Here is a 72089-nt window from a genome sequence, read left to right on the forward strand (position 1 = left end):
GGATTGGGGATATTAGAGCAGTACAGATATACTTTTTTATATGACACTGCTGAATGAGCACAACAGAGATGTATGATCAAATGTATTCGTACGTGTAAAGGGAAAAGTGGAGAATCTTCACGCGGCCTATGGCAATCTAACCACATTTTTAACCACTTTACTACCTACTGTTTCACAGGTTTTTTAACCTCTCGCGGCTGGCAGGGTAGATTTTTAATATTAGTGGACTGTATATGTGTTTATAATAAGTATTAAATGGTACCCCTTGGCACCAACGCTCATGTGCATTTTTGAGCAACTTTGGTATTTGACTAATGTTGATTTCACAGGCCTCAGCATCAGAAACTCAATTTCCAGATATAATAATACTTCATTAAAATTCATGAACCAGACATAGACAGTTATCTCATCATCCATGACTGCTTTCAGCAACATTATGATTATATACTTATGTATGTGGTACATTTCTTAGTCTGCTTTTAGTATGTTTTATTATTTCACTTGATTCTTCTGGTATACTGTATTTTGGCTTCATCAAACATATAAAATATACATTTTTATGTAAGCATTTGGAATTCTAAACATTAGTAAATGTTATGAATAATTTCCCAGCCTTTCCGTTCACACTTGAATATTTTGCACTCGTCCTTGCTACTATTCGTAAATTATTCATTCCAAACTTGGTTAAATGGCAACAATTTGCATGTGTGTAGAAAGGCGTTAATATATACTTCTATACATTTACACATTCACCATTTAATAACGATTTGTTCAATAAAATAACATTTGAATTAATATAGTAAATGACAAATAACTAAAATGATGACTTTTAAAAAAACATTTTTTACTAAGCGTTTAAACAACGCTTGTTTGAGATCAGTTATTATGAATTCTTCAATTGGAAATATTCGCAAGAACACGAAAATAATAATGAGTATAAGGATTTCCTTAAAAATATTCAGCGTATTCATATTTATTTATTTATTTTAATATGACTTGTAAATAAATTTACAGACATACTAGAAAAAAACGAAACTGGCCTTCGTCCCAGTATTCATATATCAAAAATCACTAACTACTAAAGAAAACTTAAGTTCCTTGCTAATCTCAATTACACCATCCTAAATGGTAATGGTGGATAATATTCGAAACGAATTAAGTTTCATCTCTATTAATTTGCAAATTTTTTAGTATGTGGTATTTGAACAGTATTGTGACCTATGACCAAGTCTTCTATCACCTTCCTTTTACAATATAACCAACTTTTTTTTTTTAACATGCCTCACACTAAATTATTGTTCCCTAACAATCATTTAGGTATTGACCTTATTCAATCCATTTTTGACACACAGACATGCTATTTTTCGGAAAAGATTATTTAAGCATTTTAACTATATATATCTCACACATTGTACTGTGGTCAACATATTCGGTACCAAGAGTATTCAACACGTGGGTGCAATTCGATTTCGCATTTTCGCGCCATTACATAGGAATATGAAAAGAATGTCTTTAACCAAAAAGTGAGCGGTACCACTCCCATCTTCTAATATTTACACCGGTTCTTTAAAACCTTCTCATATCATACCGGGAGTAAATTTAATGTGTTTGGCGTCTTCGGTTATTGATTTATCGCTTTAAAAGATTTCCGATTACGCCCATCTATGAAGTCGTAGTTTTTTTTGGACCAAGGAACCCGCATACCAAGTTTCATCAATACACGACGTCATTACATTGAATAATACAAGTATGTATTTGTATATGTTACCATTGTACTCACTCTTAATGATAATGCGATGACTATTTGTTCGCACATCCATTACAGAACTTGTTACTTTCAGACCAGTTAACTTAAAAGGGATATCTCGTACAATAACTGAAACTACATTACATGTGCGCCCTTTAGCAAATACTGCGACTTACTTATACCATATCTGGTAATCCAGTAAATGACAAAGAAAATAACGTCATAACTCACATAAGGCTCATATTTTAAGTTACCACCATTATAGATCACTAACCTCGGCAACAAACATTAAATCATATACAGTACAACGAAATTGAGCTTACAAATAAACAGTAAGCAATGTTAAAAGAAAGCAATATGTAGTGTGAAAGTAATTGAAAGAGCTTGCATTACGCTCACCTGCTGAAATTGTAGTCAAAATAATAGTCATAATAGCACAGTTTATGAATCGTTAAAAAGTTCACACCCACTTGAGTGGAGCTTGTTAAATTTCCAACTTTTCAGCATTCGTTTTCAAACATGCTTCATACTGTTTCAGTACCGGAGTTTTGAAACATATTTAATTTTAGAATTACATATACGGAAATACTCTTAGAAGTTAGAAGAACTAGTTGCGTATCTTTTTCCGTTCTTACATTTTTTTTTCGATTTACGGAAACCAATTATTTATAAATTTAGTGAGTATTTAGAAAATTACAAAAAATTGTATTATGTTAACTAAGTATCCAGCTGCAGATATTTAGGCTTCTCATAGAATTAGAGTTTCTGCTAATGGTCGACGGAAAAAAAATAATCTATAAATCGGCACACTATAATGAAAAATTTGGTTTGCACTTACTACTTTTTGACATGCCCATATGTACAAATCAAATTATGTAAATGAATCTTTAATTTAGCACTATCCATTCGGTTTCATATAACACCACTGTCGGCCACTTGGCTTTATGCTGCATTATTATAGCATCTACCACGTGAATACATAAATAGTATCCATCCAAACAAAGCAGTGCTCAGCTTACTTATACACCCTCCCTTCCTCCTCGTAAAGGAGTTGCCAATTTGTACATTATTCTGTTTTCCTTTCTGTCGCCAATTGGCAACAGTTAAAAGTTGTACTAAATTATTTATTTGCTTCTGTAGCATCGTAAATCTCGGGGTGTTTCATGTATTATACACAACCTATGACCTCGAAATATTCATTGGGTTGTCAAGAAGTGGTAATTTTAAGCCATATTATTCACTTTTTCACTATTTCCTATACATATATACTATTTCCCGTCAATAGCACCTGTTGCAGTATTCTTCCGAAATTTCTTAGCATTTTTATTTGATATACGATTAATTAAAAATATTTTTGTGCTTCACTAACTTGCTTTATACAGAAATTCTAAGAAATACAATAAATAGATAGATGAATAGAGGTAGATATCGAAGAAACATTTGACAACACCTTTGATGCGACCTCTCAAATGATATTGTAATAATAGCAGTAGGAAGGTTTGAAAATGTACTCCGTCGTGTTATAGAGAGCGCTCACACTAACGAATGAATTGAGCTCTAAGGAAGAACTTAGTATTATTAATTAATAGCACCAATTAATATATGTGACCTGGTCTACGAAAAGGGGGCTTAGGTGTCAAAAAAAAGGAGAACAATTAATGAGATAACGAGAAACTGACGATTATTTTTAACAGCTTTTCCCAGAAAACTAGTTTTCGCACGTTTGCCCCCTTTTCGTAGACCAGGTCACATATATGGAGTAATTGCTTAGACGAAAAGAGTTAACCGTACCCACGACAGTCAGGTGTACATAACCGGAATGGACCCTTGGCCCTATACCTTTTCACGAATTTATAGAGTTTTCACAGAAAACAATGATAAAAGATGGGTCAGGGAAGTGAAGATCCAGTCACGAAAACACGCAAGCAACAGAAGTAAACTTTGCAATTTCTTTATCCAATTGTAATAGAAGTGAAACACTGAACATAATAAATTTTTGATTTCAAATTCAACATAATGATAGGAGAAACAAAAAAGAAAGGCTAAGTTCGGGTTCAACTACTATTGAAATGATCTGATTATATAACTACAGGCATGTTGAAATAAATTAATAAGAATTTTTCAATGAATTGTGATTGTTTTTAAGTTCGGATATTCTCCCGAGATTTTCGCAAAAATTATTACACTAAACTATCATTCCCAGATGGGAATACAGCAGCAATCTCACGGGCCGATTAGCACAAACGTTTCTGTTCTAACTTCTCCTTGTTGTACAAGGTGCGTTCCAAAGTAAACAGGACTTACAAAAAACACAGAACAAATGATTTTTTCGGCAAAATCAATTTATTTTATTCAAACTAGTCTCCTTCTGCTTCAATACAGCTTTTTGCAAGGTCCAAAAGCATGTCAAACAAGTGTTTTTGCTCGTTGGCCGGTATAGCCGCCAGTATGCCGGTGCAAGCCTTTTGAATGGCCTCTACATCTGCATAACGCTTTCTTTGCATAGGCAAATGCATTTTTTCGAAAAGAAAGAAGTCGTACGGTGCATTTCGGGTAAATAGGCGTGGTTAATGGTTAAAATGTGATTTTTGGACAATGAGACGGCGCATTTTCTTGCAACAAACGTCAACTTTCATCTTCGCGATATTCGGCGCACCAACCGCTTCAAAAATCCAACGTAGAATACCGCATTAACGTTTTGGCCCGGTGGAACAAACTCTTTGTAGATAATACTCTTGGAACTATAAAAACAAATGAGTATTGTCTTCACTTTTGACTTCTCCATGCTCGATTTTTCGGGTTTCGGCTCGTCCGGTGCTTTCCATTCAGCACTCTGGCATTTCGTTTCGGGATCATATTGGAAACGCCATCGATCGTCATTTATGTCATCACGACTACTTTGAAAACATTGAAACCACTCGTGAACTCTGCTATGGGATAGGCACTCATCGCCAGGAACTTGCTTCATCAATTGAAACGTTTCAGTAAAAGTTTTACCAATTTTATAACAAAATTTAAAGATTTAATTTGTTCGAAGCTCATATTCACACCGATAGCACAAACATACTGACACTTAAAACGCAATAACTTCACTTCCAATCAATAAAATGTTATGAAATTCTCACTGGACAATCGATAGAAATAGCAGATTCTAACGTACCAGTCAACATATAGATAGCGCCACCAGGGGACGCTAGATTCAAAAAGTCCTGTTTACTTTGGAAAGCATCTGTTAATTGAAGTTCCCTGATGATAGTATGAATAAGATATAAAGCTTGTCAAACTACTTCCACTGCTGAATTGTTTTTGATGAAGCTGTATACTTGTCTGCTGTTATAAGCACCATCATCTTGGTGATTTTCACAACGTTTAATCTTCTGTATTATTTTACTTCTATCTTAGAAATTTGCACATATTTTCTATTTCTTTCAGACGATTATACATAATATCAAAGTATTTCTTAGCAATCACTCCATATTCTACCCATATATTTTCGTGAACAACATTACATAGCTCTCTTTTTCTTGGTGAAGAAATAATTTTTTCCCCTAAGTTATTAACTATTATAATTGATTTTAAGTCTTAAGCTTTTTAACATGGTAATGGTAAAACCATCAACAAAATTTGTAAGGAAACGGCGAATCGAAGATTGCTATTAATTCTCGATTACGAGAATTGTTTTCCTCACTGCTGCGATAAATTTCAACGAGTTACGCAAGACCATTTGCACCACATTCTTAATTGCCCTAATATGTTTGCCATAGAAATGACAGTGATTGCATGCTTGCGTTGTATGGTATAGTAATGTATAGTTATTGCCCACGAAGAAATCGAGGAGGCTCTAAGGGTATATTGGAGTGTTTTACTGACATATAAATTGTTAGATATTTTAGCGAAAACTTAATATTTGACCACGGTACTCTAATCCAGTGTAGATTGATCATAATTTCATGTCTTAATATTAATAAAACTTTTAAAGAAGTTAAAGTTCGCCTGATTTATCTTCGTGTAACTTCTGGCTATTCAGCAAATTCACATGACCATTCCGAGGACACCCTTTTGATTCAATTGAGGATATAAAAGCTGAATCGAAGAAGGATTTGATGGCCGTCACGACTAAGCGCAATGATGACTGGAAAATTCGTTGGCATTAGTGTATTGCAGCATAAGGGAATTGCTTTGCAGGAAATGAAGTGGACAAAATTCACCTTTCAATTTGATCACAGCCGATAGTGAAAGCAGAAGGGCGTAAACATATTAGGAGTATGAATTTTAAACCAAAGTTTAGTCTGACTTCATTCATACTCAGCATACATTATGTTTATGAAACTTAATTCCATTAAAATAGACCAATATGTATGGCCTACATTAACGATTGAAACTAGGCTGGAAAATTGCAAACCTCTATGTCGGGGATTTTAAAGTGGCGTTAGATTAGAGCATTACTTTTGGTATTAAACTAAGGTTTCCAATAAAACTCCATATGTATTTGCAAGCAATTGGTAATTGTATTTAGTATAGGGAAACCGCAATGGTCCGTTTCCGCCCATCTGCTATAACAACCTGCTCAGAGTAGCTTTATCTATCTTTATTAGTTTGACAAGTTATAAACAACCGTAAGGTGAAACTATTTTATTCTGTAATGAATTAATAAACCATATCTAATGGTAAATTCATACATAAATTTGTACTTGACACTATTGAACACTGCTGAGTTTAAGGCTACTAACATAAGATATACATACGTAGCTACATAGAATCACCCTCAAAGGGACGAAAGTTCTCATTTGTGTTGCAGACAACGTACTATATTTACGAATGGAATTCCTGTATAAATAAAATATTCAACAGATATTCGATAAATGAATGCACATACAAGTATGAATGCATTTTTATTTTCGGTACAGCATTCTTTACAAATATTCTTGCTGGCAAAGTTTTGGCAATTTTATTGTTTGAAAGTTCGTGAAATCTATGTTGACTAAATAATTTAAAAATTTTACGTGAAAATGGATTTTAAATATTTTATTTAACAACACTTTATTTTTTCATTCATTCACCGAAGCCACTTATGGTGTTCATATAGTTTGGAATAAAAAAACTCACAGAAAGGATAAGAAATTCCAATAAGATTAGTTTTAGCCCAGACTTTGGGTAGTATTCCGCTTATAGGACGACTTTATCGTTAATCTTAAGGAAATTAAGGATATATATATAGTTATATATAATAGTAATGGGTTTAAAGTGTAATATTTTACTTTTTAATTAACCAGTAATTATTTAAAAGTAGTTGCGCATTTGAATTGTCACGCAGAAACAGTCTCACGCTCATGCGACCCTTGAATTGAAGAAGTCACGACAAATATACATATATGCTCAATGTGAGACACAGATAAAGTCTGTTTGTATTTATTTGCTAATTAAAGAAAATCTTTATGTAGAAAAATTATGTCGTAGCACTTAAACTAATTAGTTAAATTCTGTTTTACAAACTTTATTTGTGCGTTAAGATAGTAGTCTGGTAACTTATGCCTATTTCCATGACTTCTTTATAGGAAAATAAAAATTAATTATCTTGAATATTTAGAGTGTTTTTATTTACATATTGAAATATAAAAAAAAAATTCATTTGAAAAAGTTTTACACTTTATATTATTATTGTCACTCGAAGTTGGAACCTCAAAAAAAAGCACATGGGTAGCCCGAGTGATTTTGGCTCTTGAAGTTATCTGAAATCCAATATTCTTGATTATTCTTCATCTATAGACATGTAATTCTGGTCAGAACTACTGAAGTTAAATTTCAAGGGTAAATAACAAAATGGCCGACTTTGAAAAAAAGTCCTTTTATTTTAGCAAAGAAAGGGTTGTAAAATAAAAAGATATGATTGAAAAAAATTCTCGTTAGTACCGACGAGAACTATAAATGTGTCGAACAGCGTTTTAAAATTTTAAAGCAATCACTTTAGTAGAAAAAAAGTTAGGACCTGGGCCGACCAGAAAAACAATGTTTTGAGAAAAACGCGTTTAACCCTGGTCGAGACCAACGGTCTGATACACTTAGTCGAGACCAATCGTGCTTGGCTAGGCCAAGTGGTGTTTACATACATTTGTATGGAAATACGTGTTGTATTTACGTTCATATATTTCGATTTTATGAACTCAAGTTACCAGACTACCACCTTAATACATTTGTCCGTAAGTTTAGGTTTGTTGAAAAATGTGTGCTCCCCTCTGGAAATTTACACAACAAAAGGAACATACAAGTAGTTATGGAATACGCTGACAATTTCCATTACAACAAGTGGTATTTCGTATAATTTCACTAATTTAGTTATATTTGCATGATCAATAAGCTTTAATTGCTTAAATGTTATTATTATTCATTTTTACTCTAAACGTGCAACTGAAAGACGTTGTACTATTTAGATGTATGTATTTACTCATTTTGTTTAAAATTCGCCAATGATCAGATCGAATTATTGTTTATTTTCCTCATATTTTTTGATTTGCGATATACAAGTACTAGCATGTGTGTGTACGAGCTGTGTTCAAAAAGTATCGCGAATTTTGTGTTTTTTCAAAAATTATTTATTTATTCATGAATATCTATTTTGTCCCCTTCAAAGTAATCCCCATGAGATATTATACACTTGTGCCAACGGTTTTTCCAATCTTCGAAGCACTTCAAAAAATCATTTTTTTTTTTATCTTCTTCAGCTCCTCCTTAGATGCTGTCTTTATCTCGTCAAGAGAAGCGTAACGTCGTCCTTTCATGGGCCTCTTCAGTTTAGGGAACAAGAAAAAGTCACAAGGGGCCAGATCTGGGGAATACGGTGGCTGCGGCATCATTAGTGTGTTGTTTTTGGCCAAAAAGTCGCGCACAAGCAACGATGTGTGAGCAGGGTCGTTGTCGTGGTGCAAAAGCCAATTTTTGTTCTTCCACAAATCCAGGCGTTTCTGGCGGATTGCTTCGCGCAAATTGCTCATAACTTGCAGGTAATATTCCTTATTTACCGTTCTTCCCTGTGGCAAGAACTCATGATGCACCACGCCCCTGCAATCGAAGAAAACTGTCAGCAAACTGTGGCGATACTTATTGAACACACCTCGTACTTGTCTACATCGAAATGACTAATCTGGTAGACTAGTCCAGACTAGTGCTGGAACCTTTGAAAATGATAAAAAAAGAAAGAAATTCATAATAAATTCATAAGTCCATCGAAAACGAGAGCCAAAATGACAAACAATATTAAAATAATTTATGGGCGATCTGTGGTCTGGAAAAGGGTGTGGTTGAAGGGCTTAACCGTCCGGTCAATGACCAAACTTTCACCTTTCGTTCAATGACCGGGTACCCGGGTACCCAGGTGGAGCAGATGTAGAAATCGTTAGTATACTAAATAAAATTTTTTTTCTGTGTAAGTTGGCTACATGGCATAGGAAATAACTATAAATGGGGACATATTCTATAGTTCTCGTTGAAATAACGAAAGCGGAGTGCCAAGGTCTATGGATATTTAGGTACCTATCCCCTTTTCATTTCAGACGGAAAGAAATAACGAAAGCTGAGTGCCAAGCACAATGGATATTTGGGTACCTAAGCCGCCCCCTTTATATTTCGCACGAAAAGAAAGAAACGTATTCAGTTGGAATTCTACAAGCCTAGTGAACAGAGTTACAGATAAAGATACAGAGATAAGTGAAAAAACATACAAAATAAATATTATCAACAAACAAATTGTATTTAATCTAAATACAATGGCTGATTCAACGAGTTCTCCACGGTAAGGCGAGCTTTATATATTTTATTTTCAAGTAAATTATTTATTTTATGTTTTCATGTTAAAAAATAGTAATTAGTATAATAATATACTATATAATAGTATAATAATTAGTTATTTTTGACCATAGAGCCACCCGTTCTCAAGAAAATAAAAATTTTGAGAAAACGTTCGAAGCAGAAGAATCTGATGATGACCACGTGTTGGATAGTAGTGATGATGAATTTTTTCCACCAAACGAGGCGGTAGCTTCGGATTGTGATGATGCAGGTAATTAACACTTCTATTTTCTCTTGAGTATATTGATAATTATAACGTATTTTATGTAATATAAATTGTGTATTTTTTTATAATAGATGATGAAATTGCACCCAATAATGAAGATAATGAAGAAGAAGGAGAAGATAAAGACGAAGAAGATGAAGAAGGTGAAGATGGAGAGGATAAAGATGAAGATGAACAATGTGAAATAGAAGCAACGTTGTCTGGACTAAAAGCAAAAGATGGCACTCAGGGGCTGCGACACCACCAAGTGAACATCAAGCTGAGAGAGGTAATATTGTGCGAGAAAGATGTGGACCTAATAGAAACACCAATTTGTTGTCTAATCTAACCACATTTAAATTATTTTTCACACCGGAAATGGCTAATATCATTATACGCCATACTAATAAAAAGGCAATTTTAACGTATACAGCATATAATGAAAAAAATCCAGAAAAAAAACAATTAGAGTGGAAAAATCTCGAGCGGCAGGAATTTTATGCATTTTTGGCTATTTTGATAACTTCTGGCGCAAATAATTCAAATACTGATAATGCAAGGGAAATGTGGCAGCCGTATTCATATCCATTATATCGCGCAGCAATGAGTATCAATCGCTTCTGGAATATTATTCGTTTTATTCAATTTGACGATGCCAATACTAGAGCTCAGCGCTTAGAAAGTGATAAAGCTGCTCCAATACGAGACATTTGGACAATGTTAAATAGTAATTTAGCAACACATTATAAACCAACAGAATACCTAATAATCGACGAGCAACTTTATCCATACCGAGGTCGAACTAGATTCACTCAATATATTCCATCAAAGCCAGCTAAATATGGAATGGTAAAGTATGGTGGATATGTGATGCGGAAAATTCGTATCCACTTACTGGACAGCTTTACACAGGGAAATCGAAAGATGGGCGTGAGAAAATGTTGGTGAAAGAGTTGTTAAAGACTTGGTGGCACCATATAAAGGATCCGGTAGAAACATTACAATGGATAATTTCTTCACAACTCTGCCACCAGCAAAATTTTTATTATCTTGGAACTTTACGATTGTTGGTACTCTGAAGAAAAATAAAGCATACATTCCACCAGCAATGGCTGTTTCAAAAACTCGAGAAGAATTATCCACTGTGTTTGGCTTTCATGAAAAAGTAACTCTATGTAGTTATGTGCCAAAACAAAAACAAGGTAGTAATTATGCTACCATCAATGCATCACGAAGCAAAAATTAGTGATAGTGCACAGAAAAAACCCGAAATCATCGAGTTTTATAACTGGTCCAAAGCTGGAGTAGACACGATGGATAAAATGCTTGGTAGATATACTACAAAAAGGTCAATTCAACGATTTTTTTACAATATTCTCGATATCGCCTGCCTTGCAGCATATATTCTGTATTATGAGAATAATAAAATGCTTGTTAAAAAATCGTATGAACGACGCTTAATTTATCGGCAATTGGGCAGAGAGCTTTGTACTCCATTCGTTGAAAATCGTGCGAATAATGCACAAATTATGAGGCATTTCTCAACGAAAGTGGCGATTGAATCTCTTCTTGGTCGAGCTGTCAATCCAATTGCGCAGCCAACATCATCTGTATCATTGAGACATCAGAAGCAGTGCGATTCAACTGGAAGGAAAAAGATTACTGGTGTATGCTATGAATGTCTTCAAAGTGAAATCAAAAAACGTCGCAAAACTAGAAAAATATGTTCAGTATGTGAGAAACCTATTTGTGATGAACACTGTATTACAACCACGACATGTGAAGGATGTACAGAATAATTTAATATACTTTAATTCTTATATAGCACTGTATCATAATAAATAAAACAATATAAATAAATAAATAGTAAAAAAATACAAAATAATATTACCAAAATAAATAAAAACGGAGTTAGTTTGTTCTTACTAACTATTTTTTTCTCAGCGGGTACCCTGGTACCTGGTTATTGAACGGAAGGGGTATCAAGTTTGATAGTTAATAACTTTTATTAAATAATTGATTCTAAAAAATTTTGACGAAAACTGGGTGTCAAATAACTTTAATTTTGGGGATCCAGGCGGCCGTAAAATTTTTTTGAGGAGGAGTTAAGAAAAATTGACATGTAAAGTGAAATGGATACCCGGATACCCGATCATTGACCGGACGGTTAAATCGGTTTTTATCGATTTCGGATATGAAAAGATTGCAGTATTTTTTATTGATTTTTTTTTTTGTGTTATTGAAATTGAAATGAATTTTTGATGACTCATGCTCAGTTCTTGACCGATGCTACGGCTGCTACTATGCCGGTCTCTTTCGACCAATTCAGCGATTTTCTCGCAATTTTCGACGACAGGCCTTCCGGAGCGTGGCGCATCTTCGACCACCTCTACACCAGAACGAAAACGTTGAAACCATCGTTGTGCGCTGGAAATGGAAACTGTATCGGGTCCATAAACTGCACAAATTTTATTGGCGGCTTGAGATGCATTTTTGCTTTTAACGTAGTAGTACTGTAAAATATGCAGTATTTTCTCTTTATTTTGCACCACGCTATAACTCACGAACGACTTAAAAGAAGCGACAATCAATCACGTGTTAGCGCGTGAAATGAGCTTCCCAAAAAGGTATAGCATGACCCGTTGCGACGAATAAAACTAGAACTACGCGCTTTCAGCGCCAACTAGCGAAAATACCGCAAGACTTTTTTGACAACCTATTATAACTTATGTGACTTATTTCAAATAAGAATCAAATTTTGAACGTTCTTATTTATATATATATACATACATATATTTTTTTTTTTTGTTCACAGATATGTTACCGCATTTATTGTCCTAAGAACTCATTTTATCAATAATATTACTTTTCTGTAACTGTTTGCCTCCACCGCCAAAAGTTTTTCGGAAACATCATTTTTCACATGCCACACTGAAGGACCCGCAAAAAATATCTTCTTCTTCTTAATTGGCGTAGAAACCGCTTAAGCGATTATAGCCGAGTTAACAACAGCGCGCCAGTCGTTTCGCAAAAAATATACTAGTTATAAAAATATTGGATACCTGTGTTCCATATTTTTGAATTCCCCAAAAACTTAAATTTTGCCTCCTCCTTTTCTTCAATTTCATTCCTTAAAACTGAAATCGCTGTGTCGCAGAAAGGATCGAATTAGAAAGAAAGGTTAAAGGAGAAGTTTTCTGTTAAGAGTTCTCCGTCTTAGCTTTAGGTTACCGGACCATTGTAATGTTTTTGAAGCAGAATTCATTGCTATTAAGGTAGCGGGGGACGTTCTGGTACGAAGTTCAACCTCTTTCATAGTGAAGGACTTACAGACAAAGCGACAATAGTAGTGCTGAGCTCGAACGAAAGTCAAGAAGTGTTTGTCTTCACTGGAAACAGCTTGAAGCTACTTCATATTGACATTTGGACATAGGAGAAACGCTAGTAACTGCTCCTTGTGGCACCCTTGTCTCCTTCACATCAGAGTGGGCCCGAGTTAAATCTCCATTGGCATTTTGCGTTCTGACACTAAGTCAATGGACCTCACATGCGCTTAGCAGGTGCTGGTCGACAACCGGGATATATAAGCTCAAATCACTTCGACGAATTGTGAGGATCTTATGATCTATAATATAACAGTGTTAGGCATCATTCCATGATAACGATGTAAGGATCGACCTCTTAAACTAACCAAAGCAATATTATACAAATATGTAACAATAGTCTTTTAGCAAAGACTTTTGGAGACTGTTAAGATTTTAACTCAAATCCTAAATGGTATAGTACAGTCAGTTTCTATGAGTAGTTTCAATGGTCATAAAAAATCATCAGAACATAGTATGTAATATAAACTCGAATCTGCTGAACAATAAAATTGGATACACAATTTAAGTTGTTTCCTTAATGTTATTTGTATATCCATTTAACTATGTGCGGCGAATTTGTTGTCATCAGTATATTTTAATTTCTTCTTTAATGTTATTTGTATATCCATTAACAATGAAACTCTGAATGTCAGCAAATTAATTGAATACATGCATAAACGTAAATATGTACATATTTTTTGACACTTTCAACGCCTACTAATAAGTATCTCTGCGATCCGCGTACTTTTATTAAATCCATTATTATCTTTCGCTCGCGTTATTATCCAATAGTTGGTTGCCATTATTATTATGGAAATTTATAGTATACACATTTCAACCAATTTTTATTCATTCCCGTTGAATGAAAAAGTTAGATATGCACAAGAGTAATAATTATCAAATGTATTCACATCTTGCATTAAAATTGATTTACTTATCTGGAACTTTATGCTTCAGCTTTTACAAAGGTATGATTTATGCTTTATTATAAATTGAGTTGGTTTAGGTATTTTTTTATATCTTTCTTGACATTTTATGTGAATATTCTTTAAATATCTCTCTATCGCATAAACCAACAGAATATGTAAACTTGAAATTTTGGAAAAATAAAAATCGACAGGAATCAAAGGAAAAATTCGAACATTATTTTGGAGTGGCAGCCAGTTTTTGAAAAATATTTTTTTTTGTTTTGCAGCTTCTTTAAATAGCGACAGTTACTAATCAATAGTCTATCATTGTTTTATTCTTCAAATGACCACAAGGGTTGAAATCATCGCTAAGAGGACACGTCCTTGTTTCAGAACATCCCCTTAAATGATGATTTAAATAATGGTTTCATTGTAGTAATTACCCAGCTAACATATCCAAAAGGTAACGCTGCTTGGGGCTTTGAGATGAATTCAGGTCCTAGCCTCGGACTCATTACCGAGCTGCACTGCATATTCCTTGCTTTTACACTGCCGGTGAAAAATATTACCCATTGTAAGTCTTTAGTCCTCCAGTTAACATCAAAAACCACAAATGTTTGGAGGAACTCGACTCCTTGAAAGTGTGAACTTAGAAAAAATCGACTTTTTCCAAATTTTGATAGCTTTTAGTTTTTAAAATAAATCACTAAATTTTGAAATCGATATCTCAAATGATTTTGAATTCTAAAATGTAAGCGTTCTGGTCAATCAACTTAATCGGTTAATCTTTAAACGCACTTTGCTCTTTATAATGCATTTTTTGAACTTATAAATTCTTAATAAGATAAATAATTTGAAATAATTGAAATATTTATACACATTGCTTTACTGGAATTTGGTATGGCCAGAACCCCGGTAAAACATGTTTTGAAAAGAATTGTTGATCACTTTTTTAAAAGTATTATTTCTTTGGTTAAAAAATTGTTGCCTCTTTGGTCACAAACACAGGTGATATGGATATTTAAAATATCAAATATTTTTTAAATTGTTTTAAAAAGATTTAAAACCACGGTTATTCTCGTATCGAATGTTTTCTTATGGTGACCTTGAACGGACACCTGTTGCTATCAGTGTGCGATAATGCGCAACCGTCAACATTTATATACATACATACGTATGTACTATGTATATATAATACCAAATTAATTAAACCGTTTGGAGAGGAAATGTAAATAAAACTGTTTACTATATGAAAGTAAAATCAAAAAAATAATTGAATATCATAAAATAAAAACGGTATGAAACGAAAAAATCATAATTTCCTAAATACCACAACCATTCATACAATATGGTGGAAATCTTCAGGATTCTACTCAATGTTGATGCAACTTCCACCACCCTTAAAAGTATAAAACTCAAAATAAAATTTATCTTGACTAAACTTTGAGCAGCAACCATTATCTCGCTCCCAAACAATGAGTATATTTCGTTTTCCACTCAATATACAGTGGTGAGTTGCTTAATTGAGTTACTGGGCAGTAAATGTAGCGTTCGCTGGAGTTCTTGTCTTCTTCGTTGCGTTGGTGGTGAATAGAATTCGTTGTGCTGTGCTGTATGGAATATATATGCTGTCGAAGGTCACGCTCGCCGACGGTTTAATTCTGGACTTTTTTAAATTTTTTGTACGGTGTGTTGTGAAAATACAAGATGTTAAGAGTGCACAAATGGAATTATAAATATTAAGTAAGTGAAAGGTATTTTAACTCAAAAAATATCAACGAAGACCGAAAAATTTAAACCTCTCGACAATTAGTATCTATTAAAAGTGCTTTGATGATTGTTACCAAATGCTTGGATTACAGGCAACAACAATTAGATTGTAAACGAAATGTGTGTTAAAGTGTGTGTGTATGACTTCTTATAAAGAAGTTTTTATAACAAATGTGAAATGAAAATAAAATATAAAGCTTGTGTATATATGTATGCTTATACATGCATAAATCAAGTTCTGGTGCACACATTTCATAATTAAAAAAGGGCTTGAGAATTCCATATTAAATAAAAAGTGTACAACTGGCCATTCCAGAATTGGTTTGTGTTTGTATCTGTGTGAATACGGTGTAGTTGTGTGATAATTCAATGTTTATTGTTGTTCTTGTTAATTGCAATAGCCCCTTTCCCAAGTTCACTACACCTTCACCTCTGCCATACTGCTAAGTGCAGCAGCAACAACAAAAAAACTAATAGCAGTCGACGTTTGCAGTTCGTTAATAGAGTAATGCGGGCGACGTTTAGAAAAATCCAATCCAGTGCTTTTCCACAACAACAAAAACTACACGACTTATAGTCGCTGTAAAGTGCCAGCAAAATTGAATTTATGTATTATAAGCGGTGTCTGGCTGTTGCTCAGGCCCATTGGCAGCTGCTATTGTTCAGGTATGTGTGTGTGAATTTTTGTTTGTGCAGCCATGAGTGTTTGTTGAAGAAGAAACTGGTATATTTTTGTCAAATGCCGGTCTAACACAATACAACGTATGCTTTTGGTTACGACGGCGGCATTACTCTAATGACAAGCAATTTATAAGGCATTCACTGACCTATGACAAACTATTTTAGTTTTAGGGAGAACCGTGTCCATAAAATAAATCATGTCTTGTTACACTTGTGAAGACGACGGAAATAATATCGCCAAATGCTTAAATCCAATAATTGTGGAAAAATTCACGTTTCGTGTGAAGGTAAAAATGTCTATATTTAGTCATAAGTGCGTGCCTAAAAGCAAATTGAACACTAAAGAATAATTGAACTGTGGGTATGGTTACAAATGAGAATTCTGCATTTTTACCAACAGATATCCATTCCCTTCTTCGTCCAGTAATATTACGATCAAACTCTTCTCTTCATTAAGCTTAATTAGTGTTCGGTCTAAAAAAAGTGATCGTCTGGAATAATTTATCTATGCTGCAGTAGAACATTTCAGAAAAGCGAAAAGTATTGATATTTGATGTCCATATGTAAATGCTTCATATATTAGGGAATGAAAATACCTGTTCAAACCTGGATGTGATTTAATCTATTTCAACGAAGCTGAGTGAAAATTAGTACGAAAAGCCAAGCCATCGCTACAATCTCATTACATATTGCTCAGGTCGAACCACTATAGCCCCTTACACAACAATAATTTAAATGTCATTTTTATTGGACTGGAGTCGACAGGAATCAGACAAAAGTGTTTCCAATCACATTTAATAACGGTTCACATGTACTACATAAATATATACAAATATATATATGTATAATATATAAACAAGTAAGGAAGGGCTAAGTTCGGGTGTCACCGAACATTTTATACTCTCGCATCATAAAGTGATAATCGAGATTTCATTATCCGTCATTTACATATTTTTCAAATACCGTATTTGTGTAAAGTTTTATTCTGCTATCATCATTGGTTCCTAATGTATATAAATTAACGAGACGGAGGTTTATTTATTAATTAATTTTATTAGGTCGGCACTATGTGCCTATTTTACTATCTTAAAATTATTTATGTTTTTTTAGCGGCACTATGTGCCTGTCGAGTCTAGTAACTTAAAAAAACTGACTACACTTAACTTTAAAGTTTATAATGTAACCTATGCTTGAGCCGGCCTACGTGACCAAAGATGCTTGGTCAGCTAAAAGGGTTTGCGCGTTTAGCGCTCACCTGCAGCTATTTGGTTTTGGGGGAGAAGACATGGTTGCGCGTGTTTCGCTAACTTAAGAATTTAGCGGATGCGCGTTTAGCGCAGTTGCACTTTTGGTTGTAATAGGACTCCAAAGTATGCAAACGGTTTGTATGTTTCTAGCATATAATGTGGGAATGGAATTTATGTAGTAGTTCATAAAACATTGTGTTAACTTATATTATACAGAGAAGGCATCAGATGCAATTCAAAATAGCGTTATATTGGAAGAAGGCGTGGTTGTGAACCGATTTCACCCATATTTCGTACATGTCATCAGGGTGTTAAGAAAATATTATATACCGAATTTCATTGAAATCGGTCTAGTATCCGTAGTTCCTGAGATATGGTTTTTGGTCCATAAGTGGGCGACGCCACGCCCATTTTCAATTTTTAAAAAAAGCCTGGGTGCAGCTTCTTTCTGCCATTTCTTCTGTGAAATTTAGTGTTTCTGACGTTTTTTGTTAGTCGGTTAACGCACTTTTAGTGATTTTCAACATAACCTTTGTATGGGAGGTGGGCGTGGTTAGTATCCGATTTCTTTCATTTTTCAACTGTATATGGAAATGGCTGAAGGAAACGACTCTATGGAGTTTGGTTGACATAGCTATAGTAGTTTCCGAGGTATGTACAAAAAACTTAGTAGGGGGCGGGGCCACACCGACTTTTCCAAAAAAAAATTACGTCCAAATATGCCCCTCCCTAATGCGATCCTTTGTGCCAAATTTCACTTTAATATCTTTATTTATGGCTTAGTTATGACACTTTATAGCTTTTCGGTTTTCGCCATTTTGTGGGCGTGGCCAAGAAATACGTGTACCATGTTTCATCATGATATCTCAATTTTTACTCAAGTTACAGCTTGCACGGACGGACGGACGGACGGACAGACGGACTCTACTTGTCACCCTGATCACTTTGGTATATATAACTCTATATCTGACTCTTTTAGTTTTAGGACTTACAAACAACCGTTATGTGAACAAAACTATAATACTCTCCTTAGCAACATTGTTGCGAGAGTATAAAAATAATCGATATTCGCTTCTGTGATATACGTTCATATAAATGTGAAGCACACATAACAACAATAAACAAGTAATAGTAGCTGAAAGTAGCGAATAGTGTATATTGCATAATACGTTAATTGATATCTATAATAATTTCCGCGAGAGCCTAATTAGTATTGAAAGCAAAATCCTTGTCGAAAATTCGTGTGGAATGTTTATTCTTATTAAAGTAGCATTAAATAAACAATCTGTTGAATGTCATCGATTTGTCATTTCTCAGCAAAGAGTGACATAGCCGCTATCTTCAATGCTACCAAATTTTACTTTGCACATGTTACATTAGTTTTATTATAGTGAATGATTCAAATGGCAAATAAGATTTTTTCCTTGTTTTCTTGGATTTTTAAAAAATAACTCTTAAAATCAATTATACTAACTTATAATAAACAAAAATAAAGGGTTACTGCAACGTTTTTGATCGAAGAAAAATAATTTATATATATGAATCTTTAGATTTGTTAGCGCAGGATTGCACGACAAGTGCTGCCCATTTGGGCATCTGACATGGAATGTTCGATAAATTTTGAATTTTTTCATGATACTTTAAATAAAGATAGAAGAAAAGTAACAAATGGTGTCCAAGAATAAAAATTTTGCTTCGCAGTGTAAGTTCGTAGCTCTCGAATAATTGACATATATTAGAAAACAAAATAATATCAAAAATATGTTTTATTGGTTGCGTTTTCCTAAAAAGGCTACCGCTTTAGAGCTAATTTCGTAGTTGACTAATAAGAAATGGAAATAAACAAAACTACTACCACTTCCCACTGCATCCCATCCACAAATTACAATCAGTGAAATTCGTTGTTGTATTCGGTATGAAGGTTATGTGGGTGTTTACCAACGATACGCCTTTGACTCATTTATTCGACCATCTCCGGCATATTAGCCGATTTCCCACCTCAATACACTTAACGCCGCCACTAGCCGCGGTGCTAGTACTACAAGTATACTATATACACACATGTATTAACAAAACTAACATTGTACAGCTCTTTCTTCCCTTCAGCCAAATTAGCAAACACCAAACACGCATACCATTAATCCACATATGAAATGCGTTTTATAGGTGAAAAATATATTTAATAAAACTAGAATTTTCTAAAAGTCAGTGAACATTTACTTGCGGTTCAAACCAAACTCAATGATATTTGTACGAATTTCTGAAAATTTGCTTACATGGCGCTTAAGTGGAAAAATAATATCCATAAATACCAAAATGGCTGAGCTCAGGCCACGAAGGGTCACAGCTTGGCGAACTGTTAACGGCCTAAGTTCTTAGGTTAGCTGCGAATACACAATAAGCAGTCCCTGACCAAGAGCGGCAGGAGAGGAGGTTCGGCTTAAAAGACCTGAAGCATCCTACGAATCTCCGGTGACGAGGTGAATAGATGCCGCCTCAAAATAAGCATCCACAACCCCACAGAGGGTGGCCTCGAGGGATCACCTAACCACGAGAGGGAGGCAACATAGCGACTAGGGACGCTACAACGGAAATCGCAAGGAAAAGAAATCCCCAACTGTAAATGCTCTGCCGGGGAAACAGATGGCAGATAGCAAACCTGAGAAATACAGGTTAGCTGTAAATAACAAATACAGCCCCCGACTAAAGAGCACAGCACAGACGACAACGCAAGAAATCACGCAACGAAGTAGGACCACGATTTTGACACACGATTTGGAAACGTTTGAACTTGGGCTGACGGCTGCGGCATTCTGTTACCTCAGTATGCAAGAGTGACATCTTGCAGAAATGGCTTTCAGGGTAATGTCACAGGCGCCTCCGTCCCGTTAAAACTTTGGCAGGGCTTCAAGTACGTTCGATGCTACGTCGCCATTAGGTTGGCGGTACAGGCTCAGTTGATTTCAATCCTGACTAGTGCTATGGTCCTGGCTCTGAACACGAATTCCCATAAGGTTTCGTGTCAACCCCCGTGTGGCCTCCCTGCAATGCAAAGATAACCACAGGGACCGAAAATGCAACTGTACAACCGAGCAAAGATAGCGGCTTGAAGCGGGGACCCTTACAAACATGAATAAAGAAAACAATGAAAACAACACACCAGAACTAAAACAAAAAGGACGAATGGACGACGGATTAAATGCCTTCAGAAGACAAAGCAAAATTTTGCGTTCGCCGCCACAAATGGGAAATGAGAGGGCAATCCAAACGGTTTGCATAGAGGAAACCGCCTCATCTATGCCTGAATCAGCGGAAGCAAGCACGGAAACAAGTAATAGAACTCCGGCTATCGACCGAGGCCTACGAAATGGATACAACTCTCCAAGGCAAGAATTCATTAAGAAGATGAGAGCAGAAGAGGATGAAGCCCTTTTAAAGTGCCGCGTTACCCTGAAAAAGAAGAAGTTGGCAATGCTGAGACAGAAGAATATAAGTTCCGATGTAAAAAATGGGATATCCGAGCTAGACGAACTCTTCGACATTATCGGTAGCCTGCGCCGAAACTGGATGAAGGCAGAAAAGGATACGAGACGCACGACCACAACTAGGTCTTTAGATGCATGCAACGAACACGACGATGTTTCAACGCCAGTAACAGCTCTTCCTAAACGAACGGCACCAAGTCCAATGGAACAGGAGTCAGAGAAAAGGGGGCGAGGACCCGGAAATACTGTGTGGCACGTAGTAAGAGGAAAAAAGATACAGCAAGCAAAACGACATAAAAACGAAGAGCAAACTCAAGGACAAACAGATGACAAGCTCCAGAAGCAAAAAACGGCACCCAGACCCAGAGTTCGACCAGACACAGTGCTAATCGAACCGGCAGAAGGCCGCAGCTATGCCGAGGTGCTTCAAAACATACGGCAACACGTCATGACAGACCAAGACAATGTGGAAGTCCGGGCAATACGGAAAACAAATTCAGGTGCCCTGCTCCTAGAACTGAAGAAAGGAGAAAAACCGAAACCAGAGCTCCGAAACGCTCTCACAAGCAACCTACGTGGTATAGCTTCTGTAAGCGAACTAAAACAGAAAGCCACAATTGAGATCTTCGACTCCTTATCCACCGCAACAGAAATCATGACCTCCGTAAGACGTTTACTAGAGCAAGCAGATGAAGAAATCACAGTGAGGACCAGCGCTCCAAATACTCGCGAACAAATACGCGCATATGCGACGTTGACAGACAGCCGATAGCGAGGGTACTAAAAGAAGGACACATAAAAATAGGATGGATCAGCTGCAGGATGAAGCTTATGAAGGAAGTTAAAAAATGCTAGACATGCTTCGGCTTCGGCCATCTGCAATGGGAATGCAAAGGCCCCGACAGAAAAGGCCAAGGATTATGTATAAGTTGTGGGAAACCCGGGCACAAGCTGAAAGACTGCAAAAACTTACAGTGCTGTTGCCTCTGCGTAGAACAGAAGTATACCCAAACAGATCACATCGCAGGGTCTCGGTCGTGTGAGTCGTATAGGGAAAAAACAAGAACATGAAGATCTTACAGTGTAACATGCACAGGAGCAAAACAGCTGACCACCTCCTGCCGCAGCTCATGCTGGAACTCGGAACCGAGGTAGCAATCATTAGCGAGCAATACAAAATAGCGCAAGATGGAACATGGCTAGAAGACACCACAGCAACAGTGGCAATATGGCTAACGGAAAGGAGTAGTTTCAAAAAACAAAAAGCGGGAGAGGAAATGGGTTTGTCTGGATAAAAAACGAAAGAATTACGATAATTAGCTGCTACCTGACACCGAGCGACCCTATCACAGAATTCCAAGCAAAGCTCGATGCTATAGAGTATGCTGCACGACAAAGAAACCATCACTTAATCATAGCCGGAGACTTCAACGCCAAGGCCATGGAATGGGGCACACCGACTACAAACTCAAGGGGCCGGAAAATTCTCGACATGGCAGCTAGATTAAGCCTTATCGTCGCCAATAGAGGATCCCAAACCACATTCAGAATACCAGGATGCAACGACACAACCCCTGATATCACGCTGGTGTCCGAAAGATTCGCAAACCAGCTGCGGGAATGGAAAGTCTTGGAAGACTATACTGGTAGCGACCACCAATACATCCAGAAAAAAACCCAGCAACGACGAAAAGAAGAGGAACGCGTAAATGGAACTCTTCCAAGCTAGACTCAGGAAAGCTCCTTGCGTCCATAGATGAAAACCCACCAAAATACCACGCAAGTAGCACAGCCAGGTTGATTGTCCAAGCAACTATGAGCACCATTACTGAGGCATGTAAAGTAGCAATGCCCAAAATAAAAGGCGGACATCCAAAGAAAGCAGTTTACTGGTGGACCGACGAAATCCGAAATCTTAGGCAAACTTGTCTGTGCAAAAGACGACGATACACAAGAGCTAGAAGAAGAGGAAGAAACGGAATATAAGAGCATAGGGAATATAAAGCTGCGAAAACTGAGCTGAAAGACGCAATAACAAAGCCAAAGAAAGATAAATGGGAAGAGCTACCTAACGATATAAACAAAAATCCGTGGGGTCTCGGATACAAGATCGTAATGAAAAAACTCGGAGCAAAACAGTCTTCCACTGAATTAAACGCCGCAGCTATGGAGCACATCGTAAACACTCTGTTTCCAACCCATGACCTGGGAAGAGACCCACCAGAACATACACAAGAGAGCTCATGTCCGCCTTTCACCTTGGAGGAAATGAACACGGCAGCAAACACATTAAAGACCAGAAAAGCCCCTGGGCCTGATGAGATACCAGCGGAAGTGTTAAAGCTAATCGCTATGGAACGACCGCACTTACTGCTATCCATGTATAATGCATGTTTGAACGAGGGTATTTTCCCAGAAATATGGAAGAGGCAGCATCTGACCCTAATAAGCAAAGGCAAAGGAGACCCAGGAACACCATCAGCATACCGACATTTATGCATGCTAGATACAGCAGGAAAGTTATTAGAAAGACTGTTGGAACCCCGCATTATAGCCGCCATAAACGATGCTGGAGGCCTATCAGAGCGACAACATGGCTTCAGACCAGGCAGGTCCACCATCGGAGCTGTGGAAGACGTCGTGCGCAGCGTGGAGGAAGCTCATCGAAAGAACAACTTCTCGAAGCCAATAGTCCTCCTCGCAACAATCGAAGTACGAAATGCTCTCAATAGCGCAAAATGGGAAAATATGATCGACGCACTAGAAAGTCGCTTCAAAACCCCCTCTACTTGATGAAAATGGTACGAAGCTATCTTAAAGACAGGAAACTACTATACGATACGAGTGATGGCCCACAAAGTAAGGAAATAACCTCTGGAGCAGCGCAGGGATCAATACTTGGACCAGATCTATGGAATGCCAGCTACGATGGAATCTTAAACGTTGAAATGCCTGACGATTGCTACCTCGTTGGCTACGCAGACGATATCGCTGCCGTCATAACCGCGCGTAATACCGACACGGCCAGGCGTCGACAAACACAAGTTATGATGCGAACACATACATGGTTGGACTCAAACGGCCTCAGCCTAGCTGCTGAAAAAACAGAACTGATCCTGCTCCGAGGTTAACATGCAAGTTCATTCAGAAACTATTAAAACGACGAAAACCCTAAAATACCTTGGAATAAGAATGGACAACAAATTGACGTACCGGGCTCAAATCCAACATGCTGCAAAAAAGTCAGCAAATATAACCATGGCGCTATCAAGACTCATGGCAAACATCGGAGGCCCACTTGCAAGTAGAAGGAAATTGCTTATGGACACAACACAGTCAGTGCTACTATACGGTAGCGAAATATGGGCCGATACATTAAATGTAGAACATAGACGAAAAGTGCTTGCTAAAGTGCAGAGAACAGCAGCCTTGAGAGTCGCCTCGGCGTACCGCACTGTGTCCGAATCCAAGGAAGCAAAGGAAGATGGACCGCAAAACTGATTAAAAAAATAGAGAAGTGTCACAGTAGAAAACACGGCGAGGTAAATTACTATATAACACAGATGCTGTCCGGTCACGGGAATTTCCGAAAATACCTATACAACGTGGGAAAAGCAGAAAGCCCAGCATGTATTTACGGAGACGAACCACTAGACGATGCAAACCATACCATTTTCAAGTGCCACCGGTGGAAAGAAGCACGGAGGACTGTACAAAACAAACTTGGAGAACTAAGTGCGGAAAATCTCTTAAAAAAAATGATATCTAGCAGCGAAAACTGGAAAATAATTGCCTCGTACGTGGAACATGTCCTACGCAGTAAGAAAAGAGACATGGACGCAGATTCCCAATAGAAGACGAGCCAAATAGCTTGATGCTGGCTACAAAATCGTAGGCATCCCTGGACGCAGGGAGAGTAGAAATAGACGTGTAATGGGTCCATCTTGGAAACCTTGCCCGCGAAAGCGGTCCCGGGGTAGGGGAAAACATTCCGTGATAGAAGGGGGGAGTGTTTTAGTGGGTACACCACTCACGTAGGATGACGATCCCTATATGGTGCGAAGGCATTTTAAACCCTCCTTACGGCCTACAAACAAAAAAAAAAAAATAATAAATAAATAATTGTGGAAAAATTCACGTTTCATGTGAAGGTAAAAGTGCCTATATTTAGTCATAAGTGCGTGCCTAAAAGCAAATTGGACACTAAAGAATAATTGAACTGTGGGTATGGTTACAAATGAGAATTCTGCATTTTTACCAACAGATATCCATTCCCTTCTTCGTCCAGTAATATTACGATCAAACTCTTCTCTTCATTAAGCTTAATTAGTGTTCGGTCTAAAAAAAGTGATCGTCTGGAATAATTTATCTATGCTGCAGTAGAACATTTCAGAAAAGCGAAAAGTATTGATATTTGATATAGTCCATATGTAAATGCTTCATATATTAGGGAATGAAAATACCTGTTCAAACCTGGATGTGATTTAATCTATTTCAACGAAGCTGAGTGAAAATTAGTACGAAAAGCCAAGCCATTGCTACAATCTCATTACATATTGCTCAGGTCGAACCACTATAGCCCCTTACACAACAATAATTTAAATGTCATTTTTATTGGACTGGAGTCGACAGGAATCAGACAAAAGTGTTTCCAATCACATTTAATAACGGTTCACATGTACTACATAAATATATACAAATATATATATGTATAATATATAAACAAGTAAGGAAGGGCTAAGTTCGGGTGTCACCGAACATTTTATACTCTCGCATCATAAAGTGATAATCGAGATTTCATTATCCGTGATTTACATATTTTTCAAATACCGTATTTGTGTAAAGTTTTATTCTGCTATCATCATTGGTTCCTAATGTATATAAATTAACGAGACGGAGGTTTATTTATTAATTAATTTTATTAGGTCGGCACTATGTGCCTATTTTACTATCTTAAAATTATTTATGTTTTTTTAGCGGCACTATGTGCCTGTCGAGTCTAGTAACTTAAAAAAACTGACTACACTTAACTTTAAAGTTTATAATGTAACCTATGCTTGAGCCGGCCTACGTGACCAAAGATGCTTGGTCAGCTAAAAGGGTTTGCGCGTTTAGCGCTCACCTGCAGCTATTTGGTTTTGGGGGAGAAGACATGGTTGCGCGTGTTTCGCTAACTTAAGAATTTAGCGGATGCGCGTTTAGCGCAGTTACACTTTTGGTTGTAATAGGACTCCAAAGTATGCAAACGGTTTGTATGTTTCTAGCATATAATGTGGGAATGGAATTTATGTAGTAGTTCATAAAACATTGTGTTAACTTATATTATACAGAGAAGGCATCAGATGCAATTCAAAATAGCGTTATATTGGAAGAAGGCGTGGTTGTGAACCGATTTCACCCATATTTCGTACATGTCATCAGGGTGTTAAGAAAATATTATATACCGAATTTCATTGAAATCGGTCTAGTATCCGTAGTTCCCGAGATATGGTTTTTGGTCCATAAGTGGGCGACGCCACGCCCATTTTCAATTTTTAAAAAAAGCCTGGGTGCAGCTTCTTTCTGCCATTTCTTCCGTAAAATTTAGTGTTTCTGACGTTTTTTGTTAGTCGGTTAATGCACTTTTAGTGATTTGCAACATAACCTTTGTATGGGAGGTGGGCGTGGTTATTATCCGATTTCTTCCATTTTTGAACTGTATATGAATATGCCTGAAGAACGACTACGACTCTGTAGAGTTTGGTTGACATAGCTATAGTAGTTTTCGAGATATGTACAAAAAACTTAGTAGGGGCGGGGCCACGCCCACTTTTCCAAAAAAATTGCGACCAAATATGCCCCTCCCTAATGCGATCCTTTGTGCCAAATTTCACTTTAATATCTTTATTTATGGCTTAGTTATGACATTTTATAGGTTTTCGGTTTCCGCCATTTTGTGGGCTTGCCAGTGGGCCGATTTCGCCCATCTTCGAACTTAACCTTCTTATGGAGCCAAGGAATACGTGCACCAAGTTTCATCATGATATCTCAATTTTTACTCAAGTTACAGCTTGCACGGACGGACGGACGGACAGACAGACATCCGGATTTCGACTCTACTCGTCACCCTGATCACTTTGGTATATATAACCCTATATCTGACTCTTTTAGTTTTAGGACTTACAAACAACCGTTATGTGAACAAAACTATAATACTCTCCTTAGCAACATTGTTGCGAGAGTATAAAAAGGAGTAAATCAGGCCTCACCTCTGCTATCTAAAAAAGGAGTAAATGAGGCCTTATTGTTTTAATAAAAATAAGCTGTTTAATAATGACACGAAAGACTTTTAATTCATCAATATATTATTTTGATTTATTATCGTACGTTTTTATACACCCTATTTTTTATTAATTGTATCGATTTTTTAATATTATTTTCGTAATTAGGGAAGCCGTATTCGGGGAACTTCAGAGCGTCTAAAATTAGAAATAGCAATTGTGAGTTGTGAATTTATGTATTTAATTAAAACAAACCTACCAAACACAAATTTTCCAAATAAGTTGGTTTTTTTTAATGATTTTTTCTTCTGCAGCCCATCCCAATTGTACTCTAACAAGCACTCTTCTGTGATGATAAATTGTAGAGATTTTGTAATACATTCTTTAATGCCACAAATCTATTGAAATCAGGAAAGTATTAATTATATAGTTTCGCAGAAAATACTGTTCATTCAGTTAACTTACTACGTCATTTTTTGGAAACATTTCAGCATTTTCCTCAAAATGTTCCATTTCTTCAACGCTTCTTATTGGAAATATGTCCAGGCTTATAGATTTCGGAAATGCTTTCTCTAAAAGTTTATCCATCTTCACATGTAGCTCACAAATTAAGTTTTTCATTTGTTGCACCTCTTCTTCTATAAATAAATTGTTTAATCAATTTAATACACACAATTATGTATAGTAATTACTTATCCAATTTTTTCATTTTATTTCCACACTCGCAAGGTGGAGAATTTTCGTCATTTATCATCATGTAGCTCCGTTTTGACATTTTGGATTATTTAGTCTAAATCGATTATATTTAGATTATATGTTTCAATTTTCATATTCAATTGAAAGGATAATTTAAAGTGTGAAGTGATGAAGAATTGGCAAAAAAACCATTTTATCTTGATATGGCAAGCACATCGCCTTGTACAATAACTCTTTTACATTAAATTTTTCTACATTAGTGGCGACTTCATGCACTAATCCAATTCCCAATTCCAAACTTCTAACTGGTAGTTCAAAAAAATTCTCTATTGCTAAAAAATATTCTTCTTCATTTTCTTTACAAACCCAACAATTCTGATGGGGATAAAAAGTTTAATAAAACAACAGTTTAGTACAACAGGGAGTTAGGCAATGTCATTAATTGTTTTTTTGGTGCAGGTACACGCACGTCAGCACTACGAAATATTTGGAGAATTTCATCGCATGCCCTCTTACGAATTTTTTATTTGACACACCAATTTCTTTATTTTATTTGCATTTATGTCATTATTATTGTTGTTAGAGTTACCAGTAGCCGTATTACGCACATTATGCACATTACATATACATATTTATATATGAGGCATTCATGAGAAAGGGAAGGTATTAAGCAAATAAGGCCTCACATTGCCCTGCTTTTGTGAGGCCTTTATTTTGTTCCCGCTGGGTTCCTTCAGGAAAAAGTTAATAAATTTTACCGCATATTAACAAAGGAACAATTTTGAAATTGTCACGCATACCTGCCTAACACTACTTCACTACAGCGCACTAAAATTAATTGAGAGCTCGAACTACTTAACTGACAACTCTTTCGCGTATCTTCAAATGGTAGTTCCTGGTGTGAATGACGTCTGCGGTTTATACTGCTATGTCACAGTAATGTGAACGGTTTTTTCATCTAAGTAAGCTACATGCCTTCCAAACATTTTGTGTACTTTCGTACAAGCACTATTATTCACAATCGCGTAAAGAAACTATTTTTTTTGCCAATTTTTTACCATTAAGAAATAAAAAAACAGAACTTTGGTATGTTACACAAAGTACATAAAGTAACCAAATTCGTATGCCCCATGTATGTTCAACGTTTTCAAAGTGGTCGTGGGGACATAAATGACGATCAACATGTGGGCCAATCAAAATCCGTGATCACCGGAAATTCCATCGAAACTGTGCGTGAATTCATCAGAAATCAGCCAAAATCATCATTGATGGAAATGGAATTGAACATCGATCTATCGCATTTTGACCGAACATTTGGGTTTACGAAAGGTTTTGTTCCGCACAAATTGACTGACAACTAAAAATAGTTCTCATCGATCGACGCTTGTGACCGATTATTTGACCAAAAATCAGATTTTAACCATTAACCATTCGTATTCACCTGATATGACACCGTGCGACTTCTTCATTTTCGGAAAAATGTATTTGCCCATGAATGGAACGCTTTCCATTCAGGCAGACATAGAGGCCATTCAAAATGCTTGCACCGGCATACTGGCGGCCATATCGGCCAACGAGCTAAAACACTCGTTCGACATGCTTTTGGACCGTGCAAAAATATATATTGAAGCAGAAGGAGACTGTTTTAAAATAAATTGCCGAAAAAACCATTTGTTCTGTTTTTGTTTAAGTCCTGTTTACTTTGGAACGCTAATTGTATGAGCCTAAAACCAAACATAGCACAACTCGAATTGTTGACAGTGCGAAGCAGTAATGAGCACTGACAACCGGCGCCCATTTGCATTTGAATTTCATGCGGTCAGCAATCATTTCTCGCAGCTACCCAACATGGGCAGGTGCACGATTGACACATCTGTTTCTTACTACAAATATTCCACGCTCAAACGTTAAGTAAACGTTATCGTAGGACACAAAGAAACTACAAGCATGCATTGTGAAAGACATTTGCATCTAGGTATATGGATATGTACTAAAGAGTCGTAGAACTGACGAAAGACAGTGCAACTAATTGCGCCTTCAGTTATTTCCGGTTGTTTTTTGTCTGCTGAATAACTTATGTTGAATATGATAGGTGTTTTTTGCACATAAGGGAATAATGACATAAATCCGAAATTCGGAACAAATATTTCAAAAATTTAGCAAGAAATTATACTTTTTCCACTATTTCTGGAGAAATTGTACTCACTCGTTTCTCACAAGTGGTCTTTCATTTCTAACAGTATTATTTGTCATTGTAGTATTCTTATATAAAGTCCTGTTCTTAAAAAATATGAATTTTTTAATAAATTTTATATAAATACATGTATCTATATACCCAGCGATCCGATAAGTACTTAGCTTACAGGAGAAAGCGAAAATTTCGGAAAAATCACTATTTATTTCTCAGCATAGTCTCATCTCATCTTATCTCTACGTTTCCTCCAATTTCTTTAACCAGTCTAAAGGAAATCTCTGGAGGTCTACTATGCAGACTATATGAAGAATACGGTAAATGGGACAGAAGTTCGAGGCTTAATTCAATCAATTCGGGCATAGCAAGGGCGGAGATGTTAGCCGATGCCTTGTTACGTTTTAGTAGAAAAGCACTTCTTTCTTCGTCATATGGAAATTTTCTACAATCAACGGGCACGTCCCCATCCACTTGGAGCAAACTTATTATAATTGATAAAGATATGTTTTTGTGGCTTTGGAGAGAGGAGCTCCTTACATCACCTCGGAAACATCACATCTTACCGACTACCACTTTTATTGTCTGGATATTGCATATGGTTTACATGAACGCATATTTTCTTACTTTTTGAGGTATTTTACTGCACCCGTCATTGCCCACGCTCTGTCATAAACGCGTACTTCAGCTTTATATTTCGTCAAATTTTCCTATGCCCATTTGTAGTCGAAAATACGACTACAACTACTACCACCAGAGAGAAGAAAAGGCAAAAAATTAAATACAACTATCTACGACGTGACCTACCAGTGGGCATATTCGCACTGCTATAATAAGAAGATGCTCGAGTGCAGTCAGAATTTCAGCCATAATACTCTAGCACCTTAATAGGCTTTATGCTGGTCGTCTGACTTTTGTTGCCTAATAAACTAACAACACTACAAGTTGGCAATTTTATGGAACACAGCGCCGGCAATGGTAACAAAAAATATTGTCGTAAAGCGAAATTCACTTTGTTAAACATTTCTCCAGTTCGTGCGCTTGGTTATCCATCTCAACTAAGCTCGTGCAGTGCTTATATCGGGTGATTTTTTAAGAGCTTGATAACTTTTTTTAAAAAAAAAAACGCATAAAATTTGCAAAATCTCATCGGTTCTTTATTTGAAACGTTAGATTGGTTCATGACATTTACTTTTTGAAGATAATTTCATTTAAATGTTGACCGCGGCTGCGTCTTAGGTGGTCCATTCGGAAAGTCCAATTTTGGGCAACTTTTTCGAGCATTTCGGCCGGAATAGCCCGAATTTCTTCGGAAATGTTGTCTTCCAAAGCTGGAATAGTTGCTGGCTTATTTCTGTAGACTTTAGACTTGACGTAGCCCCACAAAAAATAGTCTAAAGGCGTTAAATCACATGATCTTGGTGGCCAACTTACGGGTCCATTTCTTGAAATGAATTGTTCTGGTGTGGTTTTCCGCTGGTGGAATCATTGGACCGTATTTTTTCAAAGATGCTGTTGGACGCCATCTTGTTGAAACCATGGCGATCAACTATCGTTCGATGCTTCAAACTTTTTGTTGCCAAAAATTTGAAGAACTGAACTTGATTGACGATCGCCATTCAACAAATGGCGCCAACACATCTTTGAAAAAATGGCCATTTCCACCAGGGAAAACTTCCAGAACAATTCATTTTCAAGATGCATGGACCCGTAAGTTGGCCACCAAGATCATGCGATTTAACGCCTTTAGACTATTTTTTGTGGGGCTACGTCAAGTCTAAAGTCTACAGAAATAAGCCAGCAACTATTCCAGCTTTGGAAGACAACATTTCCGAAGAAATTCGGGCTATTCCGGCCGAAATGCTCGAAAAAGTTGCCCAAAATTGGACTTTCCGAATGGACCACCTAAGACGCAGCCGCGGTCAACATTTAAATGAAATTATCTTCAAAAAGTAAATGTCATGAACCAATCTAACGTTTCAAATAAAGAACCGATGAGATTTTGCAAATTTTATGCGTTTTTTTTAAAAAAAAAGTTATCAAGCTCTTAAAAAATCACCCGATACATATGGTATTTATGTGTGATTACTTCAGACACAAATAAAACAAATTATTAACCGATGTTGCCAGCAATATATTTGTCAACTTAGTCATATTTGGCGCATTTTTTTGTGATTTAAGTTTAAGATCATAAAAAGTAACAAAGAAAAACAAAATGTATACGAATATATAAAGGGTGATCCATTTCGAGGTTTTTGTTGAAATCAAATGTCGACGAGATCACGAGCTTCAATATCAGGCATCAAATAGCCATTGACGATTTCTTTCTCACCAGCATCATTTTGGAAGAAATATGGAACGCTGATTCCACCGCACACAAACCACACTACAACAGTTTTTTTCTGGCTGAAATTGCAGCTCTTGAATCTCTTCTGTTTGCTCCTCGTCCCAAATGCGGCAATTTTGTTTGTTTACATACATACCCATTGAGCCAGAAATGGGCCTTATCGCTGAACAAAATTTGGTTCGAAAACTTACGATCTTTTTGGAACTTTTCAAGAGTGCATAGAGCTCAGCGATGTCCCTTGGGAATGTCGAGCAGCTTCAGTTCTTGCATAAGCTGTATTTTATACGCTTTCAATTTAAGATCTCGAAGTAAAATGCACCAAGTCGTTCCATACGTCAGTACGAACATCGCCGAATCGACTCTCCACGATGTTCGTGTACACTCTCAGCTACGGCTGGTATATTTTCTTCCCTGCGTGCTGGACGTGGTCTATTCGGTCCAATATTATCCAATAATGAATGCTATTTATCATATGGGTGATGGTGTTGCGAATAGTACACTCAGTAGGCCGATTATTAATACATCCTTTACAGAACGTAAATTTTCGTAATATGTAAAGTTGAGTTTACAAATCGTAAACGTTGTTGAGACGTAAAACTTTCAATGATGTAATGCCAAACAATACTAAACAAAAATAACATGACAGCTTGACACGGCTCACGCGAGATCTGTCAAAAAAAGGCTAATAAAAAAATGCCTCTACGTGGATCACCCGCTATAAATACATATGCATGTCAATTATTCTTTCTGATATGTTGATAACTCTAATTGGTAGTAGCAGCTGTGATATTAACACATAATTTATGAATATCAAATAAGCATTTGGAGCGTTATAATTACTTCAACCGGTTTAATTGGTGCAAAGAGAAAAATATTATTCATACACATTTTTTCCATAGCTATATACACAATTATATCATAATAATTCTCACGCCTGATGCTTCCATAATTGTCAAAAAACTTGATAAACAATAGCGTTGTATATGGGCAGTTCATTAAAACCTTAACTGCGGTTATAATTTACCATATCTAACAGATTTTCTTTCACTTCATTACAAATATACGAGCATATATTTACATTAATAATTTAATTCCACAAATGCAAATAAAATGTTTTATATTTCACACATTATATATTTGTTATTTTGTTTATATTCCCGCATGCACGAGGTGTGTTCAAAAAGTATCGCGAATTTTCGCGGGTTACGTATATTCGAATTTCGAATTTTTCGTGGCGTTATGTTGGTACTCATGTTTCTCACTTATGCCGACAAGCTCGGCTATTTTGAATGTTCATTTAATTGTTGACAGCTGCTTTGCTTGCACGTGTTTTGGATCGTCTTCGATTTTTACCTATTCAAAAAAATGGATCAAAGAAGCTGTATCAAATTTTGTGTGAAAAACGAAATTAAGTGCGCGGTTGCATTCCGAATGTTGACTGTGGCATACGGAGAAGCTACCTTGGACCGAAGCAACGTTTATCGGTGCTACAAAATGTTCTCAGAAGGCCGAGAATATGTGAACGACGAAGAGCGTGCCGGACGCCCGAGCACTTCAACAACAGACGAAAAAATTAATGAAGTGGAGAAAATGGTATTGGCCAATCGTCGAATCACCGTTAGAGAAGTTGCTGAGGACCTAAACATATCGATTGGCAAGTTATGCGCAATTTGCGCGAAGCAATCCGCCAGAAATGCCCGGATTTGTGGAAGAACAAAAATTGGCTTTTGTACCACAATAACGCCCCTGCTCACACATCGTTGCTTGTGCGCGACTTTTTGGCCAAAAACAACACACTAATGATGCCGCAGCCACCGTATTCCAGATCTGCCCTTGTGACTTTTTCTTGTTCCCTAAACTGTAGAGGCCCATGAAAGGACGAAGTTACGCTTCTCTTGACGAGATAAAGACGGCATCGAAGAAGGAGCTGAAGAAGATAAAAAAAATGATTTTTGAAGTGCTTCGAAGATTGGAAAAATCGTTGGCACAAGTGTATAATATCTTATGGGGATTACTTTGAAGGGGACAAAATAGATATTCATGAATAAATAAATAATTTTTGAAAAAACACAAAATTCGCTATACTTTTTGAGCATACCTCGTATAATCGTATATTCTCTATGTTTTCACTACAATTTATTGTTAGGCAATAAAATATTTTGTGGTTTTTATTGTGTGTTCATTTCGTTTGTTATTTAGCTTTTGAATTAATTAGTTCGTATTTTCAGCCATTTTATGCTCTGTGGCACTAATGGTTTTTATTCTCACGAAGATGACGGTATTCTATGCCGCATTGCCCACTAGGAATGGCAGCGAAATTTCACTAATTAGTAGATATTTTGAAATATGATATCACCATTATCGTCGTGTAATCTTCAACTCACATGTTTATGATTCGATTATCAATTAATTTAGCCTATGAGTGATTGCTGATATATTTGAAGAGTACGACATACATATAGTACAAGTACCATTGCTTTTCGATAAAATTTGAAGAGGATTCGACCTTAGAAAAATTGTTGAAAGATTGAACACAACGAACTACCCCCTCTTACAATTATTGGCTCGTTGTAATTGCTAATTTCATATGGGATCCAAAGATATCATTCATAAATCCATAGTATCTCTAGAGAGATCAGAGCTCGGGATAAATTATTTTTTTTTGCGTGAAGGCAAGTCCGAAATATAAAATGTAATCAATGCAGTTTTTTTTGCAATTATAATTTTAGTCTTATACACGCAAGTGAGTTTGCTCCGAACTACGCCACATCGGGTTTAATAATTTGTTCGAATTTTTATGGCTTATATTTTGAATTTAGTTTGGACAACCTACATTATTATAATTGGTATATTTTAGTCAAGACTATCTCCGGTTGTTGAAAAGCATATTACATAATTTGCTCATTGCTTTGTAGTATTTCACATAATTAGTTTGCCCCTAACTTTCACCACCTTTTCACCATTTATTATGTACAAACCACTTGAACGTTGCAATTGAACGTTGCGATTCTTTAATAGATATAATACCCTTCACAAATAAAAAAGCTTCCTTACAAGATTCAGTTTTTTTAGCAGCCGAAAGATATAGCGATCCGATCTGAGTATTTTCTTCGGGGATTGCATTATTGTCTTGGAACGATATCAGAGAGACTCGTTCGTGTGTAAATAGACAGACGGACGGACATGGCTAAACTTAGTATTCTAATTTCAAGGTACAAAAAGGAAAAAATTATAAAAGATACGAATACGCAGGATACAAGAATACAAGATATTTGTATAAGGACTTTTCAAATTTGTAGAAATATCTCAAAATAATATAAATAAAAATTCCAAATAAGTTTAAAACAGCCTTTAATAATGTCCAATTAGTTTTTCATTATACTATATCAACTTTCATTGCTTTAGTTTTCTTATTTATTATATAAAGAATCTATCGTTTCAGTACAATTTTTTCTTTCATATTCTTCTTTTCTGATCAAATTATGGCACATGTCGAGAAATGTCATTGAATTGAAGTATTTTTTTATTTGTCACACTCTTTTTGTTGGATAGTCAAGTCAAATTAAAGATTATACAATACCTCAACAGCGGATTTCATTTCAATTGAAATCAACAATGAACCGCGTTTTTTATTTCACGATGATGTCATAGTTCTATATGATTTTGTTATTTACGATTCTATTTAACTGTCTTTTGAGTAAAGATAGCCTGTCACTACATTCTTTAGTGGATACATTAGAACGAAGTGGATACGTCGTCACTATTACCGTTTGAAGGTTAGGTTAGTTCAGAATATCAATTATCAAAGACAGCTTATACATAGTATCTAGCAGTATATATAAAAAGGACGTTGAATTTCGGGCTTACAAAATCCAAATGTTTGTGGAATGCTATAGAGCCATGATTAATGAATTTTTCGTTCCTGAATTAGAGGATGTTGACTCATGCCTACAGCCAACGAAACAATCAATTTATGAATGGAAACTTCTGCGGAGCGCATTATCCCTCGTCATGAAACTGTGGCCTCCAAGATGATGCGATTTAACAACGCTGAACTATTTTTTGTAGAGTTATGTGAAGTCGCTTAATATAAGCCTGAGGCTACTAGTTTCTTGGAAGATAATACTCGGCTTGTTATTGCTAATTTATGACCCTCACGGCTGGAATTAATTCGAGCTAGCCTCGGCTGTCACTTGCCAGAAATCATTTTTATTAGTTACATAATGGCAAACCCTTAAATTTAAAAATAATTAGAAATTCTTTGTCATAACAGTAAAAGTTATGCGTTTTATGTCTTCTTGAAAATCACACATCTTAACAGGCACACGTTACATATGGCTACGTACAACCTTCTTCTTCTTAATTGGCGTAGACACCGCTTACGCGATTATAGCCGAGTTAACAACAGCGCGCCAGTCGTTTCTTCTTTTCGCTACGTGGCGCCAATTGTATATTCCAAGCGAAGCCAGGTCCTTCTCCACTTGGTCCTTCCAACGGAGTGGAGGTCTTCCTCTTCCTCTGCTTTCCCGGCGGGTAATGCGTCGAATACTTTCAGAGCTGGAGTGTTTTCATCCATCCGGACAACATGACCTAGCCAGCGTAGCCGCTGTCTTTTAATTCACTGAACTATGTCAATGTCGCCGTGGCCAATGCGCAAAGGACCATAAATCTTTCGCAGAATTTTTCTCTCGAAAACTCGTAACGTCGACTCGTCGGTTGCTGTCATTGCCCAAGCCTCTGCACCATATAGCAGGACGGGAATTATGAGCGACTTATAGAGTTTAGCTTTTGTTCGTCGAGAGAGGACTTTACTTTTCAATTGCCTACTCAGTCCGAAGTAACACCTGTTGGCAGAGCAATCCTGCGTTGGATTCCCAGGCTCACATTGTTGGTGGTGTTAATGCTGGTTCCTAAGTAGACGAAATTATCTACAACTTCAAAGTTATGACTGTCAACAGTGACGTGAGGGCCAAGTCGCGAGTGCGACGACTGTTTGTTTGATGACAGGATATATTTCGTTTTGCCCTCGTTCACTGCCAGACCCATTTTCTGTGCTTCCTTGTCCAGCCTGGAGAAAGCAGAACTAATGGCGCGGGTATTGAGGCCGATGATATCAATATAAATATGAGGGGATACCAAATTCAGACATCGCGGCATAAAGGCAGCTCCTTTTCGTGCTGTCGAAAGCAGCTTTGAAGTCGACGAAGAGGTCGTGTGTGTCAATTCTTCTTACACGGATCTTTTCCAAGATTTGGCGCATAGTGAATATCTGGTCTGTTGTTGATTTTCCAGGTCTGAAGCCACACTGATAAGGTCCAATGAGTTTGTTGACGGTGGGCTTTAATCTTTCACACAATACGCTCGATAGAACCTTATATGCGATGTTGAGGAGGCTAATCCCACGGTAGTTGGCGCAGATTGTGAAGTCACCTTTTTTATGGATTGGGCATAACACACTTAAATTCCAATCGTTGGGCATGCATTCGTCCGACCATATTTTACAAAGATCTGATGCATGCTCCTTATCAGTTCTTCGCCGCCGTGTTTGAACAGCTCGGCCTGCAATCCATCGGCCCCCGCCGCTTTGTTGTTCTTCAGGCGGGTAATTGCTATTCGACCTTCCTCATGGTCGGGCAATGGAACGTCTGCTTCATCGTCATCGATTGGAGAATCGGGTTCTCCTTCTCTTGGCGTTGTGCGTTCACTGCCATTCAGCAGGCTGGGGAAGTGTTCCCTCCATAATTTAAGTATGCTCTGGGCATCGGTGACTAGAACACCTTTGGGTGTTCTATAAGAGTATGCTCCGGTTTTGAAACCTTCTGTGAGCCGCCGCATTTTTTCGTAGAATTTTCGAGCATTACCCCTGTCGGCCAGCTTATCAAGCTCTTCGTACTCACGCATTTAAGCCTCTTTGTTTTTCTGTCTGCAAATGTGTCTCGCTTCCCTCTTCAACTCTCGGTATCTATCCCATCTCGTACGTGTTGTGGTCGATCGTAACATTGCGAGGTGGGCAGCCTGTTTTATCTCCTCTGCAACACGGCACTCCTCGCCGTACCAGCTGTTCTTTTGCATTTTCCGAAATCCAATGGTTTCGGTTGTAGCTGTATGTAAGGAGCTTGAAATTCCGTCCACAGTTCCCTTATACCGAGGTGTTGACGAGTGCTCTCAGAGAGCAGGAGTGCAAGCCGAGTAGCAAATCGTTCGACTGTCTGTTGTGATTGCAGCTTCTCGACGTCGAACCTTCCTTGTGTTTGTTGACATGCGTTTTTTGCTGCACAGAGGCGGGTGCGAATCTTGGCTGCAACAAGATAGTGTTCCGAGTCGATGTTAGGACCTCGCAGTGCACGCACATCTAAAACACTGGAGACGTGTATTCAGTCTATCACAACATGATCGATCTGGTCGGTGGTTTTTCGATCCGGTGGATTGATGAATCTTCTTATGCTGGAATTTAGTACTACAGATAACCATATTTCGGGCCCCGGCGAAGTCGAACGACCTCAACCCATTTGGCGATTTTTCCTCGTGGAGGCTGAATTTATCGACCGTCGCGCCAAGGATACTTTCTTTGCCCACCCTGGCGTTAAAGTCGCCAAGCACGATTTTGACATGCTGGTGGTTGCAGCGCTCATAGGTGTTCTCCAAGCGCTCATAGAAGGTATCTTGGGTCGTATCGTCCTTCTCTTCCGTTGGGACGTGGGCGCAAATCAGTGATATATTGAAAAACCTCGCCTTGATGCGGATTATGTCTAGACGTTCATTCATCGGAGTGAATGGTAGTACTCGCCAGCGTAGTCTCTCTCCCACCACGAATCCCATACCAAACTTGCGCTCCTTTATATGGCCGCTGTAGTAAACGCCACAAGGATCTACTCGTCTCAGACCTTGTCCCGTCCATCGCATTTCTTGGACGGCGGCGATGTTAGCCTTCACTCTAACGAGGACATCAACCAGCTAGTCAGCGGCACTTGCCCAATTAAGAGACCGGACAATCCAGGTGCATGCCCTAATTTCGTAATCCTTATTTCGTTTGCCATGGTCGTCATCAAAAGGGAGGCACTCATCCGAGGCTTGTTTTTTCCTTTCATTAGGGGTGGTTCTTACGTGGTGGGTCCCAAACCCAGCGCACAACCCTGTGGAGAAGATGTTTCGCCTTCTCAATTTTGTTCGCGTTCAAACGGATGTTCTTAGGCTACCCAGAGGATACTTGGTCAAAGACCGGAAAACGTGAGCTGCTTGAGCCATATGTAAAAGAATCGTTTCTGGCCACTCCCAAGTGAATGGTGATCAGAGAACTTTCCTCACTTGCGTGAACTTCTACACATGACCTCATCCTCCCTACGTACAATCAACTGAGAGAAAATACAGTTGCAAAGCCCAGACAGAACGCTAAAATTCATTAAAATCGATTTATATTCAAAACTTAATCTATACAATTCCTCAAATCTACAATTCCCTTTGTAAAATATAAAATGTCAACGCAAAAAGTCTAAAGCTATAGAAGATCAATGATCAAAAAAGCCCACATTTTTTCAGTCCCGTCACTAAATTGCCTTGGAAATACCCTAAAAAAATTCCTTGAAAATTTTAGCCCTTAATATTAACATTAAAAACTGGACCAAGGCCTGTAAAAATTTTCCATAGAAAATACACTACAATCGCTAGTTTTTATCTTTAAATTCCTACAGAATGTATAGAATTTTTATAGATGGTATGTATTAAAAAATCTATGAAAATTGCATACAGCATAACTTAAAAAGCTGAATATCTCGAGTAGTATTAATGATAGCGATTTTGATCTCGGATCTTTTTTGTAGCAAATAAAATTTCCTACAAATTTGTCATTTCAATTTTTTCTATAGCTCTTGTCATTTATGAGATAAATGCAAAAAAATGCGAATTTCATGGAAAAATCAGGTTTAGAGCCCCGTATTACCTGGCCGGTGTGAGTTACGACTTTGTTGCACTGAGCACTTTTGTAGAGTGAACAACTCTAAGAAATATGCGTCTAAAGTCATAGCGATGCCATAAAATACCACTGATCCGTACGAATTTAAAGATAAAAACTCACGATTGTAGTTTTTTTTCTATGGAAAAGTTTTACAGGCCTTGATCCAGTCCTTAATGTTAATATTAAGGGCTCACATTTTCAGGAAATTTTTTTAGGGTATTTCCAAGGAAATTTCGTGACGGGACTGAAAAAAATTAATAGTTCAAAGAAAAAAAACCCTAATGTATATATTAAAAGTTTCGTGAATATTAATGTATCTGCATCTGCGTTCAATCAATTATTCAGCACTGCTTCCCGACCGATTAGCAATCACGATAGCTTTGATTTCCTCACAAAAGCTAAAACAATGCAGAAAAGAAAAACAAATCATTGAAGTTAGCTCCCATGTGCAGCTTAGTAACGTCACTAACTATTTGATAACCAGTGACGACATGGCCAATAAATGAGTCCGTATCACATACATACTTGTACATATGTGCATGGCAAAGAAAGAGTTGAAACAAAAATAACAGAAACAGTGCGTTCGTACCTATTTTTGCGAACATGTAGGAAAGATCATGATGACGCTCCCGCCACTCGTTGTTTATACGATTTTAACAAATCAGAAGAAAAAAGCATGGAAAACGAAGAAAATAGTGGAAAAGGACTGGAAAATAAAAAAGAGCTTGAACTGCGTTTAGCAGACATTTTGCGTTGACTGCTACCGCATTGGACAGTGGGCCTTAGTAATCACAAACAGATCAAAAAAAAGAAGTAGTTTTTAGTTTTAGAAAATGTATAATTCAAGTCATTATATTTAAAGGACATTCATGTCAAGTATTCATGGTATTTATAAGTTTTATAGCATTACTAATAAATATATCATTTTATGACTGATGTTTGCCATGCATGTCAGGTTGTCTTAGTATCGCCAGTTCGGAAATTCGTATATGAATCGAGTTGTTTACCGACCAGTGTTGTTTCTTATTCCAGTAATAAAACAGACGCAATACTCAATATACACCATATTGTCATGTCTTGTAATTATAAAATATTTTTTATTTTTATTTGTCTCTACTTTTTCTGCATTGTTTTATATTAACAAATATTTCTTTTTTATTTTACTTCACATCTGTTATTGTTCACCTTTGAAGGGCGCTTCTATTTAGTTTCTTTCTTCGATTACTTTTTGTTTCTCTATTACCATTTAAATTGTCTCCGTACTTGTTTCCACCTAGTTTATGTGTTGTTGTGAGATTTCTTTTTTCAAAAATATACCGTGTATCGTCGTCGACTATGAGAATTCCAGAATTGCTTCAAGACAAGTTGCTTACACAGAGCGTTCGTTGCTATTGTTTAAGCTGTCATCAACATATGAAAACTTCTTTAAGTATACGTATATTTATATATTACATACATATGTATATGTACATTAGGGTGGCCCATATTATATAGGCGGAAAACTAAATCGGGTTTACAGATCGGGGCACCCCCCAAATTTTTTGCTATCGCCAAAACAAATATTCTGGGAAAGTTTCAATTTAATATTCTAACGGGAAGAGGGTGCTCAGTGACATATGACATTAAGGAAAAAATTAAAAAATCCGCAATTTTGGTAATTTTTTTTAATAAGTACAACTACGTAGGAAGTAATAAATTCATTTATTTTATAGAATAATGTTAATAAATAACGCAATCTTATACAATAATAAAGGGGGATAAAAAAACATGGCTTATTTCTTTGAAGTTGCTTTGAAGCTTTTAACAACTGCTCTCTTTGTCGTTTTTTTCGGAACCCACTTTCTATTAGCTTCTACCACTTGTAGGAGCAACTGCTTTTCTTCTTTATCATTTGTTAGAAGTTTATTGAAGTCTTCAAACAGTTTGACTCCACGCTCAGCAATATCATTAACAACTTTCAGGTTTCTTACGATTTGTTTCCCTCCAATGTAATGCTGATTGATGTTCCATTCATTTGGATCTGTGTTTAAAAACGTTGAATTTATCTTTAACTTTTCAAACACCTGCAAGGAACTTTGATTGGTAAAATCGGCCAATTCGGCTTGGTCACTTAAAAGTGACGAATCACCTCTTACTTTTCGGTCAGTAGATTCACACCTTTGCTTTTTGACAATTTCAGCCTTTGCATTATTTGTTACTTTATCTGAGAACAAACTCAACCCAACTAATTCATCCGAGAGGTACCAAAGATGGGATTTTGTAGAATTTTTAACCACTTCACTTATTTGTGGATCAATAGCTTCATAAGTGGTCATGTCTTTCCATAGAGAAAGGTCTGACCAAGGAGCATTTGCAGCCATAGGAGCCTCAAACCAATATTTCACATATACAAGCATTCCAAATTTCACAAAGCGTTCTAGCTGTGATTTTTCCCTTTGTGTTGTTTCAAAAACACCTTCGTCACGAAACAAGAAGATTTTGATGGCGTATAAGAGTTTTGCCATCCAGCGCGCACGGTGTAAGGCACCCGGAGCTCTCCAATGAACGTTATCTAGAGAATGACCCAGGCATAGTAGTGATAGCTCTATTAACTCCATGTAATCGTCTCTAGATTGGGTTTCCGTCATTAAGATATCTAATAAAGAATTTACTGCATTAACATTTAAATTGTCATTGCCAGTAGCTTTATCCAATGGTTTAAAGTTATTTAAGTGAATTGATGGCCATGCTGCCTAAAACCTTTTAAACAAGGGAATGTCAGGAGAGCTGGATTGTCCAAAACAAAGAGTAAATACCTTACTGAGAACAATCTCTAAAATATGATGCCTGCATGCTAGCCATAATAGACCTTTGCCAGTTTTATGTTCCAGCAAAACACAAGCTCCATTTTTCAACCCTGTATTGACGGCTGTAGTGTCAAAACACATGCCGACTATATTTTTCTCCAAATGCCATTCTGTTAGTACGTCAAATACTGCATTAGCCGAGTTATGGCCAGTGCCACTTACAAGTTTTGGTACTCCAAGCAATTTTTCCTTACCGTCTGCAGAAACTAATACTGGCAAACGATTTACTTTTCCATTGCTCAAAATATCGGGAAGAATCTTACCATCCCAATGAACTATAACTGGATCATCAAAAGAAACAGATTGCTTTATTTCCTCAAATATAGATTTTCGCCCTTGTTTTCATTGGCGTTGAATAGTGCTGCGTGATAATGGCAACGAGCTAGGGTCTTGGCCCAGTGCTGCTGCGATTGGGACCATCAACCTCAAGACTTCTCTATCAGACAAGTCATCTTAGAAAACAAGTTTTGCTTAGCAGCCTTCAGAGGTTTGTCACTGCTCGGCTCATTAGCATGATGGTCAGTGATCTGGTACAGGGAGCTCTTCTTTACAAAAGTTGAAACTGGATATTCTTCTGGTCTCGCTGATCTGCTCGAAATTTACGGTCTTCTTCAATCTTTATCAAATTTGAAGCATCTGCATGAGCTATATCAAATAAAGATTTTTTTGATGTTTTGAATTACGAGATTTATTTTTTTTTAGCAACAACCACTTTGAATGGAGTTTCTCAATCTTATCAACACAGTGTTTAATTAATCTTGTTGGTATGAGAGCTCTTTCCCATAACTGAGTTACCTCCTCAACTGTCATATGACTTGCACTACGCACTAAATTAAATTTATGCAAGTGCCAGTGAAAACGCAAAAGCACTTGCCGATTAGTAGGTAGTTGATTTAGTCTTAATAGAGATTCCACATCTGTAATACCCAAAAGGAAAACACGGTCACACTGCCTTGTTGCAGGAGAAATGGACGCCATGGTTTTTCATAAGCTATTGATGAAATGTTTAAAACAGGTATCACTTTGGGTACTATTATGAGAAATTATTTCGTAATAATATTAAGTTTTGTCAATCTAGATCTTATTGATGATATTTTTCAGCATCTGTTTTAGATATTTGAAACACCTGCAACAAAGAAACAAAAATAATTATTAAAATATTGATTTTTTATTATTTCGACTTTTTGTTATCAATCGTGAAACTTTGGGTTCTTTGAGCACCCTTTTCCCATCCATCAAAAAATCTGAAAAAATTACAGAGGTATATTGAACCCCATTCAAAAAAAATGGAGGGGTGCCCAGGGTGAATTTTTGAAGTTAGTTTTTTTGGGCCACCCTAATGTACATGCTTAGATCTAGGTCACGCTGTCTAAATCGGATGTGTAATAAAAAGCTAAAAAGTTCCGGCATTATTTTTGCCAAGTTTATTTGACCCCATTTTTTTCGTGCATTTGCCCTTTTCTGATCTACAACTTGTTTTACGTTTAAAATTACGGTGAACATTTCGTTTCCTCACAGTGGAAGTTATATTACCATAACAGAGAAGAAAATACTAAATAGTAAAATACCTATTTAAATATAATTAAATATATTTGAATTGGGTTGTAATTATATAGCAAGTTATTTCTGCGTTTAAGATTTTTCCAGGGAAAATAAACAAACCTTTTCACATCATACATATTTATAATCCTTAGTTATTCGAATTTGAATTGAATTAAGTTTCTAAGTATTATCCTTAAATATTTCCACTTTTAATTTTCATACTTTCGCAATATGCTGCACAAAGCACAATAGTTTTGTTCACCTACCGATTGTACATATGTATGTATGTGATTGCCGAAACTGATAGGTAAAGAATTATAAATGTATGTATGTAATATAGGTAATCGGAGAAACGTGACAAATTAACTCTGTCGGTAGCACTGAAGCATTAGTATCCAAAGGGTCGGAGTATATAGCGTTGCATTAGACAATAATCTATCCTAGATTTCGAAAAGATTATTTGTACCAAAGGGTCGGAGTATATAGCGTTGCATTAGACAATAATCTATCCTAGATTTTGAAAAGATTATTTGTACCGAAGTGGTTACGGCATCTATCGGCCACAAAACGTTACCCACGCCCGGCATTCACCCTTCAGGTCCTGGATTTCACGCAACAAGAATTATGTAAGCGCACAATGCGAAACTGCAGAGATAAGATAAAATTCCTGGCTGTCGACAACAGTCGACGCTCGTACCGAAGTGGTTAAAAGAATGGATTCCAACCAATGAACAGCTTCTAGACAAGAAAAGGACGTGTGTAAAAGATAGTAAGCATAAATAAAAAGAGACGAACAGCTTGTAGCTCTGATCATTTATACTTTATCGGGTAACCGACTTTTCAGACTGAGTATTACAAATTTAAGGCAAACATAATATACCCTGTTCAGGGCATACAAATTGATGTATCTGTCTGAAACTTAGTACAAATATTTCTTTTTTACCATAAGAAGGTATTACAGAGGAGCGGAATCGGCCCAGTCCCAGTCTCATAAAATGTCATTAAGTGTAAAACTATAAAGTACAATAACTAGGCTCAAAATAATACTACAAATGAGTTTCCTCAGAGAATGTCGAAGTAAAAAGGTTGTGTAAATATTTCAAAACGAGATGGAGTCACGCCTATTAGTTTTGAATATAGACGAAATTGCAATATAACCACGCCTACCTGAAAAAAACGCGGCTTTGTAACGAGCGAACATTGTGAGAGAATGAAGTGCATATACAGTTACACCCAAACTTAACATTTTACACCATGATAGTTTAGATATTGATAAGGTAAAAGGTATTTCATAACTAATTTCCCAATAATTTTTTAATGAAGAAAATTCTTTTTATAAACCGGTAATATTTGTCAGCAATTTGATACTATCTAAAAGGTATATTGGGCTATTTTTGCTGATTCCAGAACCTCTTGTACAATTTTGTTGAAGCATTATTAACATGTGGTTTGATTTACTCTAGAAAACCATCGCCAAACACAAATTTAGCAGAAGAGTTCACATGTGTGTTTTTTCTTTTTCAAAAGTATGTATGTATATATTTGTCGATTGCACCCGACATATTACTTTTTATTTAAATTTAAATACAAACCTATAAATATGTATATATATATTATAAGTATATCTAAGTATTTACTTAGAGAAAACTCACAGTGTCTATTCATATCATTGCGTATCAGATTACACTTTCAAGTGGATTATGCAAACTCTAGAAAAACGGTCTGCAGTCCCGTCCTACCGTTACATGACAATTAAATGATTATATTAGTATCCCAAACATTTGAATTAGGTTAGTGAAGCTGTTACAAGTGTCTTGTATTTTGTTTAAGTCAAAATAAATCAAAATACTTACTTGTATCCACACAAATTTACCAGATAAAATATCAGAATTCATGCAAAGCAATTCCAATTAAATTTATGTCTTGGCAATAGTATTTCATTGTATTCCAAAATTAGTATAATATTTTCGAAAACCCGTACAAATTAAAAATAAAATGTGGCAAAGTGAGTAATGGGATACAAACAACAACAACGACGGAAAGACGACGAAAGGCGGTGAAGGCGCGTCACCTAGATCCAACCCAGGTGGGGCTGCTGCTCCTATGGCGACGAAACCGTCAACTGCAGCAACAGGACGAAGACTCCAGTTGGTGTCTCTTCAGGTAGTAGAATGGGGGAAGCCGGCGCAAACCCGCCGGCAAGAGAAGTAGCGAAGGGTGAATCTTTCATACGCGGCGGAATCGCCAGCACTAGCAGAGGAACCTCTGCTAGAGTTATGAAAGGATGCACGGGGGGTAGAAGCAAAGCAGCTTTAGCGAGAAAGCTAAAGTCAGACCGCCTATTGGCGGTCAAGATCGTGGAACGCTACGGTGACAAGCATGTTGGTCAGGTATCTGAGCAACATGCTAGTACACTCGAGTGGGCCAAAAAGGTGCTGTGCGAGGAAAGGCGCCAACCTTTGGAGAAATCGCTAAAGGCGCTGGTGCTATAGTACTTGGGGTGCTCGATCGCAGTATCTGGTCCGGTCTTCCTGAGGGTGGTCAAGGAAAACCCTGGGCCACCCCCAAAATGTGTGAGTGCCGGTTGGCACCAGGGGCTGCACAAGCTCACAAGTTGTTCTGACGAGACATCGGCCATCTTATATCCAGACTGGAGGCCGTGGTCAAAGCGGATCTTCCTCATCGTCTTAGTGCTCGCGTTTGGCTGCCGGCCGAACCTTCCACTGCGAGTGAGATTGAGGAAATGCTCAGATATTGCAATCCCTCACTTCCAACGCAGGACTGGAGAGTTTTAAGGCAAGAGAGAACCGATGAACCATATCGGCAAGCGCTGATAATGCTAAACGCGGTATCCATCGGTCCTCTCAGCAAAACAAAGGGAGCAATAAGCTATGGTTTTGAAATGGTTGTACTGAAAATGAAAGTTGATGGCACCCAAGCTGCGGCTGCGGTGGATGTGACAGAGGGCGCTGACGGTCAAACCACCGTGGAAATCGACACGAATCTCTCGGACGTGGCGAGTACTGGGGGCGGTTCGTCGATCGGCGACTCCGTCTTCAGCCTCGAACAACTGTTTGAGGAGGTGCGAGTCGATCACGACTTGGGCGCTGAACTAGCGCTCCTGGAGGAAAGTCAGAAGGATGAAATACCTCCAGATTAACCTCCAGCATTCGAAAGCGGCCTCCGCCAACCTATTGCTTCGTCTGGAACAAGACGGTGCTGATGTCGTCCTGATCCAGGAACCGTGGCTGACTGGCAACGAGATATCTGGATTGACGACACATAGCCATAGGCTCCTGACGGGCAAGGATGCAGGTAGGAACAGAGCCTATATGTTGGTAAGGAATGAAATAACGGTATTTCTTTTACCTAATTTCAGCAATGCTGACATAGTGACAGCAAAACTGGAGTGTGACACCGGAGATTTCTGGCTTATTTCCGCGTACATGCCACACGATTACCTTACTGCTGAGGAGGACCTTAGCCGATGCTAAGACTGGTACCAGCGTCATCATCGGTTCCGACGCTAACTCGCGGCACCAAATCTGGGGAAGCTCGGATACCAATAATAGAGGTGAGTCGCTTTTTGATTTTATTATTAGCGAAAATCTTCGCATCTGTAACAGAGGAAACTGTCCTACTTTTGTGACCGTAGGCAGTTGGGAGGTTCTCGACCTCACCCTAACCTCACAAGGGATTGCCCCGCTGATCTCGAACTGGAGGTTCCTCGAGGATCACTCCTTTTCAGATCATGGTTCGCGTAGGAAATCTTTCAGAAACCCTAGGAACACGGATTGGGAAGGGTGGACTCGTTGGCCACTACCGATGCGGTGGAGAAGTGGGTTGAAGTCTTCAGCTCAGCGTGCAATGCTGCGCTGGAGAGGTCCTGTCCACTGAAAGTACCGAAGGGCAAAGGGAAACCTCTATGGTGGACTACGGAGCCCTCAGATATCAGGAAAGAAAGGCTAAGAAGATTTCGTGGAAGAGCTTCTGTGAAAAAGTGGAAGGCTGTCACGAGTCCTTTAGATTCAGGCGTATTCTCGCAAAAAACCCAGTGTCCCTGGGGTAGCTCAAGGACGCAAATGGGAAGTGGGCTCTCAGCAGTGAAGAATGACTTCAGATGCTTTTCGACGCTCACTTCTCGAGCAACACGTCCTCTGTGAGGGGATCTCTCGGGGTGCTGCATGACGAATGTGCGGCCTTTGTCGTCATTCTAGATGAGCGACACTTGCCGTACGCGATTAATTCGTCAAACCATTCAAGTCCCCGGGACCAGACGGCATCATGCCAGCGCAGCTGCAACAGGCTGTAAGGCCTATCTATGGGAACTTCATCAGATTAGGCTACATCCCGGGGGCCAAGAAAGCGTTAAACGGGCTGCGCTAATTAGCATATGTGGTGCATTAAGATCCACCCCAACTATGGCACTTAATGCAATTTTGAACATTACGCCCGTGGACATTGCCGGTAGGTGCATAGCCGCGAAGGTGGCTATCAGACTCAGAGAATCTGGATTCTTAAAGGAACGCGTATCTGGTTATTCGAATATCCTCACAAACTTTGTCTGCACACCGGCTCCTTCCTGCCAATATACCGGCGAGAGAGATATGGGTGGGAAGAAGCCGTTGGAGAAGAGGGGCAGCAAGCTTCTTCACGGAAGGGTCAAAGCTTGGGGGGAAGGTCGGTGGAGGGGTCTACTGTCAGGAGCCCTCCATAGATTTCTGTTTCAGGCTTCCCGACTACTGCAGTGTATTGCAGGCTGAGGTCGCAGCCATCAAGGTAGCAGCAGATTTGCTGCTACGAAGTGCATCCACCTTCAGAGAAGTGGCCATTCACTCAGATAGTAGAGCGGCAATACTAGCCTTGAACTCATTCACAGTGCGTTCAGGGTTGGTCGAATAATGTCTAACGTCGCTATCTCTAGCAGCTAGAGTTTTTGTGATTAGACTGATAATGTGCCGGGCCACAGCGGAATTGCAGGTAAATGCAAAGCTGATAAGTTAGCAAGGAAGGGCAGCCTAGAATCATTATCCTCTTGTGTTCTACTATTAATAGCGTTGGACAAGACTTGTGCGGTTGCAAAAGCCTTTTGGCCCAAGATAGATCGCAGGAGATCTAGTGATCTCTTAGCCCTCAGTGAGGCTAACCTCTCATTAGTAGTGGGACTCTTGACAGGCCACTGTCCTATTGGCATAAATGCGGTAAGAATGGGTATCTTACCGGATACCGACTGTAGAAGCTGTTTGGAAGAAGATGCGGTAGAAACAAGCCAACACTTCCTGCTTGACTGTCCCGCGTTTGGGAGGTCAAGACTCAGACACTTGGGGGTGCATACTTTCGGACATCCCACGAACTGGCCCACATTAATATGTTGAATGTTGTCTTTAGACTGGGTCAACAATCAAGGTGCTCTAACTAACCAAAACTCTAATTAATTTACAGATCGTTGGCTTATTTAAAAACTTACTTTTTTATATAAAAACTTGTAAGTAAATCGGAATATATTTTTGGCAATGATCAAAAGGAAAAGTTTTTGCATCTCAATTTTAACTATTTCAGTATATTTTTTTTTGACTCATTCATAAATTTAAAAAATTATCTTTTTCTCATATATTACACTATATCAATTATGCAAATTACAAAAAACATTGACTAAAATATTATAATTTTTTTTCTTTGCAGGTTTGTTTAACTATATACCTATGTCCTATGTATATACACAAAAGATATTTACTCACATATGGGAATTAAGAGCAATTGTTCCAGCCACTTTATGGTCTTCCGGGATGACTTCCACGCTTTTAATTTTCCATTTATAAACAAAAGAGCAGACTCTTCAAGAGTAAACATACATACATAAAAAATACAAGGGAGTAAAGAAGTATGTTTAAAAAAGTAAGCTCTGCACACTGGGTTCTAGGAAATTGCTTTTGTATAGCAGAGCGATATCTCGACGTTGACAGGTGAATAGAAATAAGCTTCATATGAGAACATCCGATATACGCTGGTTTAGCAATTACTTTTTGTAATTAGTGCATTTTATTCATCCCAAGCTCTGTTATAATCTGTGACAATTTTTTATAAAAAGAAAATCTTGGTGGATTTGTTAGCTAAAAAACAGATGCGAGTTCTGTATGTAATAGTATGTGCTGAGCTTTTTCAAATTCTAAAAAAGGTATGTGAGAGCACTATACTAACTAACTATAATACGTGCTGGTGCGTTTATATAAGTGCTCAAAGGCACACAAAATAACTTTAAGTGCAGGGACATAACATTGCATTTCATTACGTACAGCAGACATAGTGGAAGCATGGAATAGAAGCGACTAAGTCATTGTCATTACCATCGCCTAGGGAACTGAATATGCTATCCAGCAAGAGATTTTGCAGTCGGTTATGCACATATGCCGCAGTAACTGTCTACAATGTTTGATTGCTCTTATCCGCTATGCTTCTGCCATTCAAAGCTGGCGTGTACGATATTCTAACATTTTCGCATCGTAATTCTCTAAATTCGTATGAAAATAATATGGGGATGTTCGAGTCTCAATCACTGCGGCAATATTGCAAAGCATCATATTCGACGGAAAAATGTAGCAACTTTTGCAAATGTCAAACGTTCGAGCAACTCAAATTTTGACATTTCTTGCGCGCAAAAGTGACAAAATCGGCATCAACAAAATTTATGATGGAAAAATGAGGCAAGCGAAATCGCTCTTTATTTTTGTTTGTAACTAATTGTTATCATTAATTGTGTTTCACGAGACATCCGAAAATGTGATAAATATATATCTGGAGGATAAAATCGAATTGTTTTAAAGAAGTTTTGCGATTTTACTATTGCACTCTTCTTTAAAATTTCAGTTATAAGCTACTTTTTTACGCAAAAAACTTTGTTTCCTTGCTTTTTTGTATTTAAGAAGCAAACTACACTAGAAGTTATTCACTATTAAATTGATTAAACATTCATTTTTAAGACTTCTTAAACTTCACTTCTTCGATGTGCCTGCACGCCGCGCAAAATATTTGCAAAATATTTGTTTAAGTATCAGCTGAGTGTCTGCAAAAAAACATCAGGGTTGCAATATTGCCGCAGTTATTTGCTTGCTCGAACATCCCCTATGTTACATTTCATTAAAAACCTAAGGAGGAATTCTAAAGGTTTGACAACGCAGATTTCGTCAAATCTTTTTGGTTTTCAATTTCATTGAGAATACTAACGAGCTTGCAGAGAATTATCTGCAAATCATAAAGCCACTGCGCAAAAATCACCTTCCGATGCTTTTTGGCTGTAATTAAAAAAAAAAATTGGGGTACTCACAACCCGTCGTAAAGCATCGTAAAATCATAAAATTATAAATTTTTACACTTGTTTAAAAAAATTATTGTTGGATTACATACAAAATGAGTTTATATATTTACAATTCTCAATGCTATGTTTTCGAATCGTTATAACTTATAACTTTATGAGACTTGTGAAAACCCTAAATGAAAGACTTTGATTCTGCTTGTGGATTAATTCTATTTGGTCTTTTAATTTTTTTTTACATCAATACAAGAATATGATATCATGTAAATGGCCGCCGCCACAGTTGATTGTTATTTGAGCCTTGTTTATGGCATTTTCAATCACTTTGGCCAGAACTTCCGGCGATAGGTCCTCAGATTCTTGACGGATATTGTCTTTAAGAGCTGCAAGAGTCTGAGGCTTGTTGACATAAACCCTCGACTTCAAAAGCCCCACAAAAAGAATTTCCTGGCCAGTGCAAATCGTCAAAATGGGAGATTATGCGCCCAGGAAATACATCCTTCAGCATATCGGTTGTGGCACATGCAGTGTGTGCCGTTGCACCTCTTGTTGGAACCACATGTTTTCCAATCCCAATTCATTAAGTTGCGGCAAAAAGAACTCGTTGATCATTGCTCTGTTGCGTTCACCACTCACAGTAACCGTTTGGCCCGCGACGTCTTCGAAGAAAAAAGGTCCGATGACTCCTCCAGCGAAAACAGCACACCATACTCGTACAGTGACTTTGAGCGGGAGTAATGGCTCTTCGTGGGTTACACACGGATTTTCAGTGTCCCAGAAGCGTAAATTTTGCTTATTTACGTACCCGCTAAGATAGAAATGGGCCTCATCACTCATGATTATTTTCGATGAAAAATCACCTTCCTCTTGGTGGTGATTAAGAATAGCTTGAGCGTATGTTAGACGCGATTGATGGTTAGCAGCTAACAGCTGATGCACCGTCTGGACTTTGTACGGAAACATCTTCAAATCTTGTACCAAAATTCGCTGTAAACACCGTCGACTGATACTCATTTCACGAGGCACGTCGACTGGTCGATGTCGACGGCGCTTCCATGACATCCTCGGCAAAAGCAGCAAAATTCTCTGCAGAACGGTTACTCCGGGGTCTGCCACGCCTGGCAGTATCTCGTGTTGTGCCAGTCTCTTCGAGGTGCCAAAGTCACCGACCGATTATTGGTCAAATAAATAGTCACCAATAACCCGCGTTCTGGAGCAGTGTAGCGTACCATTGATTATTTACATGTATTTCGCCTGTGTTTACTACACAATTGACAAAACAGAACTGACATTAGAGGTCAATTGCAAAATTTATAGCATCTTCTGAAAGGAGGACTAATTTTGCGCCTCCCTGTATATCTAATAGCAGATATAGTGGAAGCATTGAATAAAAGCGACTAAGTCATTGTCATTACCATCGCTTAGGGCAACTGAATGTGCTATCCAGCAAGAGATTTTGCATTCCGTTATACACATATGTCGCAGTAACTGACTACAATGTGTTGATTACTCTTATCTGCTGTGTTTCTGCCAGTTTTGAATAACGTGTACGATATTCTAACATTTTCGATTCGTAATTTTCCACATTCATATGAAAGTAATAGAATACATTTTATTAATAACCTAAGGAGAAATTCTTAAGGTTTGTCAACGATTATCTCCAATATTGCGAAAATTCAGATTTCGCTAAATCTTTTTGGTTTTTAACTTCATTAACTTGCAAAGTATTATCTAGATTATAAAGGTACTACTATGTATTCAAAACGAGTGAGAGCCGATATCCGTTGATAATTAATCCCCTAAGTTAAAGAGGCCACCTATTGTGAAATTCCGAAAAAATAAAAGCTGAATCGATTTAGCCATATCTGTCTGTATATGAACTAGTCGGTCAAGTCTTGTAGAATCGTTCTGATTTTGCACATTCCTCCTTCCTAAAGAGCTGTCCATTTGTTAGAACCGCCATATAAACTGAACGATCAAACTGAAGTCCTTGGACAAGATATCTTCGTGAATTTTGACATGGATTATTGGCCACGGCAAGGCTATAATCCATGAACCAAATGTTTAGATCAGACCACTATAACATACAGATCGATCAAAATCAAGTTTTTGTATGGAAGGGTATTATAGAGTCGTTGCAAACTAAGCTAATGTTTTTTCTTGTTTTATTTAAACTTCATCTATTGAAGAGAGTTCAACATCAGCATCAGTGGTAGACTATTTTTTTAACGTCGTCGGAGATGCCGAAAATTTTATTGCTTTTAAAACAATTACTGCAGTCTTGGGCTGTCGCACTAGATGTGGCTTCCCCATTTTCACATCCAACTATTATTTGCAAAGAATTTTATTTATTGTCTTACATTATTTACGAATACTACTTTTTGGTATTTTTGCTATTGAAATAAGACCAGGCCATAATGTTACAAATATACCATTTAGTCGTTCTTCATTAAAACTGTCTCATCAACGTCGCTGTCATTTCCGTCTTCATGCTCAATTAAGTGCGCAAACTTCTACGACTCCAAAAGGGACGATCAAACTACTTTTTCTCTCCACGTCACGTCGAAAGTGCATTCCCTATCCGGTTTGCACGTACCTCACAAAATCAAACATTTTCACTAATTGTGAAATTCCCGAAAGTCAAGTGCAAATAGTAATGAAACTTTTGCAGAGTTACAAATTACGAAGACAGTTACTTCTAGGAACGAGTTGAAGTAAACTGTGAATTGGAAGATTAATGAGAGGCGTTACGAGTTGGAAAGTACAGGTACAATGATTAAATGCTTAAAGTTTCCATGTTCCATCATCATTCTTCCGATTTTGAATGCAATGCACTCCAAGCTATAATACCCTTAACAACTGCATTTTTATAGTACAAATGGTTATAAAAGTTATGTTTGTATCTGATTCAAAACTCACACTGACGGGATTACAAAAATTATTTTACTGTTTGAAGTTTTTCACTTGTCTCCCAATTTGTACCATAGAACTTTTAATGAACCAAAGAAGTACTGTCGGGTTGTTGACCGTAAAATCTACAAAATACTTAAAAAGTCATAACCAAAATAATGCGGATATATTTGCTGCGTCAGCAACAAGTTGTGTTGCATCGCCTACGCAGAATGCTAAGCAACGCACCAACCCCAGGAGCAACTGCTGCTGCAGTCAAGAAAATAAAAATTGTTAAACATCGATTAAATCATAGGCACATAGTTGCAACCACAATTGTGTAAATGCAGTGAGCAGCAATCGTTCATTTAATTTCTCGCCACCAGCGCAATTACAATAGCTGCACCCGGAAAGAGTAGAATTTCATTAAACAACGACGGTATTCCTTCTTTCTTTCATTTTCCATTCGCTTTGAGTTGTGCATCGTGCAGACTTGCTAGACAAGTTTCTGCCAACCTCTAATTGCCAACCAGGGGTTGCGTTTCTGGCTATTTCAAGTGCCGCAGAGTGGTTTTATTTATCCGAGTTAACACACGGAAACTTTTGTTGACAGTCTTGGGAAATTCTACTTGGATGTTGTCGGTGACTTCAGTCCGGCAACTTGAGTTGAACATTTTTCTGCATTCCCTTTCATATCACATTCTCATATTATTTTTATTTTTAAATATTTCTATTATATATATTTTAAACATATACAGAAAGTATATGATAAAACTCAAATTTTCTTGTCGCTCCCTTGCCAACGAATTATTAGTTTCAGCAACAACAAAGGTTTTCGCGTGTGAAAGAAGTCTTGATTGCACAATTTTCTTAATCTTTCCTTTTGGTCAAGTTCGTATTCTTACCACATACTCATATCATGCAGATTATGTGTTGTGTCGTGACTGATAATATGTAGTTCAAGAGTTGAAATCGTGGTAGAGTCAATATTTGAAATTTCATGAAATCATGCGTTAGAGATGATTTTTCATTATTCAAGAAATATTATACTAATTAATTCTCACAATGAAATAATATATTGTTGTGTTGCACTTGCTATAACATGTCGCGAGGCCATAAATTGCAGTTCATAAAACTATAAATATTAATGAACAGCCAATAAAGCAAACAAATTACATTCTTGGGAGATTTGAGGAGTGCATCTTTTAAACACAACACATAGAAGCAATTGTTTATCAAACCTCTGGGGCGCGCTGATTGCTTGGAGGCAACAGCAAAACTGCAGAAACAAAAGAAAGAAGGTTGTAATTAAAAACAATAAAATGAGTAAAGCGCTGAACACATAGAGAGCTACAGACTGCAAACTACATCTGTCAAATATTAAAATACACACGTTCTTATGGGCAGTGTTATATTGACAGCTGCACGACTACACGACTGCAGGCCGACAGTTGTCGTTCTCGCTAACTTCAATATCCTCCTATTTTTGCCAACGGCAGTAGGACGACAGTAGAGTTGACAGTAGAATGGAAGATAGAAAGAGGAGGTAGAGTGGTGATGCCACTAATATGTAAAATGTAAAATTATTCACAGCTCTAACAAACTTGACGTTATTTTACAAATGAAAGCATAAAGTAGCTATATTATAGCTCTATTATATCATTTGTAATAACAATTGATAATTTAAAGCAAAAATATTTACCTATTTACTTATTTTTTGCATAAAAAATTTCATTTTGAACAAAATATTAAAATTTCATTGAAGTGAAAGGAATTAGTATGGCCACAACGAAATTGTGTACATACAAAATGGACAACTGCGTTTTGTGTACATGCCAGTCATTGTGTTGTTGTTGCTTCTCAAAATGTACATGTAGTAAGATGAACAACGACGTTTTCAGTTCACTGTCGTGCTGCTGCAGTCTGTCGCAGCCATTGTGTTCACCACTTAAATGTGTAGAGATAACGAAGGCACGTCAGATAATCACCATTGGACACCTAATGTGACCTCAGTTCTTGCTTGCTGCTCAAACAATGGCTAAAAAGTACAGCATGGAACGTGCAACGACGGTCATAAGAAACTAACAAGCCAAGATATCAGTGTGTTTGCCAGATTTTTAAGGAAAAACCAGCTTGAAAGTCCACTTGCGGATGTGTGCTCACATATTTAAAAATATATGTGTGTTCACCTCAAAGGGCAATTCGTCTCTAAACACACTAACTGGCTAACGAGTTAAACCTGTTTTTTAAAAGTATATTCGTAATGTGCAGCAATTTCTGTTTCCATCATTCGCATTTCCTCTGCTCCATATGTTTTCCCCAATTTCATTTTTCATGACATTTGCTACAACTCTCAGTACTTTTAAACTTCTTTAAACATTACATTTGCTACAACTCTCCGTACTTTTAAACTTCTTGGCTTCTTGGGGATTCGTTAAGCTTTTTTTCAGTGGCTCTCAGTGCTGTTGACTCATTGCAATTAGTGGTTTGTCTTTAGTCCCTCCATGGAAGTATCTTGTATGTAGTTTACTGCATTAACATGCAGCAGCATTAAAACGATTATTTTTTACTTTTATACTCTTGCAACGTGTTGCAACAGAGGAGAATAGTTTTGTTCACCTAACGGTAGAACGTATCACCTAAATCTAGTCGAGATAGGTATAGAATGATCTGCATATACAAAGTCTTAAACCAATTAAGCTACAATAACCAAATTCTCTAACGACAAATCCATTGAACGCCCCTATCGGCACTATTGAAAAAGATGAAATCGGCAGATAACCCCGCCCACTCCCTAAATAGCGGCACTATTAAAAATTACTAAAAATTTATAAATCTGTAACTAAATACGACAGAGACATGCAATTTTACCTTCGAGATAGTATAAAAGAGCTTTTAAGAAGACGACTTCAAAATTAGGCGCCGGGGCGTTGCACCTCCCACTTTTAGGGGGAATCACATATTTCAGAACCTGCCCGACAGATTGACAGATCGACTAAACTTGATACATGGCATGCTACATATATTCCTATGTCACAGTGCGAAAATGGGCTAAATCGGACCACAACCACGCCCATAAAACGCAATTTTAAATTCCATTTGATTCTTTTATTTTCCAGTACACAAATCTAGAAGCAATTGATATAACGGGATAAAGCTTTGCACGAATGATGCCATTAAGTTATGCAACCTTATGAGCTAAAATTATCCAAATCCAACTAAAATTGTTAAAGCCCATAGGTACCGAATATGTGGACTCCAGCGCCAGTATTTGATATTGACCAAAAATATTAGTCAATATGTGAGATATACGTATAGTTGAAATTCAGGTTAACCCTTTCCTGATAATAGTAACTCTGTGTATCAAAAATAAGTTGAGTCAGATAAATATTTCCCCATATACCTACTAAAGAACTTTTTCGAACTTCGGGTTGACTTTATACCGCACATATCGGCCAATATGTTTGTATAGCTCAATAAAAATAAGGGAGCGTGTTTTATTCATAACAGTGTAAAAGTTAAAATAGATAAATTTGAGCAAAAACTTGGCCTAGCCCCTATATCTAATATGAGGATTTTCGAACATCGGACTGACTCTACTCTATATGATTCGTTTTACACCTTTCGGAAGTATTCATCAGCAATAGTTTTTTCTAAGTGATGCCTTTATTGTTTTGTTCACATAACGGTTGTTTGTAAGTCCTAAAACTAAAAGAGTCAGATATAGGGTTATATATACCAAAGTGATCAGGGTGACGAGTAGAGTTGAAATCCGGATGTCTGTCTGTCCGTCCGTCCGTCTGTCCGTCCGTCCGTGCAAGCTGTAACTTGAGTAAAAATTGAGATATCATGATGAAACTTGGTACACGTAATTCTTGGCTCCATAAGAAGGTTAAGTTCGAAGGTGGGCAAAATCGGCCCACTGCCACGCCCACAAAATGGCGGAAACCGAAAACCTATAAAGTGTCATAACTAAGCCATAAATAAGGATATTAAAGTGAAATTTGGCACAGAGGATCGCATTAGGGAGGGGCATATTTGTACATATCTCGGAAACTACTATAGCTATGACAACCAAACTGTATAGAGTCGTTTCCTTTAAGCATTTCCATATACAGTTCAAAAATGGAAGAAATCGGATAATAACCACGCCCACCTCCCATACAAAGGTTATGTTGAAAATCACTAAAAGTGCGTTAACCGAATACCAAAAAACGTCAGAAACACTAAATTTTAAGGAAGAAATTGCAGAAGGAAGCTGTACCCAGGCTTTTTTTAAAAATTGAAAATGGGCGTGGCGCCGCCCACTTATGGACCAAGAACCATATCTCAGGAGCTACTAGACCGATTTCAATGAAATTCGGTATATAATATTTTCTTAACACCCTGATGACATGTACGAAATATGGGTGAAATCGGTTCACAACCACGCCTTCTTCCAATATAAGGCTATTTTGAATTCCATCTGATGCCTTCTCTGTATAATATATACATTTGGAACCAATGATGATAGCAGAATAAAACTTTACACAAATACGGTATTTGAAAAATATGTAAATGACTGATAATGAAATCTCGATTATCACTTTATCGTGCGAGAGTATAAAATGTTCGGTGACACCCGAACATAGCCCTTCATTACTTGTTATTCACTGTCACCATGATCTAGAGTATGTTCTCCATAATATTTTACAGAAATTTACTTTGATAGAGATTCTTTTTCTTCCACAAAAATGTCGATAATACTGTTGTTAACAGGGAACATAAATTAATTCTTTCTTAAAAAACTAAAGAACATATCCGGTTATACATCTAATGGCAAAGATGTTATTTGGATTTCCTAACCTAAAAACAATGTCTGGAGTCTTATGTCTACATATATATTTTATTTACTTTTAAACAAATACATTGTAGTTGTTGTTATTCTCACTAACACTTATACAAGAAGATCGAAACAAATCGTTTTTGTTTACCGACCGAACTACCGACAAGATAAAGTGTGCCAAAAGTTATACAGAAAATAATACAAATATTCTCATGGATTCTGACACACACAGTAAAAAAGCTTTGAAAGAATCCTAAGTGTATTCGTATGTTTGCAATCAACCGCATTGGAACTATTGCAGCATCCAGTTGTTGCGCTTTTCACTGCACTCTGGCGTCCATGCTGTGTAACCCGCTTCTCTGCGGCTGGTATTGTTATACCTATGTTCTTTTACAGCTACCTAGGCTGCGGCACAACTGTGCCCGCACATTTGTTTGAGGTCAGTCAAAGTGCTTTGGCATTTTTTAAGCATAACAAGAAAAAATGTTAACTACGGCTGCACCGAAGCTAATATACCCTTCACGGGTGCATTTCTTTTAGTAACTATGTGTTTAAGTAAATCTAAAGACTTAACCGGCCAGTGGTTTTCATCCAAAGGACAACATTTTATTTAGCCAAAGTTGCCCATATATGAACTTTATTTTGATTGGTCAGTTTGTATGGCAGGTTTTGTTACCCCACCTGCAAAATTTCTTCAACTATTGTAGCGTTGCCTTAGAGAATAAACCACGACGAACTTGCAGAATATATCTCGTTAACTGAGAAAGTCTCCAATTCAAGCATTTGACATTCGTTCAGTTTGTTAGCTTCCATACATATTCCATATGCTTTAATGTAATTCGAAGAGAATAACTTCTTCGGAGATTATACATATATTATACCTTAAGCAATAATCCATGTCAAATTTTCGTGGAGATACGATGTCAAATGCGAAAGTTTTCCATACAAGCCCTTGATTCCGATCGTTCAGTTCGTATGGCAGCTATATGCTATAGTAAATTTCTTCCGATATTACATTATTTCTAGGAACAATAATTCATACCAAATTCCGTGAAGATGTATCGTCAAATGAGGAAGTTTTCCATTCAAGCATTTAATCCGATCATTCAGTTTGTATGGCAGTTATATGCTTTAGTAAGCCGATCTGAACAATTTCTTTGGAGATTACATTATTGCCTTAGAAAATGACCTCTGCAATCTGAACAATTTCTCCGGAGATTACATTGTTGGCTTAGAAAATAACCTGTGCCAACTTTTGTGAAGATATATTGTCAAATGTGAAAGTTTTCCATACAAGAACTTGATTTCGCCATTCAGTTTATTAGCAGCTACATGTTATAGCGGTCCGATATCGGCAGTTCCGACAAATGAGCAGCTTCTTGAAGCGAAAATTACGTTTGTCAAATTTCAAAACGCTAAAAACTGAGGGACTAGTTCGTATATATACCTTTATATATAGATCTTAATCAATCTAATAGCAAGTACTCGTTTCTCACTCGAGTAGAACTGTCTACTGTGGCGGAGCTTTCTTCTCCTTTTATGCATTCAAAAAAATAGTGCGACTGTAGCAGTGTCGTTAACAGAAAGTGTTCATCTTAATTGAAAGACTTTCTTCATTTGGGTAATTTTATGTTTGATAATATACATTCGAATATTTATATACTTATATGTATGTATGTACGTACATATTTACACATGCACAATGAATATGCAATTTGCAAGAAGACAAAGCTAGTCTGTGTAATTGTAGTAATTGTTTCTTCCATTTTAATTAACTGAACACATCTTACGCTCGTTTAGTAGCACAATTACACTATATCTGCTTTTAGCTTGGAAAGTGTGTGACAAATGCTATCCACCGTACATGACAGTGAACAGTATTGTGAGAAAGCTGCAGCAAGTGAGATAAGAATTCAGCTATAATAATAATTACAAATACATACATAACTACAAAAAACACGAATACATATAATGTGTGCTAGACTTATGAATAATTATGAATTATGTGAACGAATTTGCAGTAATCCATTCATTAATATTTTAGGTGGAACCCATTAAACAATTTTAAAAAAATCAAAGTAATCAAACAATCCACCAAACTAATTTTTTATTTAAATCAAACGGAATTTAAGAAATTCAAATTTTTACATTAGAAATTCTCATTATACATATATTTAAAAATTGAAAAAAACTGACGTAAACTCCGCTTAGACTGTGAAATGAATCATCAAAACTTGTAATTTTTTATAAATTATCAACAATCATTTGCATAAGTCATGTCGAAAGTCGAAAGGCAAATTTCACAAAATGTGAGTAATCATACATAACTAATCTTACCATTGCGCGTCTATTTTGCATGGACTGAAGACAATCGATATTCAGATTTTTAAATATATAAACCGTTGAAATGACGTCTCACCAAAGAACTGACAACGCGTTCCGTTGGAATATATAAAACAATATCAAATTATGTCACAAGCTCACAAAGACACTGCTACGACGATTAACGAAAGTGTTATAAAGGTGAAGATGGAGGGGATGGGCAAAAATCTAAAGGCCTAACTATAATGTGCATAAGCTAGCTTAAGCCAGCGTAAGCAACTGTCCGAATACACACAAATTGTATGTTGCAACTATAATGTACTTTACATCAAGTTTCGTTAAGTTTTTCCAAATGTCATTTGCTTAAGCAAAGTGCGAAACTGATCGCACTTTCCGTACGGAATCAGCTGTTTTCGCTTTTTGTCAACTGATACATCATTTTGAATTTGAAAACGAAAAGGAAGAAGAGTGTTTTGTCAACAGATAAAATCATTGTATATTTGAATATGGAGGACGACGAGTGTTTTATACAAAATTTAATAGAGAGTGTGGAAAAATATAAATGTTTGTATGAGAAAAAAAAAATGCCTTTTATTTCAATCGCGTAAATAAAGACAAAGCGTGGAAAGAAATCGCAGAACTATGCGGTAAAAGTGGTATGTATTAACACTGTTATAGAAATATATATTTTTGTATTATATATTTTTTATGTTTGTTGCAATTAAAAGATCTAGAATGCAAACATAGATGGAAGCTACTCCGGGAGCGCTTCTGTAAAGAAATAAAAAGGTTAGAAGCTCCATCAGGTAGCGGAATGAGCTACTTAGAGGAATGGCGTTTTTTAAAACCCATGATGTTTCTGAGAGACTCCGTCACACCGCGTCGGTAGGTACTTTGTATAAATTTTAATGTTTTTAAATATAACTTTTTCATTGTACAGCACTCGTGATAATGCAGAAGCAAATGCAGACTCTATCTTGGATTCATCTACGACTGATAGTGTAAATGAAATTTCATCGCCACCTCCGAAGAAACAAAACAGTCTCTCTCTTGAAAGTCTCTACCAAAAACTTGGCGCAACAATGGAGAACATAGAAAAGCAGATAGCGGCGCCGGCTGAAAGAAGTGAAACTGATGAGGCCTTTATGACGACTGTTTTGTGTCTGATGCAAGACCTGCCAGTGTCGGTCAAAGACAGTTTCCAAGAAAAAATGATATCAGAATTATATCGCTTACGTCGCGAAAATAGGCAAAAATGAAATTGAAAAGAATTCAACATGATTTCCTTATTTTTTAAAACGCTTGGAGCACTGATTTTTTTAGTATATTTTATATTTATAATAACAAAAATATTTATTATAAAAAGATGCATAAAATGCATGTACCTGAACTCTTTTGAGTAATTGTTCCTGAAGTATTTTTCTTTTAATTTATAATAAAAACAATTGAATGAATTTAATTAAACTCCATTTAGTTTTATTAAAAAAGAAATAAACAAGTTCGAAATGATGTTAGATATGTGATTTTAGAATATGTTTTAAAAAGTGTTAAAAAACTGCATAAGTTGTTTCTAATTTCCACAGAACTTCTTCCACCGTAATGATGCAAATTGGAAGATTGCATAATCGATGGGATATTACTTTCAACTTCTCTACGCCATAAACCGTCATGAAAATCACCATTAGAGTCCTCCCAATCAGCATAGTTGCTTGCAATATACGAAGATGCATTAACGTTGTTAAACATAATAAAATTATGTAAGGCAACGCACGCTAAAACAATTTTTTCTGCATTTTCAGGAAATAAATGTAATGTTGTTAGTAAAACTCGCCAACGCGCTACTAGTATTCCAAAAGAGTTTTCAATTGTGCGACGAGCTCTTGATAACCTTTTATTAAACACCTCTTTTCATTTGGTAGCATTCCCCCAGGGTATGGGCGCATTAAATTTGTCCCTAAAGGAAAGGCAGCATCACCAACGAAGAAGTGTGGAGTTTTTAGTTGCGTATTTGGTAAGTTTTTCGCTGGAGGGATGGGAAGTTTATGATCTCATAACCTCATTCCCAATCGACTCACTTGAAAAATACCTTTACATGTAAAGAGAAACAATAATATTAATAAAAAAAAACAAATTCACAATTATAAAAGTCCTCACCACCATCACTCTGACTTCCATATGCACCAATATCTATATAGGTAAACCGATATCGGGCATCACACACTGCTAACAATACAATAGAAAAAAATTTTTTGTAGCAGAAAAATTGACTACCGCTTTTAGGTGGGCATCGAATAGCGATATGCTTCGCATCAATAGATCCAACACAGTTGGGCATATTCCACAGTTCCCAGAAGTCTTGAGAAATTTGCTTGAAATCTTCTTCATTAGGCTCAGATACATAAACAGCGCCTAACTTTGTCCAAAGGACTTCAGCTGTCTCCAGAATAATGCGCCTAACCGTTTCCTTCCCAAGTTGAAATGACCATGCCAACGATTGAAACGAAGTTCCTTGTGACAAATATCTTTAAGAAACAGAAAAAAGAATAACACATAATAAAAATATATTAAAATGAACAAACTTACTGTAATGTCAAAGCTAATCGACATTCCGGTTGCGCAGGCTCCCTCAACGAATTCTTTTTTAAAAAGGGCCATATACTTGTGGCGTCATTCGCGTGTATATAAAAAAATCAGCGTGGTCAATCCTCTTCATTTCCAGGAATCGTACAAAGAAACCATCCTTCTTCCTCTTTCTGTTTATTTCCCTCACTGAACACGACCGAACTCTTTTTTTTTGTAATTTCACTAATTTCTGTCAATATGCGTATTCCGTCTAAAACAGACGTAAGGATTTTTATTGTTTTTAAATATTTTAACTTTCTGTTCATTTATGCAAAATTCAAACGAAACAAAACCAAAACACAAATTGCTTATTGACACTTTCTTCTTATGCATGTAAGCACATTATAGTCATTCAAATGTCTACTCTGCGTTCGTTATGCATTTGACAGGCTTTTCGTTCATTTTTTGACAGTAACATACGGCAGCTTATGCACATTATAGTTAGGCCTTAACTCTCAAAAGTCAACAAGAGAAGCAAACCTAAGCAGTGTGCTCCAAACAGTCGGCTAGTGGGCATTTCATTTCGAGGGCAACCTCAGTGACCGCGATTAAAGTTGAAGCTGACTCAACAGCTAGGGGTTTGGTGAAATTTTTCTAATTTTTCAACTTGCAACAACTACAAAGACTATAGAATCATAGTGGCTAACTAATTATTATGCGCACAAGTTGAACGCAGTAATAATTTAATTTTTCAGTACTAGATCCGGATATGTTTGTATGCTGTCCACATACAGCCATATTGTACAAGAATTTTAGATGAACCTTGTTAAACATTAAATGGTCATGTATTACTTGAGCGATTCTTATCGCTTTGCTTGAACGTTCCCTTGAACTAAGCAGACTTGAGTAAAAATGTACAATAAAATAGTTGCAATGGATGTATATATTCGTTAGTATTTTATATTCTTCCATAAAAATTAAAATATAAACATACATACATAGACAGCAAATTGTCGTTAATTGCTGACTCTTTCTATACTGCCTGTATTCTTTCTGTAACTCCACGTTTTTATAGCGATAAATTAGTTGATGCAACAGTTTGCCTTCATCAATTGATCCCAACAAATATATTTTTCTTCCAGTAAAGCACTAAATCATGATGACTGTGGTGGCCAACCAGCATTGCGCGCTGCATTATGATTGGATAGAATTGCAATTTGCCTGCATATTTATTATTATTATACCTTGAACAGTGTGTTTGAAGTTTGCCATGAAGTTTGTAACACCCAGAAGGAAACTTTGGAGGCTCTACAAAATGTATACATATATAAATAATCAGTATGATGAGCTAAGTTTAGACATGCATATCTGTCCGTATGTAATATACGCAAACTAGTCTCTCAGTTCTTGAGATAGCGATCTAAAATGTTGCGTTCTTTTCTCTCCAAGAAGCTGCTGATTTCTTGGAACCGCCATTAAAATAATACACACTACAATATATTAGGAAATTTCTAGATCGAACTACTGAACGACTTCTCAGTTCCTGTACGGAAACTTCTTTATTTGTGAAGGGTATTCTAGCTTAGGTGCAATCGTAGGTAATGTTTTTTCTTATTTTTACCATTTTAACGTAGGAGTTTAAAACTAATTAATATATTATATAACTAAATTCCAAAATAACTACACATTGCTTGAATTTTGGTTATCTTAAAATTTTGGATATTAATGTAATGATGTACTCATTTGTAATCAATGAAAGTCTCAATTTCGCTATTTTACGTATATGTTATCGATATATTTCTTCTGACTTCCTTATAAACTTTCTTTCAAACTTCTTGGCTGCTTCATCACTGTTCAAGCCTTTCTCAACACTTCGGAGTTTAAATAGAGAAAAAATTAAATAGTAATTAATACGGTGTAGGTTTTTAGCGAGACCATAAATTTGGGCAATTACACATTTTTTAATTAATTTGACTCTCTAAACTTAAAGTAAAGGCGACTCAAACAATCACCGACTATTAATCTAAATTTCAACTGAAACATATTCTAAATCAATCAATGTTTTGTTAAAAATAATTTTTGGTATAAACAACCATACCTAAGACGTACTATCCAAAGAGTAAATGTGAATGAACTGGAAGGCAGTGTAATGTAAACAAACAAATATTTCTCGTTTTCATCTTTTTGTTTTCTTGCTAGTTCTGTCTGCTTTATTTATGTTCATGTCTACAACTTTAACTTTGAAGAGAAGCGCTTAAAAGTCCGAAATGTCTGCCACATTTTTTTGTATTTTCCGTGAGCTCGCACGCCAGCGGAGATCGGAGTAAACTTTGCACTGGTTGTATGTACTTAGGTATGGTTGTTTAGAATTGCGTGTGTCGAAAATGTAAACAAACACGTTTTCGTTTTGATTTCTATTTCTCTCCTTTTAATTTTACGGAATCAATGACAAAGTACTTTAGGGATTACATTAGGGATATTTGTTTTCAAAAAAATTGTAACTTCAAAAGTGTTTATAGCTCACTTTTCGCAGATTATTGTTGTAAAACTTGTCCAATTATAAATGTTTTGATGTAAGCTTTTAAATGATACAATGCTTAAGAATTTCATGGTTCACTTCTAAACAATCATGGATTTGAGATGCTTCACTTCAAATTTCAAAAGACTTCAACTTTTGATTTTATTTTCTTCTATACATTACACATAAATTCTTTATGACTTAAATGAACAATTAACAGTAACATCATGGACAATTCACTTTAAACTATTTAAATTTTTTCACGTTATTTATTTTTTTTGCAATTTTTTAGACACTGCAGCTCATTTGCATTTTTTGTTTTAATTTAATGGTTTCAGTAAAACGAACTTTTCATACATAAATAAATGAACCTGTATCAATATACTGCAGATCGCCACAATTTTGTAATACATTAAAATGTCTGATATATCGTAGTATTACCATCCATTAGCAATTAGTGCTACTCAAAAAATATCAACATTACTTGTTGATAGCAAATTGCGGGCATCTATGACAGTAGTAAGGGCCATCATTAGCGTTGTAAATTTAATGACCAAACATCCAGGAATTAGGTTCATCGTTAAATTGAGAATCAATATGGCAGCTTTGAATTTTATTGGAATATTGTAACATATAAATTTTAAATGTTTTTAATGCAGGGATGGATTGTCAGAATACTATGCTTAGAGAATACAGTATAATTTGATTTAATTAATAATATACCTGTGTATGTACATACATTTCGTTTATTTGTATTTATGTTTTTCTACAAAATCTCTACAGCTGACAACAATCAGCACTTTAATTCATTGACTGTGAAAATAGAAAATAAATAGCACATACCCACATTTTTTATTTAATTTCGAAATGTCGAACATCCACATACTATACTACATTATGCTTCAAGTTATAAATATACATATATGTACTTAGTATTATTTAAAGTACACATAGACATGTAACACATGTTGTTCACATAAAGGCAATGAACGCACGCTAATAAGATTGCTATAGTACGAAGCCAAAATCTATTTGGGCATACTAAGTATCTGTAAGAATATGCCTGTGTAATATAAATGCAGCACTTGAACTTTGTGCTTCAGTTTTCCGAATTTAATCTTATTTCAATTTTTTGGTTGTAGAGTCTTAACTGTTATAATCTTATAAGCGGAAATGTTTAATAAAATTTCTTTAAACGAAATAATAAAACCACAAAAATAAAAAAATGTTGAGAAATAACTACGTTCGATTTTGTGAAAGTCTATTTACTTATATGTATATATAACGATTTCTTGATTTGTTTTTTTTTTTTTTAATTTTATAAAAAAAATAGTAAAACGAAAAAATAACTATTCCGTAAAAATTTTTCTCCCACAATATTGTATGTACATATGTATGTATGTATATATTTAACAAAACAGAAATACCAAATACCATAAATCCTCGAAACTTTATAAATGAACGAATTGGGTCTAGAGCACCTTAATGAAACAGTAGCTTTATTTGAAATATCTATTCAAAATATATAACTTTGAGTTCTTCACAGGTGCTGGCAATACAGTTGGGTCTATTCATTTCTAAATTTTTTTCATAACTGGTTGTATATAAGAAATAGAACTTAGAACCCACAAAGGATTAAATGAAGGAACTGTCAAAATCACTATTATATTTTTTTATACCCCCAAAAAGTATTGTGAATTCTTTATTTAAATCTCCCGCTTTTATGGAAGACAGATAAATATTTTTTCCTAGGTTGGTACAACTGCCTTTAATTATGATGCCAAAAATTAGCGCGATCTGCCAACTGGTGTGTGTTTATGTCAGTCGACCTCAGCTCTCGCGTCGACTTTGTTTTGATGTCTTCAATTTACTCAAAACGCTTTCTCCAAAGCGGTTCTTTGAGTTACAAGAATAACCAGATGACATGGAGCAAAATCAGGTGAATACGGTGCTTGCTCAATGACATTTGTTAAGTGTTTGACCAAAATTTAACACAAATACGATAACATTTTTTGTTAAATTCGACAAACACTACATATAATATATATGAATTACAATACTAAAACATTACTCATCTTACATTTTTATACTCTCGAACATGTTGTAGTAGAATATAATAGTTTTGTTTACCTAACGTATATTTGTAACACTTAAAACTAATCGAGTTAGATAAAGGGCCACATATACTACATCAAACGAGACAAGTCAATGTAGTAAAGATGGAAATACATTGATGAAACCAACTTTCACGTCTACTACCATATAACACAATTTTAAATTACCTCTGGTTCTTTCTCTTCACAAAATATATATTATTCAAGCAGCCATGAAGATAAATAAACTTTGCAGAAATATGTCCTTCAAGGCTTTCCGCCTCACATTTCAAAATTGTTGAAATTGAACCGTACCTTTTCAAGTCCCCAAATACCGAATGTGTGCACTTTAATGCCTCTGGCTGACTTTTACTGAAAATATTTAGTAAATAAGTGAGATGGGAATATGTAAGTATATATTGGTATTGAAACATTGAGAAATATTATATATATTGTTTTCATAATAACGTTCTTTTGTGCCAAAACTACGTAACATCGGAACAATACGTTCCATAATTAGACCGTCTCAATAGTATATTTTAATAAAAAGTATGCTTACTGTCACAATTTTTCAGCAAGATTTCACAGCGCGATTATGGAGAAGATATGAACTAGACGGTTTAAGAAAATGATGAAACCATAAATACTTGTACTGTCACTGAACTGCAGTAAATAGTAAAAAATCGTATTCTTGTGAGAAAAAGTAATCAAATTATAGAAGTATTCACACTGAGATAAATTTTAATTTATCTTTAAGCACTAGCGAGTCACATTAGAAACATAGCATAGAAAAAGGTTTTCTGTAATATAAACATTAAGTTCTTGAAACGTTCTGTTGTAGAAAAGGTATGTAAATAATAATGACCCAATTCTCTTAAAACCTTTTGACAAAGGAATACTCCCAAAAATAACAAAAATCATCTAAAACAACCACAACTTTTTCTGAGTTCAGCGAAGAGTAGCTGCAAATATTCCGTAGCTAAAGCACCACCCATCCTTATAAATGCCCTCCGACATACTCATCTTAAGCATTTTTCGCTATATGCTTACAAAGAACAAATGAATGTTCCTTATTCAGAAATCTATCTGCTGTATTGCCATTACAAATACTTTTCTGAACATTGGGTGCATGCCTTTGCTGCACTAATATGGTATATGTAGCCCCGTATAAGTCGTAGCTTGAAACACAGAATTTTATTTATCAACTATGTTTGAAAGACATTAACATCTGGTACTAATGCCCGCTAGTAGTAACAAGAAGGAAGAAAGAATTGCTTTTACAAGACAACTAAACAAACGAAGAAACATAACAAATGCAGATAAAAACACGGGAACATAATTACGTAAATGGAGTTGCACCTATGAACAAATACACAGGTACATATGTAGTAACTATGTGTTTAGTGTAGACACCGCACCGAACACGAAGGAAGCCAAGAATATAAATTTTAGTGTAGCATAACTGGAACCAATGTTTGGGTGAAGTGTCATATCTGCTTTAAAAGGCGACAGAAAGTGAACATGTGAGACAGAAAAGTGCTAATGGCACATTTTTTTAGATTTCATTCACCATTTGTTTATTTATCATATTTTTATGGTTAATGAATTTTTCGTATACTACGTATGTCGGAAAAATAGTCTAAAGGCGTTAAATCGCATGATTTACATAGCAAGATGTTTTTGGTTATGTACCTTTGAAATGTATGTAAAACATTTCTGAAGAAGGTAGGAAATTACAGATGTCATTTTATAAATTCTTATGGGCCAACTGGCACCATAAGTCGTGTATTGTTACATACATATGTATTTTTGTTTAGAGTAATATATTTATATCCATCTTATTGCTGCGGTACCCCAAATGTATGAATATGTTATTAGTATATAAAGGCGGTATCAGAACAAAATTTTAAAACGCATCGACGTATTCATATATGTACATATCGTATAGTGCCCAAGAATTGGTACGACGAAAAAAAAAAAAAAACGTTAACATTTAAATGAAATTGCACCTAAAAAGTAAATGTCATGAAATACCCTTCACAGGTGCATTTCTGTTAGTAACTTATGTTTTTTTTTTTATGGAAGCTATATGCTATAGGCATAATAATCCGTTCTGAACAATTTTCTTGGAGATTATATTGTTATCTTAAGCAGTAATCCATGCCGAATTTCGTGAAGATACCACGTCAAATGCGAAAGTTTTCCATACAAGAACTTGATTCCGATCGTTCAGTTTGTATGGCATCTATATGTTATAGTTGTCCGATATCGGCAGTTCCGACAACTGAGCAGCTTCTTGAAGAGAAAATGACGTTTGCAAAATTTCAAAACGATATCGTAAAAACTTAAGGACTGATTCGTATATATACAGACGGACAGACAGACAGACAGACAGACGAATATGGCTAAATCGACTCAGCTCAACATACTTATCATTTATATAAGTATACACTTTATATGGTCTCCGACGCTTTCTTCTGGCTGTTATAAA

At 36.6% G+C, this 72089-nt stretch overlaps 1 protein-coding gene and 1 long non-coding RNA gene across 2 annotated transcripts; both read right to left on the reverse strand.

Annotated features, from left to right (window-relative positions):
* Positions 1 to 27607: 27607 nt before the first annotated feature.
* On the reverse strand, positions 27608 to 28123 carry LOC126759324 (uncharacterized). Its single transcript, XM_050474058.1, has 3 exons — positions 27976 to 28123; positions 27770 to 27908; positions 27608 to 27708 (listed from the first exon to the last, which is right to left on the reverse strand). The coding sequence occupies exons 1-3, from the start codon at positions 28096 to 28098 to the stop codon at positions 27608 to 27610; spliced, it is 363 nt and encodes a 120-aa protein (XP_050330015.1). The 5' UTR covers positions 28099 to 28123.
* Positions 28124 to 63875: 35752 nt separating this feature from the next.
* Positions 63876 to 64718, reverse strand: LOC126760211 (uncharacterized). The gene is made up of 2 exons (XR_007667170.1): positions 64580 to 64718; positions 63876 to 64511 (listed from the first exon to the last, which is right to left on the reverse strand). It is a non-coding gene; the product is annotated as an uncharacterized LOC126760211 (long non-coding RNA).
* Positions 64719 to 72089: the final 7371 nt, after the last annotated feature.

The sequence above is a fragment of the Bactrocera neohumeralis genome, chromosome 5 (genome assembly GCF_024586455.1).
Source record: "Bactrocera neohumeralis isolate Rockhampton chromosome 5, APGP_CSIRO_Bneo_wtdbg2-racon-allhic-juicebox.fasta_v2, whole genome shotgun sequence".
In the NCBI taxonomy this organism is placed as follows: domain Eukaryota; kingdom Metazoa; phylum Arthropoda; class Insecta; order Diptera; family Tephritidae; genus Bactrocera; species Bactrocera neohumeralis.

Coding starts and splice junctions, on each gene's coding strand:
- LOC126759324 (XM_050474058.1), bottom strand. CDS start 28,098: ATGGATAAACTTTTAGAGAAAGCATTTCCGAAATCTATAAGCCTGGAC. Junction 27,909..27,975: donor TGTTTCCAAAAAATGACGTA/GTAAGTTAACTG, acceptor TGATTTCAATAG/ATTTGTGGCATTAAAGAATG. Junction 27,709..27,769: donor ATTTGGAAAATTTGTGTTTG/GTAGGTTTGTTT, acceptor TTCTAATTTTAG/ACGCTCTGAAGTTCCCCGAA.